At 38.4% G+C, this 60948-nt stretch overlaps 3 protein-coding genes and 1 long non-coding RNA gene across 4 annotated transcripts; 3 read left to right on the top strand and 1 right to left on the bottom strand.

The window, feature by feature from the left end:
* The first annotated feature begins 551 nt into the window (after window positions 1-551).
* LOC125480554 (mediator of RNA polymerase II transcription subunit 25-like) lies at window positions 552-12980 on the top strand. The gene is made up of 3 exons (XM_048591510.1): window positions 552-668; window positions 735-1484; window positions 12477-12980. The coding sequence occupies exons 1-3, from the start codon at window positions 552-554 to the stop codon at window positions 12978-12980; spliced, it is 1371 nt and encodes a 456-aa protein (XP_048447467.1).
* Window positions 12981-26196: 13216 nt separating this feature from the next.
* Window positions 26197-29604, bottom strand: LOC125470053 (armadillo repeat-containing protein 6-like). The gene is made up of 8 exons (XM_048568468.1): window positions 29288-29604; window positions 28812-29102; window positions 28427-28710; window positions 28095-28223; window positions 27660-27782; window positions 27319-27426; window positions 26690-26868; window positions 26197-26522 (listed from the first exon to the last, which is right to left on the bottom strand). The coding sequence occupies exons 1-8, from the start codon at window positions 29436-29438 to the stop codon at window positions 26399-26401; spliced, it is 1389 nt and encodes a 462-aa protein (XP_048424425.1). The 5' UTR covers window positions 29439-29604; the 3' UTR covers window positions 26197-26398.
* Window positions 29605-40938: 11334 nt separating this feature from the next.
* LOC125468387 lies at window positions 40939-41606 on the top strand. Its single transcript, XR_007250772.1, has 2 exons — window positions 40939-41280; window positions 41348-41606. It is a non-coding gene; the product is annotated as an uncharacterized LOC125468387 (long non-coding RNA).
* Window positions 41607-44907: 3301 nt separating this feature from the next.
* Window positions 44908-46024, top strand: LOC103940671. Its single transcript, XM_048564049.1, has 2 exons — window positions 44908-45268; window positions 45563-46024. Exons 1-2 carry the CDS (start codon window positions 45016-45018, stop codon window positions 45817-45819), a joined length of 510 nt encoding a protein of 169 aa, XP_048420006.1. The 5' UTR covers window positions 44908-45015; the 3' UTR covers window positions 45820-46024.
* Window positions 46025-60948: the final 14924 nt, after the last annotated feature.

The following is a 60948-nucleotide window of genomic DNA, read 5'->3' as shown; positions in this document are numbered from 1 at the left end:
TAGGGTTTTAGAAAATAAACCCTAGCGTATTGAAATTAAATTAAAGTTAATTCAAAGGCTGCTAGAATTAGGGAAAAATCAGAAATTAAAGGGGAAAGATTAAAATGGTGCGGCTAGGGCCTTGGTTTTGTGTCCTAAAGCGCCTACAAGGACTTCAAAGTGGCTAGAAAATACGGACGTTTAAGATTAGGAAAGGTTACCAAAACGGGAAACTTAGGGTCAACTTTCCTAAAATAGGAAGCCTTGTTTGAGTAGGATTCTTCGTTTTGGTAAGAATTCATCGTTGGCGTAGGAATTCGTCGTTTCTTCAAGTCTTCAACTCATTCATTCCTCTTTCGCTCCAAAAGACTCCAATTTGCATCTTCTTGCACACTTTGGCCTTATAATCTGAAAATACACAAAAGTGGCCTTAAACACTGAAATAGCTAAGGAAACACAACATAAATGCACGAGAACAAGCTAATTAAGTCGCATGAATATGCTCCTATCAAGCTATTGCTACTGCTATCCAGGCAGCTATCCGCCCTCCCCAGAGGACTCCTCTGGAAACTATGTACAATCTGAAATTGGATAAGTTCTACGGTCACGAGGGGCACGAGGCCGCGGAGCGTTGGTTGGAGCATATTGAGAAGACTTTCCGAGTGTTGAACAATCAGGGGAATCTCCCTGTTGAGAGATGGGTCGAGACGACTTCATGGTTTCTGGGTACGGAGTCTGCATCCTGGTGGGAGCAGGAGCTTCGTAGTTTGACTTCAGCCGAGAAGACGGACTGGAATGTTTTCATTAGGCTATTTAAGAGGAGATTCGTGCCCCCAGAGTATATTGATCGCAAGAAACAGGAATTCATTGAATTGAAACAGCGGAAGATGTCTGCGAACGAGTATTATCGGAAGTTTACCGACTTATCTCGCTACCACCCTGAGATTGCTAGTAACCCAGCGGAGATGCTTCGCCGTTTTCGTATCAGCACTAAGAAGAAGTGGCGTTCGATGTCGACCTCCACTCATTGTGATACTTATCAGGAGTTCTACGAGGTTTTGCTGAGAGTCGAGGACTCTGAGAATATGACGAGTGAGAGTGATGAGAATGAGAAGAGTGGTAATCAGAAGAAGGACGACAAAGGTAAAGGTCAGGCATCGCTCGGGCCTCGTCAGACTCAAAACTTTAAGAGGGGTGGTAACAGCTCTAGTTCTTCTAGTGGTGGTTTCAGTGCCACGGGTCAGGGACGAGGAGGTAGATTTACTGGAGGCTTTCGAGGCCAGAGACAGGGGGACGGTGGTCGAGGTAGGGCCCCACTTTGCCGAAGGTGTAATAATCGGCACACTGGCGAGTGTAGGCGGGGCAGTAGTGGTTGTTTCACTTGCGGGCAGATTGGGCATCGAGCCGCGCAATGTCCCCAGAGTCAACAGCAGAGACCGCAGCAGACTTTCCTGCCACCACCTGTCCCTATCCAGCAGATTCAAGGTCCTAGTGGTTACGGACAGGCAGGTCGAGGTGGTGCCTACCACTACCAGGGTGATGCTGTCCCCTATGCCCCGGGACAGTATCAGTATCCTCAGGACCCCTACTCCCAGGGTGGTTACCCTCAGTATTCGGGCGGCTATATGCCGTATCCTCCCGCTCCAGCCGGTAGTTCTCAATGGTATCAGGGAGGACCGGTTCAGCCAGGAGAGATTGCTACTAGCAGTGCAGGGTCTTCGAGACAGACCGGTCAGCCCAGTCAGGGGCGTGGTACGCAAGGTCGTGGTGCTCAGGCGAGCAGAGGTCGTGGCGGACGGCAGCAGGGCCAGGGGCGTATACACAACATTTCTCTGCAGGATGCTCAGAACAACCCGGATCTGATTATGGGTACGTTAAATATTCTTGGTTATTTTGCTAGAGTCTTAATTGATTGTGGAGCTACACATTCTGTGATTTCTCATACATTTGCTCAAGTGACGCAACCTCGCCCCACACCTCTAGGGTATGATTTAGAGTTCGCTATGCCTAGAGGGGAGAGATGTATTGTGGATCGTGTGTACCCAGGGTGTCCAGTGATAGTTGAGGGCGTGGTTATGCCCGCTGATCTTATCCCGTTAGATATTGTTGATTTCGATGTGATTTTGGGCGCGGATTGGTTGCACCCCAATCGTGCCAATATTGATTGTTACGGGAAGATAGTTACATTTCGTCGTCCTGGACTACCCGTGGTTACCTTTGTTGGTGAGCAGAGTGGGGTGAGACATGGTGTTATTTCGGCATTGCAAGCGAAAAAGTTGTTGACTAAGGGTTGTCAGGGGTACTTAGCCCATGTGGTGTTGGATGAGGCTCCTCCTTGTAGTGTTGAGGACGTGAGGGTTGTCCGACACTTTCCAGATGTTTTCCCCGAGGATTTGCCTGGGTTGCCACCAGATCGAGATTTGGAGTTCACTATCGAGTTGCTTCCAGGTACTAATCCTATTTCTTTGACTCCTTATCGTATGGCACCTGCTGAATTAAGGGAATTGAAGGTGCAGCTGCAGGAACTAGTGGATAAGGGTTTTATTCAGCCTAGTACTTCGCCTTGGGGTGCTCCAGTATTGTTTGTGAGGAAGAAAGACGGAACTTTGAGGCTGTGTATCGATTACAGGCAATTGAATCGGGTGACGATTAAAAATCGTTATCCGTTGCCTCGTATCGATGATTTGTTCGATCAGCTTAGAGGTGCTTGTGTGTTCTCTAAGATTGACTTGAGGTCTGGGTACTATCAGCTGAAGATTAATAGGGATGACGTTCCTAAGACGGCGTTCAGGACTCGTTACGGTCATTACGAGTTTCTGGTTATGCCATTTGGGTTAACGAATGCACCAGTAGCTTTTATGGATTTAATGAACCGGGTGTTCCAGCCTTACTTGGATAGGTTTGTGATTGTTTTTATCGATGATATTTTGGCTAAACCAAGTAGCGTTTCTGGGGCATGTTATTTCTGCTCAGGGTATTCTGGTTGACCCTCAGAAGGTTGCGGCGGTGGAGAATTGGGAGCAACCGCGAACCGTCACCGAGGTGAGAAGTTTCCTTGGCTTGGCGGGGTATTATCGGAGATTTGTTAAGGATTTCTCGGTGATTGCCTTACCATTGACGAGACTAACGAGGAAAGATGTTAAATTCGAGTGGGATGATAGGTGTGAACAGAGTTTCCAGCAGTTGAAGCGTTGTCTCACTCAAGCACCTGTTCTGGCACTCCCGGACGATAGTGGTGATTTCGAGGTTTATAGCGATGCTTCCTTGAATGGTCTGGGATGTGTGTTGATGCAGCATGGTAGGGTGATTGCTTATGCTTCACGTCAGTTAAAACCCCATGAGTTGAATTACCCTACTCATGATTTGGAGTTGGCCGTTATCATTTTTGCGTTGAAATTGTGGAGACACTACCTTTATGGCGAGAAGTGTAGGATCTTTACTGATCATAAAAGTCTCCAATATCTTTTTACTCAGAAGGAACTTAATCTTCATCAGCGGAGGTGGATGGAGTTGCTCAGCGATTACGACTGCACGATTGATTATCACCCTGGTCGTGCGAATGTAGTTGCTGATGCACTTAGTCGGAAGTCTCAGGGCCGCATTAATGCGTTGTATGCAAGCCGTATTCCCCTTTTGGCGGACTTGCGTGCTACAGGAGTGAGGTTAGAAGCAGAAGATCGAGATGTGGCTTTACTTGCTAATTTTCAAGTTAGGGCTATCTTAGTTGATCGGGTGCTGGCAGCCCAAGCAGTCGATGAGCAGACTCAAGAATTAATCCAAGCTCGAGAACAAGGTAGGAGGAGAGACCTCAGGGTACGTGAATCGGATGGCATGTTGATGCAAGAAGGAAGAATGTTCGTGCCGAATGTTGTGGATTTAAAGAAGGAAATTCTGGATGAAGCACATATCTCGGCTTACGCCATGCATCCAGGAGCTACTAAAATGTATCATACCATTCGACCATTTTATTATTGGCTGGGTATGAAGAGGGAGATAGCCGAGTATGTGAGTAGGTGTGCCATTTGTCAGCAGGTTAAGGCAGAAAGGAAGAAGCCATTTGGATTGTTGCAGCAGGTGTGCCATTTATCACCATGGATTTTATGTACAAGCTCCCGCGTACACATAACGGTTTTGACGGCATTTGGGTGATCGTTGATCGGCTCACTAAGTCCGCACATTTTATTCCAGTGAGAGAGAAGTATTCTTTGAGTCGATTAGCGGAGTTGTTCATCTCGAAGGTAGTGAAGTACCATGGTGTTCCGGTGAGTATTGTCTCGGATCGTGATCCACGGTTCACATCTAAGTTTTGGGTGGCTTTCCAGGAAGCTTTGGGTACGAGACTACTCTACAGCACGGCGTATCATCCTCAGACAGACGGACAATCTGAGAGGACTATTCAGACGTTGGAGGATATGCTGCGAACTTCGGTGTTGCAATTTGGTGATGCTTGGCACCAGCGGTTGGATTTGACGGAATTTGCCTATAATAATAGTTTTCATTCGAGTATTGGCATGGCGCCGTTTGAGGCATTGTATGGTAGAGCTTGTCGCACACCGTTGTGTTGGTCAGAAGTCGGAGAAAGAGTTTTAGTGGGTCCGGAGATTGTTGAGGAGACTACTCAGAACGTTCAGGTAATCAAGACTAATTTGAAAGCAGCACAGGATAGACAGAAAAGCTTAGCGGATCGGCATGCTACGGACAGAGTGTACGAGGTCGAAGATTGGGTATTTTTGAAACTTTCACCGTGGAGAGGTGTAGTGAGGTTCGGGAAGAAAGGCAAGTTAAGTCCACGGTACATCGGACCATACATGGTCGTGGAGCGAGTTGGTGAGGTAGCTTACAGGTTGGAGTTACCTCCGGAGCTAGCCAGAGTGCATAACGTTTTTCACGTGTCTATGCTCCGACATTATGTTGCTGATCCATCTCATGTGATACCTCCTCAACCGTTAGAAATTAATCCAGACTTGACGTATGACGAGGAACCGGTGACGATCATCGATTGGAAAGAAAAGGTTCTGAGGAACAAGACGGTGAATTTAGTGAAGGTTTTGTGGAGGAACCATTCAGTCGAGGAAGCGACGTGGGAGACAGAAGATCGGATGAGGGATTTGTATCCTAGATTGTTCTTTGGCTACTAGGGGGGTTTTCGGTTGTTTTGAATTTCGGGATGAAATTCTAATAAGGTGGGTAGGTTGTGACATCCCGTCCCGGAAATATCGAAACGCACATGTGAATTTACGACTTTGCCCCTAGTTCGTTTTTGTCACGTTGTGGATTGTTTTGTGAGGTGTGGACCTGTGTTGGGCCACACACCCACACTATCTCACTTTCCCTCACCCTCTGTCTCTTTCTTTCTCTCTCTCTCCCCCCGAGTCCATTATTCTTCTTCTTCCTCAAACAAACGTACGGACACACACACACACCCACCCTAAAACGTCACAGATCGAGGGATCCAAGACCACCATCGTGCTTGTGAGGCTGAGAGGAGTCCAATGGTACCATCTTCAGGTAAGAACTTCGACGTTTTCACGTCGAAATCGCCATGTCCGTTTTAGCTACTGTTCATGCAAACTCATTCTAGCTTGTTTTTGGACTTTTGAAGCTTGTAGTTGTGTTTGTGAGGTTCCCAGGAGCTTGGGAGTGCTTCGTTGGACAAGTTTGGACGTCGGAAAAGCTTGGTTCGAAGTTGGCCGAGTTTTGGAAACTTGGACAGGTATTTTCTCGTAGTTTTAGGCCTTAAAACTTGTAGGATCGTGTTCTACTAGTCCTAAGGGTTAAAATGGTGCAAAAATCTTGAAAAACGGTTGAAAAACGAGCGAGAAAACCTAAGTTGCAGGTTTTCCGGCGACGGCGCCGGCGAGGGGGTTGGCCGGAGAAGACAGGGGAATATTCCGTTAGGGTTTAACGGAATATTCCTAACGGACGTTGACGGCGTCAGTTAGGGTTAACGGAATATTCCGTCAGTGCAGGGGAATATTCCGTAAGCGTGCATGGCACGTGGCCGCGCGTGGGGGCGCGTGGGTCCGTGTCTGTGCTGGCGCGTGGGGGCGCGTGCGGGGTCCAAAAATTATTTTTAAAATATGGTTGTGATCGTGAGGTTGTGTAGATCACGTTGGTATATTCATTTGTCCATTTTGAGCAATGTATGAGAAGTTATTTTGAACGGACGATTATGTGCTTTAAAGTTAACGTTTTTATAGTTAATTCGCATATAGGTGACACGTATCCCGAGGACGAGCGTGCACATTCGAGGCAGGGGGGCTACGACCCTTCTACATACCAGTGAGTGGGCTTTTGTTTTCCGTTTATACCTATATACATGTTATTTCCCAGAAATTAGTATAAATGCTTCGTTTTACGCCATTATTTTTATATGATTGATGGTTATGCATGATTAGTGGCATATACGTTTAAGTACATATCCATTTATGATTGCGTTATATATGTTGGTGCTGTGGAGGCGTAGGTAAGTAGCCAGGTAAGCATTATTTAACGATTGCATTAAATAACGATTAGAGATGCTTAGAGAGCTCATAACCTGCACCCCCGGTGTTAGTGCTCCCGCCCTGAGTAGGGCGCAGTCCTTCACGTGTCGTTCACCTCCCGCACCATATGCTCAGCTTGAATCCAAGTTAGGTGCACAGTCCTGTCGTACAGACCACTATAGGTGGTTCCGACTCGTAGGTGACCCGCGATTATTCGCACAGCCTTCACGTGATCGTAGCACTAGAGCGTTCATATGTATTACACCCAGGCCTGTTGTACAGACCACCATAGGTGGTTCCGACACGTAGGCAGGTTTAGTGATTGAGTTGTGATTTGAGCTCTCGATTCAGCCGTACAGGTCACTTAGGGGACTCCGGCTGTCAGATGTTATGATATCGATGTGATTTATACCTGAGCTCTTGCATGTTGTTATGAAGTTTTGAGATGGCATACCTTTGAGCATGACTTGGCATATCTATGTATATATGTTTATTTCTGGGAAGTATACAGGTTTTACGGCGAGGGGTTATAATATGTTTTATGAAATGGTTTTCTAAGAGATTTGTTTTGCCCACTCACGCTTTTGTTTTTGCGCCCCTCCAGGTTCTAGTAGCTTAGCGGGTTTGGTGGTTTTCCCGGAGGACGTCCCGGCATTTTGACAGATACTCACCTACGTAGGGTCACCTTCGGGTGTACTTTTGTTGTATTGTTTCTTTTGGACTGCTGTAGGCCTTAGGCTCTGAATTCAGTGTCTTAATTACGCTAGCACATATTCTATCACACTTTATTTGGTAGTTTTTAAATTATTCGCACTTTTATATTACTGTTTTTAGCTTCCGCACTGTGCACATGGCTACGTCACTTCCACGTGACGGCCAGCATGCCCTGATCTCGGTTGGGGTGTGTCAAATAGTGTTCATGAAATTACATCATAATAACCCGTATTATTCTGTGAAATTGATCAAAATAACCCCCAATATTTATGAGATGTAACAAAATAAACACTATTTCTGGATCTAGACCAATATAACCCACATTGTGTATGAAATATCCCACACTATTTAGATAGAAAGGGAGCAAAATCGAACAGTAATTCTAGAATTAAAGCAAATAACATTTACTAGTGAAATTGATAAGAAAAAAAATATATATAACCCCCAATATTTATGAGATATAACAAAATAAACACTATTTATTGATCTAGAACAATATAACCAACAATAATTATGGATTTGAACAAAAATAACACAAAATATTGGTTGAACTATGCCAAAGTTATACATGAAATTGAAGAAAAGTAGGAAACACGCAGAATTTTAGTTTCGGAAAAAATTGAGTAGTTATCAAACTGTAGTATGAAGAAAATTAATCATTTTGTAGTGTTTTCTAAGTAAGAATTGATAGGTCTATAGAATCACGAACATACAAACATACATATTACTGTATTCTCGAAGTGAGAATTTAACAAGCATTTGAGTTTAGTACCTCTTGTTCATCTAGAATTTGTTGTTCTTCTGAGGTTTTGATTGCAGATTATTCTACCATTGATGTGTAGATTCTTGTTGAAATTTGGAATTGAAGTTGAAATTGGATTTTACGGAATGGATTTTTGTTTATGGAATTCAAATTTGGTTCTATTTCTACTTTGTAGGAGTGGTTGGTGTATCATTAATGGCGGTGGAGGTGCTGATAGAATGTTTTAACCGTTTTTTTTGTAACGGGTCTAGGTTAGGCTCCATTAGGGGCAATTTTGGAATAACAATTTTTTATGTGGGTTGGGCTTTTAATTGAACTAGTGTTTTCAGTTTTTGTATGGTCTGATGTATTGATAATTTGTCCTTATGGTTAAAACTTAAGCCTTTTTATTAAATAATAGTTTAGGATGATTTTTGTTTGCTCACGGTAATTGTGGCCTCTCGGGTGTCACATTTTATTCGATCTTGAGTACCAGAGTTGTTCTAAAATGACTTGACTCGCTCACCGTAAAATCTATATTTAGTGGTGAGGTGAGGACCATTGCCTGTTGAGGACTTCCGACTTGGATTACTAGTTTCTCATTCACCTGCGAACAACTATAGGGATAGATAAAGGTGGGATACCAAAGAGAGATCGTACTTTTCAAAGTTTATCTTTCAGCTTTCACCACTCGAACACTTCCTTAAGAAAGATTGGAATGAATTCTGATTAGGGAAGCCGGCACGCACTGGGGACAGCTAACAACGTGTAGTGACTGTACCACTCTCTTTGACTCACATCGGGCACTCCACTATCATGATTTAAGGAAGTAGGCTAGCTAGTGCTATCTATATATATATATATATATATATATATATATATTGAGTTCTGTAAGCTTTTAAGTAAATACAAGGTGCTCCACTTATAGAATATTAAGTAATTAATTTGTGAAGAAGGAAGGTTAGCTTAAAAGAAGTCATTCATTGGCGAGGAAGATTGGTCTCTTAATTATTACAATATCGGGGAACCCCATTATATATTTTATTCCGTCAAGATATGTTTGCAAGTGAAATAATTGTCTCTTCAACACAGCCACATCCCTTTTCGGAAGATAGTTAAGTCTCTCCGTCTTTTGTTCTATTCTCAAGTCCCTGAACTTATGAAATCTCATTTCTGTAGTATAGCAATTCGTTAACATACCACCGAGCCCTTTTTTATTAACATAATGACACAAGCCTATATTGCAGCCCGTGCTACTGAATTAGTTGCTTTATTTTTTGTACCAACAATTAAGTTTTCCCCTACTTGCTGCATTAAAAATTAAATCACAAGCTTCTGATAAAAACCGAGCAATTCTAGTAAGATTTGTAATATGAATGGCTTTACACTTTGCAGAGATATAAGGTGCCATTCTAGGATTCCATTTCCAAGTACCATGACCAAAATGAACTTATGCTTCCATCATCTCCTCCAAATTGATGTTCCAATATCTTCTTGTCATTTCTCCCCACACTTCTTTTCTTCTCATAACTTTCAAGAACTCATATATACTAAGACCAAAGTCTTATCCATTTATAGATGGAACTTCAACACAAGCTAGGTCTAGAGGGAAATTATGAGCATTATGTTCATGTACAAAAGTAACACGACGAAAATGGAAAGAAAACGAAACGGACAATCTTTTTTTTTTTTTTTGTATTATATTTTTTTTATTGTATCATGGTTAAATGAACATTAGCTCAATCCCTTTTCGTTAACGGACCCTACAAAAACCAAGATAAAAAACCAAGATACTTATTTTGTGTATTGTACTATATGAATATCTTAATTCCCAACCTTTGCTATGTATGTAACATATTCTACCAACACCTATCTTTTAATTTTACTGAACAAAAGAATCTCATAGGTTTTAATACAGATGTAAATATATATTAGGCTTAAAGACCAATTGTAAATATATATTAGGCTTAAAGATTAAAAAATAAAAAAATAAGTTGTTTTAATACAGATGTAAATATATATTAGGTTTCAATAACTACGTTGAGATATTGTCCTTCTTGGATAAAGACCAATTGGAACCTGGGTGTGCGATTTTGGGGATGAGATTTTTTGCAAAATGTGGAGGTGAAAAGGGTGGAGGAGAGAGAAGGGAGGGGAGGTGAAAAGGACGGAGGTGGGTCGGGTATAGAGGATTGGGTGGGTGCAGAGGAGAGAAAGGAGGGAGGGGGTCGTGGGGGTGAGGAGCAGCCCAGAAAAAAAAAATATTTGTTTTGGAGCCGGATAGCTAGGGCTAGAAGAGGGGAAACAATTTATTTTTTTATTTTTTAATCTTTTAATATTTACGTGGGCTCATAAAGACACATGGCATCCAATTATTGTCAACGTGGGTGCCAGGTCATCAGTTAACAGAGGTTTTGACGGAAAACTTAACGGATGTATAAAAGTATCCTATAATTAAAACTTTAGGTGACACACCTCGATTGAGATCAGGGCATGCTGGCCGTCACGTGGAAGTGACGTAACCATATGCACAGTGCGAAAGCTAAGAAAATAGTAATGCAAATAGTACGAATAAATAAAAACTAGCATACATAAGGTAATAGAACAAGTGCTAGCGTAAGTGAGACACGAGTTCAGGGCAATAAGCCTAAAGCAGTCCAAAAGAAAACGACGCAATAAAAGTACACCCGAAGGTGGTCCTACGCTGGTGATCCTCTGTCAGATATGCCGGAAAAGCCCTCTGGGAAACCACCAAATGTGCTAGCCAACTAGAACCTGGAGGGGCGCAAAACAAAAGCGTGAGTGGGCAAAAACAAAGCTTTTCAAAAACCAATTTAATAAATAAGTTCTAACCCCTCGCTGTAAAACCTGTATACTTCCCAGAAAATAGTATATATATATCCTGCTCGAAAAACGTGCCATGTGATATGCCTCTAAGTATTATGCAATTGCTCAAGAGTATGCCATACCAAGACCTCAAATAAAATGTAAGTGCTCAGGTAATATCACATCCAAATCATATAAATTGTTAGCCGGAGTCACCTAACGTGACCTGTACGGCTGAATCTAGAGCTCAAATCTCAATCACACTATCTATACCTGCACACGAGTCGGAACCACCTAAAGTGGTCTGTACGACAGGCCTGGGTGTAATATAAGTACGCTCTAGTGCTACGATCACGTGAAAACGAAGGCATTCTTACCTGAAATGAGTATGGTGAGACTCCTACAAGCCTCACGAGTCTGAATATGTGCTTGGATTCTCCAATCTGTGGAGGTTCGATGGGTGTGTGGGTGTGTCCGTACGTTTCAAAGGAAAATGGGAAGGGAATGGGGACTCGGGACAGTGTGCAGGAAACAGGAGGAAAGGTTGTGGTGTGTGGGAAAGTGTGTGGCCTACAACATGCCAACCAAACTCAAAAACAACCAATAAACATAAAGAAATCGAACTAGGGGCAATTTTGTCTTTTCACACGTACGTTGTAATATTTCTGGGATGGGCTGTCACATTAGGTATCAAACTGGGACGAAAAAACTTTATATACTAAATGTTGAAAATCAAGAAACTTCAGAGTAATAAACTGATATTAAACTTATTCATTAAGATATTTCACATGTGTTAATTAAAATTTCCAGCATCGCCCGAGCTGATTTGCTGGTTTCCTTAACTCAAGAAGTTTAGGCTTTTGTTTCTTCATTTCCCTTCTGAAATAATTGGAGGGAGGTGGGAAAGACAGAGAAAAGAAGAGATACTTTTGGTCAAATTGGCCTAAAGGACACAATTTTTAACTTTCTTTTTCAGAAAACACGTAACTTTTTGACTTTTTTTCCATACAGGACTGTTAAACTTTTTGACTATCAAGAAAAGCAACCTTGTTTGGACGTCCACAAATTTTAAGCGACATCCCAATGTAATGACATGATGTGAAACATGAATTCTTAAATCTATGGAGTGACTGGGATTATTTAGTTGATATAAAACCGAACCGATTCAAACTATGCTTATTCTTGAGCTAAATGAAAATAGTTCAAAATGAAAATAGTCACCCAAAATAGAGTGCTCAAGGCTTGAAAAAGAGAAATTATATGGTCCGACAACCAAATCATGGTGTCATTGCAGACTAAGACTCAAACAAACCTCATACCCAGCTTTCTTTGATTTTGAGACCCATATTTACACCAATAATCCCACCCTTTCTTTCACATTTACTCCAATCAAATTTCCCTAACACGAATCTCTCCTTGAAACGCATAATACCTCTGCACATCAAGAGAAAAAGCATCACCTAAAAGCGGTTTCGAATTTTGTTACATTCCCCTCTAATTTGAAAAGGGTTTATCTTGGGTTTTGGCCCCCTAAACATTCCCATAGATTCCTCCCTCCTTTTCCCATATCTCTTTTTTTCATCTCTCACAAACCAATCAATCCCATTATTTATTCACATACCTCCGCACACACACACCCAACAACGCCCCCGCCCACTTTTTACTAGTCTCTTCTAAACCCTAGATATCTTTTCATCTCTTGGATTCAAAAAACTTGACACAAACTACAGCTTTCACCTATGGAGCAGCTGCAACCACCACCCATGGCAATGACGCAGCAAGCCTACACTACCCATTCGGGTCACGGGTCGGTGGGACCCGTTATTGCAGTGGTTGCAGTGATCACCATTCTCGGAGTCATTGCGGTCATGATTGGTAGGCTCTGCTCCGGTCATCGGATCATGGGCCATGGGCGACACTACAACTTCGAATCATGGGTGGAGACAAAATGTTCTTCGTGTCTTGACGGCAGAATCGACCCTTCTCCACCGCCTCCACCACCGGTCACTGTCTCCGGCGAGGATGTCGCCCTGGCAGAGAGGGCAGACGCATCGCAAGAAATAAAGGAAGAAGAAGAAGAAAAAGAAGAACCCCAACAACATCAGCAGCAGCAACATCAACAACAACATCCCCCGCAGCAGGAACAACATCGACGACAACATCAGCAGCGGCAACAACATCAACAGCAACAGCAACAACACAATTCCCAAGCAGCAAGTAGTAGTGAGTCTTAATTATTGACAAAAAAAAAAATGAATTAGGAAGGAGCTGCTTAATTTATTCTTGAGTTGGGATGCGTTAAAATTTTTATTTGGTAGTGAATTTTCCTTATCCGACGTCTAATTATATGTTTAGTTGGGCTTTTTTCCTTTCAAATTTTTATTATATTTCTTGCCTTTACCATATTTTGGTGGGATGTATTCCATGATGGTTCATGACTCATGATAACATGAGGCAATCAAATTGAAATCGGTGGGGCATTTATTTTATTTTTTATGTATGGATCTTTAACTCTGTTAAATATATATCTTTGACAAGCAGTGGACAGTTACAGCATTCCCCCTTAAATCTAGAGAGCTGTTATTCCAAACCCAATATTTTATCTTTCTATTCATCTTTTTATGAATTTTTTAATTACAAATGTGTTAATTTGTAAAATGATTAATAAGGACCTTAGTTACCCCTTTTTGCATTACTTTTTATTTTTATAAAAAATAAAAAAGAAAAGTTTGGGCGTGATAACTTTTACGCCATGTTTAGATGTCCCTTAAACCCTCGCTCATCCTTCCCATCTTCTTTCATTCAGAGAAAGCAAAAATAATGAACTTAGAAGATGATGTTTCTATGGAAGAAGTAGATGATTATATTTCCGTCGAAGAGGTAAAAGATAATTTTATATGGGTTATCTTGATTTGTCGACATCGTATAATTGAAGCATAGCTCTGTGACTTTCTCTCTCTCTCTCTCTCTCTATATATATTAAGGGTTATTTTAGGAATAATAGTAGGTGGGAAAATAACATTTTAATTTTTTAACTTTTTATAGTGGGTGTAAATATAACGTGGGTGGGAAAATAAGACAATGGGATAGGTCTATCAGCTCTCTAAATCTATTGTGTTCCGGTTTTAAACCTTCTCCCACCCCTTAAAGTCATTTAGAATAAAAATATCCCTTTTATTAAAAAATTATATAGTTTTAATATTATTTTTTTCCCCACCATGGTTATGAATATGAAGATAATGGAATAGTGGTGAAAAATAGAAAAATTTATAAATCTGAATTATGGATACGTTTTAAATAGTTTGAGCTTTGGTTGATCATTCTATATTTGGATATCTTTCATTATTTTTTTTAATACATTTGATATCATCTATACTAAATGATGAGGAGTGGCAAGTAGCCCCCTACCACAATGGTGGAAGAGGAGTGTTCCCTTGCAATACGGCATGTGTTGGAACCCTGTCGGCTTCTTAATATAACATCTAATCTAACAAATCTATCGTTTGGAAAAAAACAATTATAAAAAATAAAAAATAAAAGAAAAATAAAAAGAAGAAGAAGAAGAAGGACTAGGAGTGGGGCTAAACTTCAAATTGAGCTAGCCATAATAATTTGGTTCGAATTCGCTTTTGGCGAGAATTGAATATAAGACCTCTCACAGCATCTTCAAAAGAGTAAAAAAGTTTACATCAGCAATAACGGTTAAAAAAAAAAGACAATATTAATATTTTCCAATTGAAATATCAATTCCTATGTGGCACGATGTGGATTATTAAATACCTTTTGGCGAGAATTAAATCTAAGACCTCTCACAGCATCTTCAAAAGAGTAAAAAGGTTTACATCAGCAATAACGGTTTAAAAAAAAAAGAAGACAATATTAATATTTTCTAATTGAAATATCAATTCCTATGTGGCACGATGTGGATTATTAAATACCAATACCAAATTTGGCAGCAACTTAAAGTCTATTTTTGGTAATTATTAAATGCTTTTTGTCATTTTTATTAATATTTCTTGCTTTAAAAATACTTATTACAATTATGAAAAATAAATAATGTAATAATTAATAGTTTAAATTTGACATATCAGGTGGAGAACAAAATAAAGAAAATCAAAAATCTAAATGCAACGTAAGCCTTCAAATTTAATATTTAAGTTTAAAATTTGACATTTCATTTAGAGATAATATCATGCTCTCATCCTTATTCTTGGCTTCTTGTGATGTGGTCCATGACTTTATATTAAGGGTTCATTTCAATACCCCTTGCATTTTTAGATTTCATATTTTTGAAAGCTAAAAAACTAAAAAATTGAAAATCCATTTAGTAAACACTTTTAGTTTTTAGTATAAAAAATAAAAACTGAAAACCAAGTTTCTAAAAGACATGAGGCACTAGTCGGGCGGCAAGTTGGGGCCTAGCACCTAGGCGGGCTAGATGGATTTAAGTAAATTTATTGTATTTCGTGTAAATAAGTGTTTGTTTATACTTAAAAATATATATAAATTCATCATAAACTACAAAATAGAATGACATATATATTAGGAAGTATTGGAACAATGAAAACATGGGGAGCAAGCATATAATGTGTGTTCATTTAGTATTTAACAAGTCTCTTACAATTTATTGAAAAAAAATAAAACGAAAAATGGAAGTTATCTATTTTCTATCTAAGTGAGTTGCAACCAAGGCGAGTCTGGGCAGATGCCTAGGTAGTCTAGACGGGCACCTCAGCAGATCTAGGCACCCTTTCTCAAATTTCAAATACTTAATCATTAATCGGGACAGTGGCTAGCCGCCTAGCGATACCTAGAACAGTGTTGAAAACTCATAGCCAAATTTTATATACTAAAAAAAGTAGTTTTCACTTTTTATTTTTTAGTTTTTAATTCTCCTTTTTTTTAAAATTAAAAATTGAAAGTAGTTACCAACGAATTTTCAGTTTTTAATGCAAGTAAAAATTAATAACATATGTGTGACATCCCACATCGCCCAAGGGAGTGGTCCTTATATGTATATTTTCATCTCTACCTAGCACAAGGCCTTTTGGGAGCTCACTGGCTTCGGGTTCCGTTGGAACTCCGAAGTTAAGCGAGTAGCGCATGAGAGCACTCCCATGATGGGTGACCCACTGGGAAGTTCTCGTGTGAGTTCCCAAAAACAAAACCGTGAGGGTGTGCTAGTGACCCAAAGCGGACAATATCGTGTTACGGTGGAGTCGGGCCCGGGAAATGGTCCCGCCCGGGCCGGGATGTGACAATATGTTTATCAGAATACTCTTAAAATAATTAACATTTTTTTAATCATATAGCACAACTAGGATTTGGGGTTTATGTCAGTTTTGGTCTTTTCTGTCAAAAGTAAAGGAGTGTTAATGCTCAAATTTAGGAGGTTAACAAAGACCAATGTGGTCAGCCCAAGATGGGCTCGGGATTGAAATAATAAGAACTTAACAACGGGACTTAAGTGGTTTACCCTTAATACTGGGCTATGTCAATTGTGGTGCTAAGATATATTGAATAAAGGTTACACTAGGCGCTCAATATAATCTAGTCTCTCTTTTTATTTAGACCCGTTATAAGGAATATTTGTCCTTCTTATATAGGCTCTCATTGAGCCTCAAGAGTCTAGAATCGAGTTTTCCACTGCATTTGCATTTGATGAACCAAGCACGTTGGCATGACCTACTAGATGCCCTTCCATTTTTTAGTCAACACGTGGTGACAAAGTGACACTCGTTCATATCCACTTGCATATTTTCTTTGGTTAACACGTACTAAGCACCTTTCTTGGCCCTAGGGTTGGTGGAAACCCAAGCCCGAGGGTTTGATCTGTCAGTCTTTATGTCCCTTCATAAGCTTTTGCTCTCACTAATGGCCACCACATGACCTGGGGGTTGCCACCCACGTAGGCCTGCCCCTAGAACTTCGTGCTCAAAAGTTGTTAGTAATGCCAACTTACTTTCAGCAGTCAAGAAGTACTTTATGGGGAAATGCTCGAGTTTACTACTAGCAAGCAAACTAGATCGTTAAGTGGCCGTCCATAACGCTCGGGATTGTCCTTCCCAGTTCTGTTGGGCCTTGGTCTTCTCTCCTTTGGGCCTGTGTCTTTCTTTCTCATTTGAGCCTTTGTCTTCCTTTCTCCTTTGGGCTTTTATCTTCCTTCAAGCATGTACTATTTTAGGGACCAAAAAGGACCCTATGTTAACAAAGAGAAATAATGAATTAAACAAACAAGTTTTGATCTTCTGTTGTGATTGATAAACAAAAAATGTTACAGTGGTATACAAATGAGAGATAATCTTTACTAGAGATTGAAGTGGAGCTAGATGATAGATCTCTTTGTTTATTTTCTATGTCAGAGTAGGGTAGGAAATGAGGGACAATAACTTTGAAGAAAGTTGTGATATTATTAGATTATATATATATTGTTTTTACACTTCTTACTATTTTATTCACCTTCTTCACTATGTTGGTCATCCATATTCTTAGATTTGACAACCGTGTTGTGTTTGTTGCATCTGTGTCATATCTTAGTAGATCATGTTCGTGTCAACCCCGTTAAAGTGAACAGGTAATATGACCCGATTCGAACTCAACCAGTTAAAAACAAATGCAAAACGTCCTACTAAATTAGTATCTACACGTTGTCACTAAATTAGTGTCTCAATACCCGAAACACTAAACCCTAACCCTAAGGCTTGGTTTGGTATTGCTGTGCTTTGAAAAAAAGCTGCTGTGAGAATAAGCGGCTGTGCTGTGAGAATAAGCGGCTGTGAAATAAAGCCAGCAAAGTGTTTGGTAAACTTTTTTGTAAAAGTGCTTTTGGAAAAAAAAAGCAGTATCATAGTGTTTGGTAAACTTTTTTGTAAAACAGCTGTGACTGTGTGAAATGACCAAAAAGGGTATATTACTAGATGTGCTATTAATTTAATTTTCTTAACAAATAAAAGTGAATTACTAAATATATTTTATTTTTAAAAGAAAAATATTTATAAACTTTATCTTAAATATTAATTAGTATGACAAACTACTTTAATAGAAATATTTTAGAGTGAATAGCTAGGATTCATTAGTACAATATTGTTAATGTACTTGAAAGTAGTCTAATTAGATTATCATGTGCAGTGCCTTCCCATCCGTATCAACCAGTATGTCAAGTGCGAATTTTATCAACCCTTGTATCAACCAGTATTCATCAACCCCAATCGTAATAAATGTGCGAATTTTATTGATATGTCAAGTGCTAATTGAATTACATGTTTTCAAACCGAAAGTATACAATATGATACACCCCACAAATTCACAAATTATTGAACAACAATCAGGGAAAGAACAAATTAAAAACCTTTACATCTTTTTGAACATATATAACAACTCGAAGTGAAGCCATAAGAAAGAACTGACATCAATATAGGTAACAAGAGAATGCCAAGAACGATCGTAGAAGGAATACATTTAGATCGACAAACAGAACAGGAAAATGATGGCAAAGAAATATGCTAAAATCCGGAAATCACTATCAAGCGGCAAGTTTCTTGACTACTGATGCCATATACTTCCCCTGATGCTCTGCAAGAGCCAACTCAGTTTCACTTGCGCCTCTTGTGCCGTCACCAGCAAAGACACCAGCGCCATACGGAGAACCCCCTCTTACAGAGTCCATCTTAAACATGCCAGCTCCAAAAGTATACCCAACGGGAACAAACAGGATTCCGTGGTGTGCTAGTTAGGTGATTGCCGTCCATCTGCGACAAAAGAGCAGAACACAAGTCTCAATAAAATTTCTAATCAATTTACACCTTTCAAGGCTGAGCAGTAACTTTAACCGAAGGATGGATCCGATACCATAAAACTACGGTAATTAGTAACAAGGTGCCTCTGCTTCAGATTGTTTGCGACAAATAGCCCAAAACTAAAATAACCATACAAAGAAACAAGCTTTATGCATCCTATAGCATAACATTTTCTTTATGCATCCGTTCCTTTCTTTCTTGTTTTCATGTTTTTTTTTTTTCAATTAGCATTATGTTGTTCACTTTGTTTATTAAAATCTGATTGCACCAAAAGACGGCTTTCAGGAGTGCACAAACTACTGAAAGTAGGAAACTCTACTCAGAATTTAGACTGTACCACAAAAAAGATAATGCAGACAGCATAAGAACACACTGAGAAAAACCAGAAACCAAGCAATCATGGAACAATGGACAGAAACAAATCAAATATCACAAATAATTAACACATGTCTTAAAAAAAACGAATACAGAAGTAATCAAACTTCTCTCTCAATTTGCCAAGCAGCCAGTGTACTAGCTTGATTAATCAAATAAACCAATTCAATTTGCCCCTAGCAGTCTATCGATGCTGCAGAATTTACATCTGAGTTAAAGAATAGATAGAGTCACAGAGCCTTTTGGAAATACAACTAATGAAAAAAAAAAATGAGAATGCAGTAATGCACACAAAATAACTTGGACAATGAACCAATAGCATGACCCAAAAAAAAAGAGAGGAGAGCTTGTCATTCTGATGTGAGACTTTTTCAATCACTTGGCAGAGATTAATTAAACCTCTTTAAGACTAGGAAACAAGATAAGTTGCTACTTTTAATTTATCCAGTAATTGGCTAAATGGACGAACAGGTCAGAGAAAGAAAGGTATAGGAAAGAGGTGCGCATTAAGAAGGAAGAAGGGAGAAGGTGAAGAGGGGGCAAAGTAAGATCTAAAATCTATACACGAGTCTATGCACTTATACTGTACAACTCTAAAGTATGTACTGACATCCATTTGAAAAACAGACAAAACAAAAATGGCCAAAAACTGCTGCAAAGTATCCTCAAAGGTTCTAAACTTCTAGCATTCCTTTCCCTCACAAGCACCACATAATACAGCTATACAAAGAGGAAAAGGGTCAAAACATATTTTTCCTAAACTATCAAAAGAAAACAGGACCAGAAATATTTCACTCTCAAATTATAAAAATAAAATGACCATCTTAATAAAGCTACATGAGAGTTCATTCAAACTGATCATATTGTCTCCAAACAAGTCCATCCTAACCTTTTTCTGTTTTGACACAAACAAATATTCCAATCCCCCATAATATCCCAGTAGAGAACTTTATGTTACAAAATGTCCACCCCCTCTCCCCTAAATTTGTCAAAGGGTCCTCCAGTTTCTTCCGAACCCAACCACCCAAAACACAGCCGTCACTCTACCTCTCCTTCTCTCATATGTCCTCAGCCAAAAAACTCACGCCCTTGACAAAATAAACTAGGACAAGATGTTGGAATTGCCCAACTCAATATTTTCCTTAAACAACCTTAACCATAATATAAAGCAATTAGGAAACAAAGAAAACAAACCAGAATTTTGGAGAATATAAACCCTCTGAAGCAGACCTTCTTCAAAGCAAATTAGCCCTTCTTCAAAGCAAATCAGAAGCAGACCTTCTTTAAAGCAAATTAGCCCTGACATATACCCAAATCAGAATCAGAAGCAGACCTTTTTTGTTTCCTCCACAAACCCTAATTTTTTCCCCAATTAATTTTTTCCCAATTAATTTTTTCCACAAACCATATCACCCTTCCCCAATTAATTTTTCCCCACCCTCCATCCCCAATTGTTTTTCCCGACACCCATACCCTCATCCCTTTGCTCTTCCCACCCCTCTTTCCCTAATCTCCCCATCCCTAATTTGAAAAATCCAAACAAATAAATGAGAAGCTTACCTGGAGAAACCTGGAGAACGAGATCGGTAGTTTTTGGAACGACGGAACGAGAGAACGAGAGAACGAGAGAGAGCCTGAGGTTCGGGTTATGCGAGAGAGCTCTGAGGTGAAGAGCGAGAGCGTTTTGGTGAAGGGAAGGCGAGAGCGTTTTGGAGAAAGGCGAGAGCGTCGGTGAAGGGAAAAGCCGAGGGCAGTTTTGGGTTATGGTATATTTCATTAAACCTGGACACTGTTCACCCGTGTGTGGGTGAAAATAAGCTGCTTTTGGAAGCTGCAAATTGCAGCTTCTTGTCATCTCTTGGTTTTGGGCTTTTTTTCACCCTCAACTTTGAAAAAAAGCTGATTTTCAAAGTTTACCAAACACCAAAAATTTTCATAGCTTTTTTTCATAGTAGCTTTTTTTTTAAGCACCTCAATCCCAAACAGGCCCTAAATCCTAAACCTAAACCATAAAAATTCCAACGACGATGTAGCCATCGTCATAGTGTGAAGGATGCAATCACGACTATCACCATAATTTGTTCACATTTTTTTGCTCTTGTAAATTAATTATTATGAATTATCACACAATTTCAACACCACCTAAAAAACATTGTTCACAAAGGGACTTAAAATCTAAACGGTGATCAACTCATTGTCAAAGTGTAGTGGATGTGATCACGAGCATTTGCATATTTGTTTTATGTTTTTCAAACTTGTAAATTAATTATTATAAATTTTAATGTAATTTGTTTTTCTTGTTATTAATTTACAAGTGTTAAAGATATGAAAAAAAGGTAAACGCTCATCATCGAATTCTCTACATTAATAAATAAAAAATTCATAAAATTAATATACAAGTGTGACAAAATGTGAAAAAAAATATACAAACACTCATGATTGTATACTTTACACTTGGAATATAGTTACATTGTTGTATGGATTTTTGAAACCCACGAAACCCTCACAAATAATGTTTTTTGTTTGAGTGAAAAATTCATAATAATTAATGTACAGGTGCGAAAATGTAAAAAAATAAATAAATAAAATACATATGCTCGTAATGACAAACCTTACAACTTTCATGAAAAGAATCATCTCCGGAATTCAACACCATAATCTATAAACGTTAGATATGTATTTAACCATTGGTTGTCATTGTTGTTTACACTTCATTCTTCTCATCGGATTTTCTTCTTCAAATTTTCTTTTTTGAAAATATGATCTTTTAGTGGATGCATGCATAATAATAAACAGGTCGAATCTTTGATATCATCTGATATTTATGATCAACTGAAATATGAGTCGATATTAAACACTTTCTAGAGACTTTATAAACTCCAAGCAATACTTTCACTAACTGTAAAAATCTGAACGTGATATCAAAGGTCTGAACCATTCATCTTTATGCATCGCTAAAAGATCACGTTTTTAGAAAAGAAAATCTGAAAAACGAAACCCAGTGAGAAGAATGGAGTGTAAATATAAATGACAATTGACGGTTAAAAATAAATCTAGGGTTTGTGGATTTTGGCGTCGATTTAGAAGTTGACCCCCTTCACAAAGTTGTAGAGCTTGTCACTACAAGCGTTTGTATATATTTTTTACATTTTTCACACCGGATACATTAATTATTATGAATTTTTATTAATTTTACACTCAACAAAAAACACTACTCATGAAGGTTTGGAGGGTTTTAAAAATCCAAATGACGATGTGCCCATCATCAAAGCGTGGAGGAGATCACGGGCATTTGCATATTTGTTTAACATTTTTCACACTTGTAAATTAATTATTATGAATATTTATATTTTCTTACAAAGTACCAAAGCAAATAAAAAAATAATAATCATTATAATAATTAATTTACAAGTATGAAAGTTTAAAAAAAAAAAATATGTAAACGCTCGTGATTACGTTCTTTGCTCTTTGAGACAATATTACAACAGTCATAAATATATTTACTTTTTGTTTAGGTCGAAATACAGAAATGTTTACTTGTATTTGTAACTTATTTGGTTGGATTGGACTATATATGGTGAGTCATATGATGCACATTCGTTTATATGCCCTGATAGCCCTGATTATTGCCAATGATAAGTCGGAGACCGAGACACCTAGACCTCTGGCCAGCTGAGCTCTTCAACATATATATAGAGGCTAAAGAATCAGCAAGCAAACCTTGGTTCTTCTGTATATGGTAATGACTGATGCTGATATGTTATATATGTACGTATAATTTCCTTTTGCAGAAACAAAAAGCAAATAATAGAGGAAAATCGTACAAAATTGGACATATGGAAATTCCACCTTCATATATTTATCCGACGACATCATCACATGGTGGCCTAAAGAGGTTGATGGATGGGTGACTCTTGTTGCTGTGTGTGTGTTGGTTTATGAAAATTCCATGTGATGCGAGTACCTTTTGTCCCAGCTTCCATGCCAACCAGCCACCACCAGTCCACTACTGTCCACACCAACACCATTTTAGAATGTAGGACGTACACAATATATGACATCTACTGCTCTTTGTGCTGATCTTCTGTGTCCACCATATCTAGTTGTGTGGAAATTTGAAGGTCACAACAAAATCTATGGTTTTTTATCACAGATAGTTCTTAAAATTGACTCATGCACACCATTAAAATAGTTTCTGAAATTAAAAATCGATCAATGTAGTCCGTGAAAATAGGTGTCACAAATCAATATGGTCATTCTACCATAACTTTGTCTAAATTTATATTATATGTTGATGTGGCATATAAATGGGTCCAACAAGATTTACAAATTTTTTTTATCACAAATGATCCTCAAAATTGACCCACATCATCAAGATGATCATTGAAATTGAAAATCGATCAATGTCCCTGAAAATAGGTGTGACAAATCAAAGTGGTCCTTCCATAACAATTCTATCAAAAATGTTGTCATGTGTTGATGTGGGTTTAATAATTTTTAATTGTCAAAATACCTTTTTGCACAAGGGGGTTATCTCAAGGCAGAGCTCACCGTTCCGTGCATCACCAAGGTCACTGGGAGAGCGTCCAACAAACTCTCCAAGATTAAGGTTATGAGGTTGTTGATCGTCCGAATATTAATGGTGATGTCATAGAAATCATTCTAAGCCAAGCCGTCACCAAAGGTGGTCTCCATCCTAGCCCAATTCGGTGAATGGTGTCGAAGGGTGTAAAGATGGGTGTCGTGATAATTTTTTTTTTTTTTTTCAAAAAAGAGACGGTGAAGGTTACCATAGATGGAGGTAGACAAGTGTGGGTTGGAAACTGAGGTTATTGCAAGACTGATTTTTTGGTTGAAAGCTTTTTTAATTATTAAATTATTAAACCTATTTCTAATTTATTTTTAAGTTAATTAGCCTTGTGGGACCCATTTACGTGTCACATCAACACATAACAAAAATTTTAAAAGAATTGTGACGAAAGTACCACATTGATTTGAGACGCCTATTCTAGAACTACATTGATTTGCAACACCTATTTTCAGGGGCTACATTGATCAATTTTCAATCTCAAAGGCTATCTTGATAGTGTAGGCCAATTTCAAGGACCATTTGTGATAAAAATGACTTGTGAGACCCATTTATGTGTCACATCAGCACATAACATAATTTTTTATAGAATTGTGATAGAATGACCACATTTATTAGTGACACTTATTTTCAAGGACTACATTGATCAAATTTCAATTTAAGGGACCATTTTGATGGTGTGGGTCAATTTCAGAGATCATTTTTGTAAAAACTACAAGATATATACAAAAAAAAAATTCTTGAAACCAGCACCATCTAACTTCCTCGTTCTTTTCTCAAGTATGGTTTAGACCAAACTAGATTTTCTGTTCATCGTCAACGGTGTATTAGCTTTTATTTTTAATATATAGAAGGTATCTCACCATACATTGATAAACAATCTAGCACCTGAGTAAAGACAGCTGGCTGAGTCCGTACTCCAAAGTCGCCAGGAGCGCTTTGACCACGGATACGGGATTGATTACTTTTGTTCACACTGGGAACCACCTGATAGATCATTCCCCATGGGGCAGTACTTGGCTTTCTCTTCCCGCCGGGTCTAGTCTTGCATAGTGAGCGTGCACTGTTATCACTCTAGGGAGGTGGTATTTTGGTTCTTACAAATGTCATCGCAGTTCATCACTGGTGGCCAACACTCTAGCTTAGCTTCTGGTCAGAATGACCCGGCAACAGAAATGCCCAGTACATTCTGATGCATCGGGGCGGATGCTCCAATCTGCTAAGTGTCTTCACAACTAGGGACAACACGAGCCTATGCCAACCCCAACTTACGCTGTTGACGCTGCGTAGACCGATGCCGATTCTGCAGTAATGTACACGGAGGGAGATGAGAACTCCCAACCGGAAAGAAGACCAAAGTGCGAATGACCTGTAGAAGCGCCTCCAACCAGATCACATACTTATTGTAAAACCGGAACATGATAGATTACAGCCCACTCCATCAGTAAGCGAGCCAAATTTTCAACAGCTTATTGACTCACGACATGGGTGTTATCCTTCGCACCAAGTGCCCCATGCTCACCCCTTCATGGAAAAAGCGCTCCCCCAAGTGCGTAACGATATGATGAGAGAGATTTCGATAAGTGTAGAATTCTTATTGCTTTTGTAACTTTGTTGGACTATAGTTTCCCAAAAAACAAAACAAAACTATGTTGGACTGTAAATTATTTATGATGATTTATTTTAGATATATATGTGTGTGTTCGTGTTCGTGTCGTTTTCGTGTAACATCTGTTATCTTAACGGGTCATGTTGTGTCACACTCATTATCTTAACGGGTTCTTAATGGGTCAGGTCATTTTACCCAAAAAATAAAATGACCAACCTGTTATGACCTATTGAGAAAAATTATTATCACATTGCCACATAAATATTACTACAAAATATCTTAACAAGATTTGCTCGATCCAAAGAGAATCGAAGACAAAAGTAGCAAATTGACTGGTGGTGGGTTACTGGGTCATATGTGGTAACAATGGTGCGGTGGAAGGAGACTAAAGAGGGTGGTTGTGGGGTTGTGGTGTGCCAGAGTTGAGATTCAAGACTGAGATTTGAGAGTTCAGATCGAGAGAGAGAGAGCGCAGCTACTTCAATTCAAACATTAGAGAATGAGAGAAAGAATCTAATTATGGCTAAGAAAAACATTGGATGACCGAGATTAGATCTCAACCGATCCAACGGTTATCAATTTTTTAAATTTAATTTAAGGAAAATGTTATTGACACTCCAAAAATCTCATTTTACACTCCTCACAAGTGTATTTTCTTTCCCAATATACAAAGTTTGGAATGTAGAATGAGATTTTTGGAGTGCTAATAACAATTTCCTAATTTAAATATATCTATATATTTATATTTTAACTTTCAATTCGGTTTGGAATGAAATCCTACTTTTGTTAATTATAGTATTTTTTTTAGTAGTATAAAATTATTAAATTAATATTTTTCTTATCGTATAACGAATTACCCATGTATATAGCTAGAACAACCCATTATCTTAACAAGTGCATATCGGATTAACCTTTAATGACTCGATTCATTATCTATCGACCCAAAAACCTGTTAATTTCGTGTCGGGATAATGGGTCGTGTCAAAAATTGGCAAGCCTATGTAGTGTGTACGTATAATTATTGGTTGATAGTTCATTACTTTAATCACAAGCCTATGAGCATAAACTAAAACATGAAAAGGTAAAAAGGAATTTCAGGAAAAATAAAGATTCCTGTCTGTTGTACCATCTTCAGCAACAGGGCCAATTAAAAGGCTGTAACAACATACTGTCACAAAAGATACATTAAAGTAGCGCTCATGCAAATGCTAAAGCAAACAGGGAAGATAATCTAAGCATGCAAAATTGTGGTTCAAGAAACAGGAGTATATGCACTTTGAAGGTTTACATGTTGTAGTCGTCAAGTCCCAGATCCCTCAATGCATCGGTAGCGGCTTCCTTACAACTTACATGGTTTTGCTTGGCCATCCTTATGTGTTTCTCGATACCGCTATTGAGCAGAATAGTTCTGTGAAGTGAAAAAATTGATATCACAAGAGTTGGGTATTATGGAAAAACCACAGCAAAAAACAATGCCATGCATGATATGAGAAAATAGATATGACACTGAAAACGAAAAGACGGGAAGAGAAAGTGTAACGGGGAGTGAGATGCATTTATAACAAAAAGACTTGCCTGTTGGCTGCGTTTCTTGAGACAAGATTCCGAATCATGAGACAGGAGTTCCTCTGCATTTGCTGTGCCGCAGGGAACTTCTGCATAGCTTGGAGGGCAAGTTCTCCAGCCCCAGCTTCAATGGCAATGGCTGCATTGTCTGGGGACCTTAAGGAGAGTACAGAAATAACAGCCATAATCTGAACCATAACAGAAAGAATCAATGCGAAGATTGAGCAAAAGAACAAATGTTTGTATCAACTGCAAATCACAGTTAGAATTAGTGGTTTGGGAAATCATTTCAACGTTATGCTTTCACAAGGATCTCATCGCTGAAAATATTTTGTTCAGCATTCTTCCATATTAAAATTCAAACAAAGACACAACATTTTCTTGCTAACGAAAATGTTAACTCTGCCATATCATTAAAGTCATCCAATCAACTTACAATGACACTATGGAAACCTAAAATGCAACAGTTGAAAGATTCAGATGAATACAGAATGCAAGAGTTGAAGCATTCAGAAAAATACAGCTAACATCTAGCGATACTAGCACATAAACTGAGAATTTCCCTTGAACGGAAACCTCAGCCCCATAATGTGTTCAAAAGTACGCAAATTCAATGTGAAAGAATTGTGGTTCCTTACCTCTTGAAGGATAGAAGGGTCATCAAAAAATCTAGATGACAGTTTCATTAGCCTATCCATACCCTTCTTCTCAACAATGGCATTCTTATTTGTGTCACTTCCTGCCAACTAAAATACAATAATGCATAAGAGGCACTAAAATGCTTCACCAGAAAGTAACACCAATAATTTTCTAAGTAGCACGAGTAAATGATAACGAATGTATTTACTCACACGAATTGTGGTCCAAGAGTTCTATATAAAACCATAGAAGATAGAGTTGAAATTTAAACCATTCAATTTTGGATTCAAAAGCTAAATAGTAAGCCAATTCACATGCAAATGATAAGTGTGATTTAGACCTTGCAGAGCAAAGAACAGCAAACTTTAGCAACAGTTTTGTTGCCTTGTTCACTACTGTCATCAATACATAAGAGAACCGCATCAATTCCACCATTTTCGGCAATGGATGTACATATTTCATCCTGTGGAAAATTGAAGACCAATAAATAACAGAATTAGAACAAGAAAATATTCAGCGTACAAAATACTACATTAGTTGTTAGTAAATTTCCATATCATTCAGACACATTTTCCAGTCATAAGTCATACCGATCAAAGAACAAAAAGGATATATAGGATGAAAATAATGAATCAATTAACTGATCTTATAACAAAGTCTAACACACAAGTCAGAATGTTTCATACTGACTGAACATTAAAACTATGAAGGCCAAACAGTCATTATTAAAACATCAACTCTTAATTTGTATCACATCAGATTACAAAAGTCTTACATTGACAGCGATAGCCTTTAAAGCAATGCTTGCTGAAACAAGACTAGATGAGCTAAGCCCCGCACGTACTGATTCAACCAGAGCTCCAGCAATTCCAATTTTAGCAAAGTTCCGCGCATAACCATAAACCTGAATTTTGCATTCACGGCAGTATTCATCAAGGAACATGTTATAAACACTTGAATGAAAAGGTTCCATAAAGAAGCTTCTGGATATCTAATCATGAACTATCGCTCAATTCATTTATGTTTATTACAGTTCTACATTTGAGACAAAAGAAAAAAGAAAAAAAAAAAAAAATTGCTGGAATTTTGCAATAAACCTCAACTTACTTGTGAAGCCAAAACACGATTATCATCAGGTGTTAAGAGAACCCGTATAGCATCATACAAACTCTCAATGCTGACTTCCCTTTTTACACTCAATACTCGCAGAATAAGCTCATCAATCTTCAACTCCATGAATAACTCCTTTATGACCTCATTACTCGTTGCAGCCGCAGCAACGACAGAAAAACCACTACTCACTATGTCAATATTCTCAAATCCATCAGTTAGAATACCCACCAAAATCTTTGGTCCACCACTTGCCCTAAATGCTTCTCTACTTTGCAAATCTACAAATCAACAAAAATCCAGAAAATTACACACAACTCATGCAACGTCTTAGAAAGACTTCATGAGAAACCAAAGAAGCAAGATAGGCTGTCCATCATACCATGTAACAATGAAGCCAATGCCCTCAACGCCAAAAAAACAGCGCGTTCGCACCCGATCTCAATCTTAGAACATATAGAACAAACTATTTCAACCCCTCCATTTCTAGAAGCTATTGCTGCATTCCCAGAACCTTCGGCTTTACAGAGCTCGGTAAGTTTATCAAGTAAATCCACAACTTCATCGCCAATTTGACTGTTTGGACTAGAATTCAACTGGCTCAATCTATCCAAGCACTGTAACACAGGATTGTCTTTCACACTACCCTCTCCGGGGACACAGGTCACGATCCCTGCCAAACAAAAGAACTAAAATTTACATAACAAAACGAAACAAATGCTGCATTCATCAAATGGGTTCTGTTTGGTTTCCGAGAAAATGCGGGAATAGAAATTGCAGCAATCTCTCTGTTTGCTCTTACTTTCTCTACAAAACGAATTGTATTGGGGGATTTGGGGGTGTAAGAGAGAAGAGTACCCGAGAGATCGACGCCCTGGAGAGTTAGCGTTTGGATGGCGTCTTCGAGGGCCTCGGTGGGGTCCATGCCGAGATCTTCCATGTTCTCCTTCACCACCTCGTCGAAGGCCTCCTGAGAGATCGTACGGGCGGCGTTCTTCGGTGGGCCCATCTCTGCAGACTCCGGCACCGTCCGATCGCACTGGGTTGTGGTGGGGCCTGGGATGGATGATGGTAGTAGAGTTCTGGAGAGTTGAGAGTGGAGAGAGTGGGTGGCAAAAGGCAGCGCGCCGATTTGAAAACCAGGGATGGTCTGAGATTTGATTTGAGGGTTACTAGTCTGCCCTCAGACTCTGCTCACAGCCAATTATGTCATCCCACCTGTCACTAAAATTATTGGGTGTTTAAATAAATATAATTTTTACGTTCTCATTTTCTTCTCATTCTGTTTTTCTCTAGCCTTGTAATTTTATTTTTGTCAAACAATAGACAAATACACACAAAATAATTTGATTGGGACACCCAAAAAAATGATGAATAAGATAATGGATATGAGTAGGCTGGAGATTGAGCAATCAAATGTTACATTTTGCTTTTAGTTTAATTGTAAATTCGTCATTTCAGATGACGTTTTATTACAATAGCAGAAAACAATCATATCTATACACTCTGGTGTTAATGACAAAATTAAGAGATTATCCATGTCAAATTGAGTTTGGACAAAGAAAAATTGAGTGAGTTTTTAGGTGGTTGGTTGCTGGAAGCTTAATGCAGGTTTACTTAAACATGGTTTGGTTAATATAGGGGGATTTTGTGTTAACCGAAGAAAATATTGGAATTTTTTTAAGTAACCAGAATACTATGGTTTGAATTGGTTTGTTGAGGCTTCAAAAGAGAAAGGATTGTGACTGAAAGCCTCGTAACTAATTGATTTAATCACAAGAAAACATATTGACTGACGAAAATGTATTAGCAACAACATACTTTGTTACTAGAAAATTAAACCAAATTCTAACTTTCAGTCATAACATCCTTTTAGTTATAACATAGTAATCATGTGTCATCCCTTATAAGGACTAATAAGCATTGAGTCACAACCACTCTTCATGATTAAAAAATCTTAGTAATAACAACTATAACTATAACCCTATTAGTAACAACTAGCGACTTTAACTAAAGTCTATCTGATCACAACTTGTAGGAGTGGTGTTTAATCGAGAGCCGGGGTTCGCAACTATCTAAAGTAAGAAACATGCCACAACAAGCAGAAGTACTAAAGTGATAAAAACTCCTTCACATATACAATTAATTGAATAGCCATGGCATTAAAATCAATCGTTCACCTTGTAATTTATAAGAACAAGCACATCCTGTAGAACAAAGATAACAAATATTAGCCACTTAGTATTACGGTCTAGTGGTATTCCTCTTCACTTTTAAATGAGAGGTCTTTAGTTCAATTATAGCCAAAGACGAATTTGTACCATATTATTACTAGCTCATTGTGAGGCTAAGTTCACCTCCTCTCCCTTAGTGTAAATAATATCATTTCTTCAAAAAAGGGAAGAAAAAAAAAAAAGTTAACAAATACTAATTTAATTTAACAAAACATCAATGTTATAAGGGTTTTCATCACAAATAGTCCCTGAAATTGACCCTCACCATCAAGATGATCCCTAAAATTAAAAATCAATCAATTTAGTCATTGAAAATAGGTGTCACAAATCAATTTTCGTTAAAAATTATGTTAAGTGTTGATGTGGCACATAAATGGACCCCATAAGTCTTTTTTTTTTCTTCTTACAAATGGTCCTTAAAATTGACCTGAGACATCAAAATGGTCCTTAAAATTGAAAATTGATCAATGTAGTCTCATAAGTGTCTCAAATCAATGTAGTCCTTCCGTCAGAATTTTGTCAAAAAATTTGCATGTGTTGAGGTGACATATAAACGAGTCATACAAGTCTAATCAAATTTAAAAATTTACAAATATGCTTAATAATTTAATAGTTAATAAAAAAGTTGTCAACCCAAAAACCTAGTCCTGCAATCACCTTTGAGCCGAATCCACATTTCTCTACATCATTCACTCTCTATTCTCTAAAAAAAAATCTCAATATACCCATCTTTACACACTTCGACACCTTTCACCGAATTGAACATGGATCGAGATCACCTTTAGTGACGGTTTGACCAATTGGCAACGACTTTTAGGATATCATCGTTAACATTTAGGTGATCAACATTCTCACAGCCTTAATCTTGGAGAGCTTGTTCGGCGCTTCCCTAGTGGTCTGATGATGCAAAAAATAGCGAGGTCTGCCTTGAGATAATGAGGTTATACCCGAGTTGAGTCTATTGTTAGTTGAACTATTTCCACTCTCTCTTACCTTTGAGAATTTATGGAAGAGATTTCTCTTCAGCGTAGGCCTTACTATAAGAAAAAAAATATTCCATTGTGCAAAAAGGTATTTAGACAACTATTTTAATTAATTATTAAACCCCATATTAGCACATAACAAAAAAATTTACAAAATTATTCCGAAAAATCATATTGATTTGCGACATCTATTTTCAAGGACTACATTGATCAATTTTCAATTTTAGAGACCATCTTGATAGTTTGGCTCAATTTTAGGGACGATCTTGATAGTGTGGCTCAATTTTAGGGACCATCTTGATGGTGTGGGTCAATTTTAGGGACTATCTGTGATAAAAATAGGTAAATCTTGTGGGGCCCATTTATATATCACATCAGCACTTAACTGAATTTTTAACATAATTGTGATAAAAGAACCACATTAATTTGCGACATCTATTTTCAGGAACTACATTGATTGATTTTTAATTTTAGGGACCATCTTGATTCTGATGGTCAATTTCAGGAATCATTTGTGATAAAAACCCATGGTATAATGCACACATGATAAAAACAAGTTGATGTTCGCAATCCTTTTTTTGGCCTTTTGAAGGTCAGTTTGACTAAACAAGTAATGTTCAAAATTTTGATGCAACTTGTAGTTTCGTTGGTTGTTTTTAGACCTCGCATTCGTGTCGTGTTTCTGGTGTTTGTGTTGTTTTTGTGTTATACCCGATAGCTTAACCGATCATGTCATGTAACACTCATTAAAGTAAACGGGTAATATGACCCGACTTGAAATCGATCCGTTAAGAAAAATATATTTTAAATCAATAAATTGTGACAACCCGTCCCGAATTATTCGTACCGTAGATGTGAAATGACGATTTTGCCCTTGGTAGTTATTTGTCATTTTGGCTGGTTTTGTTGTTTGGCTGGTTGCATCTGGACCCCACACACACCTTCATCCCCATCATCCTCTCCCGTGTACCACTCTCTGTCTCGAACACACACACACACACACACACACACACACACACACACTCTCTCTCTCTCATTCTCACGTGTACGGACGGGGTCCAAAACCTTTGCAAACATCACAGATTGAAGTGGAAAATGGTACCTTTGTGTTCGTGAGGATCATATGAGTTCAACCATACCAAATTGAGGTAAGGAATCCTTCGATTTCACGTCAAACCAGGAATCTTCAAATTGGTCACTGTCTATGCACACGTGAAATATTGACTTTCAGGATATTTGAAGCTTATAGGATGCTTAGTGAGGTCCTTAGGAAGCTCAGGGTGGTTCGTTGTGTGGAATTGGACGATGGGATTGTGAGTTGCAAGTTTGGTCGATTTTTCTTGAATTTTTCCGGCGAGATCCTGTGATCTTTGAGGTTTCAAACAGGTATAACGTTGTTCTTCTCATCTCCAACTTTCTATTGGTGTAAATTTCACAGAATTTGGTGAAGAAACAAGTGAGAATGAAGGGTTTGAAGTTTTTCCAGGTTTTCGGCGGTCGGCGACTAGCCGAAGAAGATGACGGGATATTCCATTAGTTTGGACGGAATATTCTGACGCAGTCAGTCAGATTTAACAGAATCCTTTAGGGTTTAACGGAATATTCCTAATGGCGTTAACTGACGTCGTTAGTGTGCCTGGCACATGGCTGCGCATAGGGCAGTGCCCTCGCCCGGGCATAGCGGCACGTGGAGCTTCGAAAAATTATTTTAAAAATATGGGGTTGTTCGTGAGGTTGAGTAGATCACGTTGGTGTATTCACACACCCCATTTGAGCATTGTATGAGAAGTTATTACCTAGTTTTGGTTATGTGCTTTAAATTGACATTTTTATAATTGTTTCGCATATAGGCAAGACCCATCCTGAGGACAAGCGCAGTCACTCGAGGCAAAGGGGTTACGACCCTTCCACATATCAGTGAGTGGGCTTTTGATTTTCCGTATATACCTATATACTTGTGATTTTTCCCAAAAAATGATATGGAATGTTTATATGTTTTAAATGCCATGCATAGCGTTTACCTATTTATTTATGCATTAGTAGTTGCATATATGTATGTTTAGTGTTGCGGACGCACAGGTAAGTGTCAAGTAAGTTTATGGTTTATGATTGTGAATTAGTGGTTATGTGAGATGCATAGAGAGCTCATAACCTGCACCTCCGGTATTAGTGCTACTGCCCAGAGTAGGGCATAGTCCTTCACGTGATGTTCACCTCCCACACCACACGCTCATCTTGGATCCAAGTTAGGTGCACAGTCTTGTCGTACAGACCACTATAGGTGGTTCCGACTCATAGGTGACCTGCGATTATTCGCCCAATCTTCACGTGATCGTAGCAGTTGAGCGTATTTATTTGCACACAGTCCTATCGTACAAACCACTTTAGGTGGTTCCGACTCGTGTGCAGGTATAGTTAGTGAGTTGGGGATTTGAGCTCTAGATTCAGCCGTACAGGTCACGTTAGGTGACTCCGGCTGACATGTTACTTGCATTGATTGACATTACCTGAGTTACTTACAGTTTATGTGGAGGCATTCGACATGGCATACTTTTGAACATGTTTTCTATATATGTGTATATTATATTTTGTGAGAAACTATACAGGTTTTACGGCGAGGGGTTAGAACTTTTGATAATGAAATGATTTTGAAAAGCTTTGTTTTTGCCTAATCTCACTTTCTATTTTGCACCCCTCCAGGTTCTAGTTAAAAGCAGCTTTGGTGGTTCACGAGGACTTGACGGTGGTTCTGACAGAACATCACAAATGTAGGATCACCTTTGGGTGTTGTAATTAGTATTCGTTCTGCTGGACTGCACTTAGACTTTTTGTGCTCTGATTATGTTTATCACACTTAGTCTCGCATTAGTGTGTTACCTTAACTAGCTTACTTAGTAGTTTGGTTTTTATTTATTCGTACTTTTATTATTTATCTCTTGCTTCCACACTATGCACATGGCTACGTCACTCGTATGAAAAAATAGATAGCTGAGTATGTGAGTAGGTTTGCCATTTGCCAACAAGTTAAAGCTGAAAGGAAGAAGCCGTTTGGGTTGTTGAAACCACTTCCTGTTCCAAAGTGGAAATGGGAAAATATTACTATGAATTTTGTGTACAAGCTTCCGCGTACACATAATGGTTTTGACAGCGTTTGGGTAATAGTTGATCGGCTTACTAAGTCAGCGCATTTTATTCCAGTGAGGGAAAAGTATTATTTGGGCTGATTAGCTGAATTATTCATATCGAAGATTGTGAAGTACCATTGTGTTCCAGTGAGTATTGTCTCGGATCGTGACCAAAGATTTACTTCTAAATTTTGGGTGGCTTTTCAGGAAGCTTTGGGTACGAGATTACTCTACAGTACGACATATCATCCTCAGACAAACGGACAATCAGAAAGGACCATTTAGACGTTGGAGGATATGTTGAGATCTTCAGTGTTGCAGTTTGGTGATGCTTGGCACAAGCGGTTGGATTTGATGGAATTTGCCTACAACAATAGCTTTCATTTGAATTTATACATGTCACCATTTAAGGCATTGTATGGTAAATCTTGTCGTACACCCTTATGTTGGTCAGAGGTCGGAGAAAGAGTTTTGGTGGGCCCTGAGATTGTAGATGAGACTACTCAAAATGTTCAGGTAGTTAAGTTTAACCTGAAAGTGGCCCAAGATCAACAAAAGAGCTTAGCGGACCGGCATGCCACTGACAGAGTGTATAAAGTTGGTGATTGGGTGTTTTTGAAGCTTTCACCATGGAGAGGTGTAGTACAGTTCGGAAAGAAAGTTAAGTTAAGTCCCAGGTTTATCGGACCATATTTGATCACCGAGCGAGTTGGTGAAGTGGCTTACAGGCTTGAGTTGCCTTCTGAGCTGGCTAAAGTGCATCATGTTTTTCATGTGTCCATGCTTCGTCATTTCGTTACAGATCCGTCGCATGTGATACCTCCTCAACCATTGGAAATTAACCCGGATTTGACATAGGACGAGGAACCAGTAACTATTCTGGATTGGAAAGAAAAGGTTCTGAGGAACAAGAATGTGAGTTTAGTGAAAGTTTTGTGGAAGAATCACTCCGCAGATGAGGCTCCTTAGGAGACGGAAAACCGGATGAGAGATTTGTATCCTCGTTTATTCTTTGGTTACTAGTGGTTAGTTTGAGTTGTTATGAATTTTGAGACTAAATTTTCTTAAGGGGGGGGGGTAGGTTGTGACAGCCCCTCCCAAATTATTCGTACCGTAGGTGTGAAATGATGATTTTGCCCTTGGTAGTTATTTGTCATTTTGGGTGGTTTTGTTGTTTGGCTGGTTGCATCTGGACCACACACACACCCTCCTCCCCATCATCATCTCTTGTGTACCACTCTCTGTCTCGAACACTTTCTCTCTCTCTCTCTCTCTCTCTCTCCTTCTCACGTGTACGGACGGGGTCCAAAACCTTTGCAAACATCATAGATCGAAGTGGAAAATGGTACCTTTGTGTTCGTGAAGATCATATGAGTTCAACCATACCAAATTCAGGTAAGGAATCCTTCGATTTCACGTCGAACCAAGAATCTCCAAATTGGTCACTGTTTATACACATGTGAAATATTGACTTTCAGGGAATTTGAAGCTTAGAGGACGCTTAGTGAAGTCCTTAGGAAGCTCGGGGTGGTTCGTTGTGTGGAATTGGACATTGGGATCGTGAGTTGCAAGTTTGGCCGATTTTTCTTGAATTTTTCCGATGAGATCCTATGATCTTTGAGGTTTCAAACAGGTATAGCATTGTTCTTCTCATTTCCAGCTTTCCATTGGTGTAAATTTCACAGAAATTGGTGAAGAAACGAGTGAGAATGAAGGGTTTGAAGTTTTTCCAGGTTTTCGGCGACCAGTGACTCGCCGGAGAAGATGACGGAATATTCCGTCAATTTGAACGGAATATTCTAACGCAGTCAATCAGATTTAACGGAATCCATTAGGGTTTAGCGGAATATTCCTGACGACGTTAACAGATGTCGTCAGTGTGCTTGGCACGTGGCCACGCGTAGGGCCGTGCCTTCGCCGGCGCGTAGAGCTTCGAAAAATTATTTAAAAAATATGGGGTTGTTCGTGAGGTTGAGTAGATCATGTTGGTGTATTCACACACCCCATTTGAGAATTGTATGAGAAGTTATTACATAGTTTTGGTTATGTGCTTTAAATTAACGGTTTTATAATTGTTTCGCATATAGGTGAGACCCATCTTGAGGACGAGCGCAGTCACTCGAGGCAACGGGGTTATGACCCTTCCACATATCAGTGAGTGGGCTTTTGGTTTTCTGTATATACCTATATACTTGTGGTTTTTCCCAGAAAATGATATGGAATGTTTATATGTTTTAAAAGCCATGCATAGCGTTTGCCTAGTTAATTATGCATTAGTAGTTGCATATATGTATGTTTAGTGCTGCGGACGCATAGGTGAGTGCCAGGTAAGTTTATGGTTTTGTGATTGTGAATTAGTGATTATGTGAGATGCATAGAGAGCTCATAACCTGCACCCCCGGCGTTAGTGCTCCCGCCCAGAGTAGGGCATAGTCCTTCAAGTGATATTCACCTCCTGCACCACATGCTCGTCTTGGATCCAAGTTAGGTGCACAGTCTTGTCATACAGACCACTATAGGTGGTTCTGACTTATAGGTGACCCGCGATTATTCGCCCAGCCTTCACGTGATCGTAGCACTTGAGCGTATTTATTTACACACAGTCTTGTCGTATAGACCGCTTTAGGTGGTTCCGACTCGTGTGCAGGTATAGTTAGTGAGTTAGGGATTTGAGCTCTAGATTTAGCCGTACATGTCACGTTAGGTGACTCCGGCTGACATGTTACTTGCATTGATTGTCATTACCTGGGTTACTTACAGTTTATGTGGAGGCATTCGACATGGCATACTTTTAAACATGTTTTCTATATATGTGTATATTCTATTTTCTAGGAAACTATATAGGTTTTACAGCGAGGGGTTAGAACTTTTGATAATGAAATGATTTTGAAAAGCTTTGTTTTTGCCCACTCAAACTTTCTGTTCTGCGCCCCTCCAGGTTCTAGTTAGAAGCAGCTTTGGTGGTTCACGAGGACTTGACGGTGGTTCTGATAGAACATCACAAATGTAGGATCACCTTTGTGTGTTGTAATTAGTATTCATTCTTCTGGACTGCACTTAGATTTTCTGTGCTCTGATTATATTTATCACACTTAGTCTCGCATTAGTGTGTTACCTTAACTAGCTTACTTAGTAGTTTGGTTTTTATTTATTCGTACTTTTATTATTTATCTCTTGCTTCCGCACTGTGCATATGGCTACGTCACTCTCACGTGACGGCTAGCACGATTTGATTTCGGTCGGGGTGTGTCATAAATAATGAAAATGAAAAACATAATTTGACCCAAAAAAATGTAAAACATAATTAAATTAGTATATACATACTAAATTTCAGAGTTGACCATTTCACGAAAGTTGTAGAGCTTGTTATTATTAGTGAATATATATATATATATATTACATTTTTCACGCTTCTACAATAATTATTTTTAATTTTGCACTCAAATAAAAAACACTATTCATGAGATTTGGAGGGTTTTAAAAATCTAACCGACCATGTAACCATCATTTAAACGTAGAGGATGCAATTACGAGTGTTTATATACGCTTTCACATTTTTTAGACTTATACATTAATGATTACGAATTTTATTTATTTTGAACTCTCTTAAAAATACTATTCATGAGGGTTTGTGTGGTTTTATAAATCAAACGATAATGTACCCAACCTCAAAGCGTAGATGATGCGATTACGAGTTTTTGCATTTTTTTTCACATTTTTTGCGCTTGTAAATTAATTATTATAATTTTTTTAATATCACTCTTTGCCTATAGTATACTATAAAAATAAATAAATAAATAAAACTTAAATTTTAAAATTTATATAGAATAATAATACAATAATAATTTATAAACAATATATACATATCCATTATATATATTGTATTTAATAGTAAGTTTTTTTAGTAGTTTAAAAAATTAAAATCATCAAAATAACTTTTTCCTTATCCTGTTGGAACAGGTTACTCGTGTGTCACTCTCGTGTAAACCTGTTAAGGACCCGTTATTAACGGGTTCTTATCATGTGACCCGATAACGACCCGATTAGTTATTGTGTTGACTCGAAATCCGTAATTTTTGTGTCGTTAACATGCCATGTAAGAAATTGTCAAGTCAAGTTGTTTTATGCCCAAAGTCTTTATTGTAGTAGTCTTTCTTTTGGAATTCATCTTTGAAGTCGGCACTGCTTGTATGTAAAGAATGTTCCCCATTTTTGTTGGCAGTTTTGTGCGCATATTCTCCCGTGCAACAAATTATGAAGTGATTGAATTTTTAGTTGATGGGATTGAAGTTCTTATGGCTTTGGTAGTTATTAAATGTAGGGGTGGGCAAACGGATATAGGAACCACAGGTCGGGGTGGGTACGGGCCGGTTCTTAATTTTTTAAAAAGAGAAGTGGGGCGGGGCGGGGCGGGTCTTTGAAATTTTAGGTGCGGGCTGGTTCCAAAAGTATAGAAAAACGGGTACCCGGACCGGTCCGTTTGTAATTGCAATGGACGGACAAGAATGAATGATAAACCATTGGTGTAAACTTGCAAGTGCACAAGATAGTCGTAATATAGCATTTTGCAAGTCCAAGTATTGTTCCCACGAGGATTCTAATTCAATCTCCAATTTGATAAATCAAACCAAATCTAATTATATTAAAGACACACAAACCCAAAAATTTAAAATATAAACCCAAACAATGAACTAGACTCGATCTTAATTAATAAATCAATCAAAGATGTGAAGAGTTTGTTGTCATGATTTTATAAACAAATAAAAACAAAACCTTAAATAAAAATTAAAATTAAAGAGAAGAAAATGTTCTGTTTTAAAGCAAGTGATGAAAAAGTCTAGGGATTTGGAATCAACCACAAGCAATCTATTTCGGGTTTCAATGCATTCAATGGATCTTTCGATTCTGTAGATGGTAATTCCCGTATCTAAGTCCTTGTCAGGCACATTAGACCATAGTTTTCCTTAAGTGAATGATTATCTCCTAGTTCAGGTAGAGGTCATATATTCTAACATGTAATCTATCAAGGTTAAGGCATAAATTTAACAAGTAGGACTCTTTACGCTCTAGAAAACAAGGGAACCAAGCAAACCATTATTCTTTGTCAAGCAACAATGTAATTTACCACACTTAACCATAAGAAGCTCATTGAATTATATTGCTAGTTCAACCTCAAATTCATCTTCCAATCTTACTAGATGCAAAGTCCTCAATCAAAGAACTCAAGCAAAAAGTTTCAATTCAAACAATGATTAAGCATTCATCTAAAAGAGACTAGAAATCCAATGAATAACATTAAAAACCATAAACATCCATGCTAGGGCATCATCCTAACCCTAGGAAAAGAGTTTAGTTACTCATAGAATATGAAAACATAATTAACAATCTTAAAAACATGACGAACTCCCTAACGATGAAGATGGATCTCTAAAGTGGTCGATGGCTACTGCTCTTGGATTCGTGTCTCGCTGCTACGTCTCCACACCTTCTTATCCCCAAAAGCAAGTTCCCAAAAGCTCTGCCCAAAATCCTCCTTTTTTCCCGCAAAAAATACTGAAGTCCCTCTTTTAATAGGACTCTTGACTTTCTCTTATGACTTGGATTAATATGTTGATGATGTGGCACATCAAACCATTAGATATATTACCCATGCACCGTTTAGAATAGTCTTGACTCTTGAACTTTTCTACAAGCTTCTTTTTTTCTCTGCACATTTCCTTTTATTAAACTTAGTAAATCTGAAATCTCTTTGCAAATCCCGCGTAAACCTTGCTGGCAGACGTCCGGTACAAAAACCACTATAACGTCTTCTAGGAAACTCGGAATCACAAACCGTAAAATTCCTCTAAAAGCTGACTTCCATATCTTTCCAATGGTATAAAGCTCAGCAGCTGGTTCATTCTGAGGAAGTACAGTTTAATCCGTAAAGTCGGCTGCACAGCTTCTGCTTCCAGCATACCAAACTCATTTCAATTGCAAAAATGCTCCTTTTTCTTCTTTCTTCATCTTCACTCTTCAAATCTAAGAAAAACATAAAACTAAATGAAACGAACTAAATTCACTCACAAACATAACAAAAATCTAAACTAAATGACATTGAAATGAACGCAATATTTATCAACCATCATCCAATCTCAACCGTTAGATTCTACCCTAGTCATCTTCCTCCCGAGTCGAGTCCTAATTCCAAAATCAGTCACTCTCACTCCACGCTGTCCGTCCTTCGAATCCAACTCTTAATCGTCTTCTCCTCCGTCGTCGTGACCAACACAACGGCACCACCCATCCTCCTCGACGACATCCCACTGGCTCGATTCTCTCCTCTTCAACAACATCACTGCTGGCTCGATTCTCTCCTCTTTAACAACCTTCACTCATGTTTTCTTGCCCATTCGCAACCTGTATAATCCATACCTTCCTTCGACCCAAAATCTAATTCTCTGATCTCACATCGCCGCCGCAAATCCATTGCCCGCCCACCCGCCATGAGCACTCCATCACTCTTAAGGGTAAAGCTTTCAAATTTTCTTCTGATTTGCGGGTTTCAATTCGAATTTTTGACTTCGGATGTTGCAGAGCGCAGGTGTGTTCTCTGGATTCACACGGCTATGCAAGGGCTTGTCGGTGGTGCTCATTGGATGCCACATTGTAGTTCAGCTTCTCCCTCATGCTTGTCGGTGGTATTTTTCTCTTGGTTTGGGCACCTTCATTGTCCAAATTTTGGTTTGTTGACTTGTGAATTGAAAATTTACTAAAATGTATTGCAAAATATTGCATAAATATGTGTTTATAGTAATGGGTTTTATGAAAAATATGTGAAATTTAGTGTTTTGAACCGTTTGGTTTTGTGGGGTTGATCTGAAAGTCAGCTCCGGTTTTTCCCCTTTCTTGTGTGGAATTGGGAGTTTGTAGCAGAGGTGATAATGTTGACCCGGTTCCAGAACTTAGAATTAGGTCCGGTTCCAAAACTCAGAATTGCTATACCCGCCCCGCCCCACCCTGTTAGATTTTTAAACGGATCCGGTCCGGTTCCTTCAAATTTGGGCCCAACCCGACCCGATCCGTGCCCACCCCTAATTAAATGGGCCAAATTGACCTGGTCTTTTCTTTGGTTTTTTGTTTTGGAGTCCATTTTGTACGAAAAGCCCTTAAATTTAATCCAAATTGCTCCCTTGAAGTTTGTACATTTTATTAAGATGTTAATAAAACCGCTATTGTTTCGCCTCAAAACTTCACCTCAGCATGCAAAGAGATGGTTCCTCATATGTAGAAAGATTCCTCCTAGTTATGCTATGATTTTGTATATAATTTGTGGATGTCATCAATATGTCAACGTACGTATGACATAACCATGATGAAAGTTTCCACAACTTATAGGCGGCAATTCTTACTAGTTTCCCCCACTCGAGTAGTTCGGTTAAAATCGCAATGCCCCAAAATTTGCATTGACAATTTGACGTTGATTTTTCTATCTCAAACAACTTTCAAACTCAAAAGAAATGGTTGACCCAGTTTTCGGTTGAGATTAAAGTATCCGTCCAATCTGAATCGACCCATTGACTCCTTTATCAATCTTTTTTGGAAAGGTATCGATCTTTTTTGCTTCATTTTTTTGGGAGGAATTAATGTTTATGAATTTGTTAGGTGTTCGCTTCCGTAGTGTTAATTCACAAGTTCATTAGGAAAGTAGAGAAGCCACGTACTTAACGAATCAAACTTTATATTTTTGGCTTTTTATCATAAACGGATTTTGAAATTGACCCAAATCGTTAAAATTGTCACTGAAATTGAAAAATAATAAATGTAATCCCTGAAAATAGGTGTTACAAATTAATGTGGTCATTCTATCACAATTATGTCAAAAGTTCTGTTATGTATTGGTGTAGCACATAAATACCTTGAAATTGAAAATCGATCTATATAATCCCTGAAAATTGTGTCACAAATCAATTTAGTCATTCCGTCACAATTCTTTCGAAAATAATATTATTTGCTGTGAGTAATAATTAATTTAAAAAATTGTCCAAATACCTTTTTGCATAGTGAGATTATCTCAAGGTAGAGCTCGCCATTCTCCGCGTCACCAAGATCACCGAAGGAGTGCCAAGTTTTGAGACTATTGATTGCCTAAATGTTGACGGTGGTGTCACAAAAGTCGTAGCCAATCCAAGCTGTCATCAAAGGGGGTCTTGATCCTGGTGCAATTCGATGACAGGTGTAACGATGGGTGTCTTGAGAAATTTATTTTTTCAGAGAAAAGAAGGTGAAGGCTACCATAGATGAGGTAGATGAGTGTGAGTTGGGGTAGTTGGTGATAAATTTTTTAATTAATTATTAAATTATTAAATCTATTTCTAATTTATTTTTAATTTAATTAGACTTGCGGGATCTATTTTTGTGCCACACAACACATAACAAATTTTTTTTATAGAATTGCAAAGGAAGGACCATTCTGATGTGAGACACTTATTTCTAGGACTACAGTGATCGATTTTCAATTTCAGAGACCATCTTGATGGTGTAGATCAATTTTAGGGAACATTTATGCTAATGATTTTTTTATTATAATATATAGAAACCAAAGAAAAATAACTAACTGCCCACTAGGTGGATTTTGAGATCAATTTGAAACATGTTGAAAAATTACTATTTTATTCTTATTATATTTAATTGTTTTGTTTTGAAACTCTTAATTGGAAGAAGAGTATGTCTTGGTATTGTGAAGCTTTTAGGGTGTTTAACTTAATATATAGTGAAGCTTTTAGGGTGTTAACTTAATACATAGAAATTCAATTTCATATTTTGCATTCACTTTCTGTTTTTCTAATTTTTCTCACTTATTCGACCATTTACTAACTAGTGCTGCTATTTCCACTTCAGTGTCTTATTTACTCATCCACTTTTTAATGAAAATTTTAATTACAAGTTTACTCATCTGTAAAATGACCAATAAAGACCTTAAAAGATAGCCATCTGATCACAAACGATTTATCTACCCTTAAACCCTAACTCACCTGATAAAATCCCAGTGCAACTTAGCTTGAAATCGTTTCAGTTCCACACATTTTCTACATTTTTGCAAATTAATTCTCCTAAAAATCTTGAAGACGAAGATGAACCCAAAAACCAGGTAACCAAAGTTTGACTCTTCTCTGCTTTCTCCGGCCACTGTGCGGTTCAAATTTAATGTTTTTGCTGTGGTTGGATGTTTCAACAATGGATATAGCATGAATTGATATGTAATGTGGACTTGCTGCATATGTATAGATGCAAATATTTCTATACACAAGTGTGGAAGAAGAAGTGAGGAAGGGTAGTCTTCTGTAAAGTGTATTGAGTTTGATTAGTAGAAAAAAAATGGTGCAAAGTCTATCACTAAGCGCTCTAAAATTATTTCACCAGACAAGCTCGGAGTGGAGAGAGAGTGCTAATGAGAATATTTTAGGAATAAAAGTGGGTGAGAAAATAACATTTTAATTTTGTAACTTTTTATGGTGGATGAGATTATAATATGAGTGGAGAAATAAGACAATGGGATGGGTTTAGTAGCTCTCTTAATAACTTCCTCCTAATTACATGCATAGAGGAGTGGAGGTTGCTTGTAATACCACCGATACGCTTGATATAGACAGCTTTAGGTCCCTTAAATAGAGAGACAGAATCAGAAGGAAGCACATCACATACGAATCCTTGCTAGACTCTGCAATTTGTTACTATATTTTTGTTAAAACCGAAGGCTTAGCAAACTTATTTTTAGCCTAGTTAGTTAAGAGTAGTGTGATCTCCCTTTTACACCCAAATTCAAATTCTTCTTCCGTAGTTCAGACAAGATTAATTCAAATACCACTCGAATCAATAACAAAAACAATATGGATATTTCTAGTCCACATCACAATTAATTTGATTCTTTAACTCTGGTGATTAGGAAACACAAATCTCATTCTTGACATAGCAAAGCATTAAGCAAAAAGATTGAGACCAGAGAGGGAGAAATTAAGATACATAAGTGGAAGAGTGACTCTTAGGGGGAGACTTAAAACTTAATTAGGACTTATTTTCTTCATCGTACCCACCAACGTTGAAAAGGTGTTATAAATTCGGTCATTTTGCATTACTTAATTGGCCTACAAAAGCACCAACTTAATCATTCTAAATTCACCACAATCTCATTCTTAAGTTTCGTCCTCCTGTAGCTTCTAAATTTCACCCTATCGTCCTCCAGTTGTTGCATTTGATAGAGAACAATGGGTTCCAATTTTGCTCAAATTACACTAGCAATGGTGCTAATTGCTTCAATGCTGGCAGTTAGCACAGCCAACAAGGATTGGCAATATGGTAATTACAGCGGTTGGGGCTTCAGCCATGGCTCATATCACCCCAATAAGACCCGAGGACCAAACAAGATCGTTGTTGGTGGCTCAGAAAACTGGCATTTCGGATTCAACTACACAGAATGGGCTTTGAAAAATGGACCATTTTACATCAAGGACACTCTCGGTGAGTATCCATTTTTCTGTGCATTTTCAGCTTTACTTATTGTTGTTTGCAAAGATCTTACTTGTTTAGCTCCCCCCCGTATTCAATTCTTGTTGCAAATTTTATCGAAAACTTTGAAACATAACATGTCAAGGAGTCGACCTAAAATCAAAAAAATATCGCCCACTTAAATTCTAATGTAACTAGAATGTTTTCTCTGCACAATTTGTTCACCATGAGAAACGCTTTTTCTTTTGTTCATAGAATTGAACAACTATAGTTACATGATAAAATGGTGTTTTGCGTGTTTTGCAGTTTTCAAGTATGATCCACCGAATAACACCACACATCCTCACAGCGTCTACTTGTTCCAAGACTTTCGGAGCTTCTTGAACTGTGACTTGAGTCGAGCAAGAATGGTGGGAAATCAAACACAAGGAGGCGGAGACGGCTTTGAGTTTGTTCTCAAGAGGTGGCAGCCTTACTACTTCGCTTGCGGCGAGCGTGATGGTTTACATTGTAAGGACGGATTGATGAGGTTCCCTGTCTTCCCAATGTTTCGTGGCTACTGATCGATCGATGTTGAAACACAGTATTAAGGCAATGCACAAAACAATAATAAAGAGACTTGGTATGCAAGTTTCTGAGAGAGTATAGTAGATAAGTTCAATGACATAGGTATTGACCATGTCTACTATTTAATTATTATTGTTCTTTAGTGATGTTTTACCATGTAACCAAAAATTTGAAATAGTTTTTGGAAATTTGAAATTGAATGTTAATGGTCATGCTGTCCTAATTAAACCTCTTATATTTCCTTTTCAGAAATAATATTACATTGAGGTAGTGCATTCTCATTTTATTATTAATATATATATATATATATATATATATATTCTTGTGATTAGTGCCTTTCTCTTCAACTCATTGTTTTTCGATTTCAAACCTTGCCTCCTTAGGGTAGATTAGGGTAGAAGCTTTTGCACAGCTGGTTCATGGTAACATGCAATATTAGCAAACAACCACTCAATTTTTGCAAATTCTTACTGAAGGGCATCAAATTCTCCAACAGGAGGGGGCCAGCAAATAATCGAGCAATAGCAAATTTAGAAAATTAGCAAGTTGGTCAAATTGCAGCGATATTAATTGGTTGAAAGAGACCAAGTAATTATTCCAAGTGAACCCGAAGCTAATCCAATTGAGCAAAGTGCGTGCCATACAATTGAAAAATTCGAGAGTAGGGAAAATATGTACAACTCGGTGAACTAACTAAAGAGGAAGCAGAGAAGAACAGACGATGTCACCCCACTTTTTAAAAATCCTACTTATGAAGACGAGTTGCCCTTTCTGCAATGCTTCATAAATCCAAGGAGGAGCCAAACAAAGAGTTAGAAAGCCAAAAGGAGGAAGACGTACGACAGAGAAAGAGACAAGGGATGTGACAAGTTGTTGGATTTTCAATTGTTTGATTGAACCAAAGGCTGAAGATTCTTTCATTATAAATTCTTCCAAGAACCCGCTTGAAGTTCACTTCTCAAATTATGGAAGAGAATTTGGAATTGAACCAAAAGTTGAAGATGTGAATGATAAATTCGATTTCACACCAATGGCCAAGATATGGTGACAACGAAAAAAATGAAGAAGAGAAAGAAGTCTCGAGCTTTGAGATTGAAGAAAAGTAAAAATATGTAGCGCCTTATTGTTTCTCATATGATCACCATTTAAGATTGAAGAAAAGTAAAAATACACACCGAATTTCAAAGCTACAAGGTGGAAGAAAGGGATTAAGAAGAAGATTCATGGAGTTGTTCCCCATATGATCACCATTCTCCACTTAATTCCAGCTTGCTCATGACTATAAAGAAGCGCTTCTTGAGAGACAACTCAAGCTTTCTTAAAATTTCCTTCACTTTTTGTATTGAGTTTGTGCTTCTTGTTTGCACTAACATTGGTTATCCAAAATTCAAGTTTGAGGAGTTCGCTACAAGCATGTCGCATGAACCTTCAACAATGTTCATTCATGCTCCAACAAAAAATTTGGAAAGTTTTCACACCCTCTGTCTCATTACTTTGCTTTTAATTTTCCATGTTTTCTTTATTCTAAAAATTGAGGACAATATTTGATTTTAAGTCTAGGGGTGAGAATTAAAGTTTTAAAAGATTAAAAGCACGAAAAATCAGTGCATTGAAAAATTCGCGCGAGTTGCAATTTTAACATCCAGACTTATTTTGTCCCATCATGTGCATGGAATTTGTTGTGTTATTGGGTCCATTTTTATAGTTAGTAAATTAAGTTGTTTTGTCCTTTTTCTATTTTTATGTTCGTTAATTATTCTGTTATCTTTGTCTTGTTAGTTTGTGTCATAGTTCTTCATAAAAAAAAATCCATAAAAATTAAAGGATTAATTTCTGTTTACTATTCTGAAGTTTTGTGGTTTTCAACATTTGGTACATAAAGTTTTTTCATCCCAAAGTCATATCTCAAGTCTTAAATTTAGGATAGTTTCATACATCCGTTAAGTTTTCCGTTAGAACTTCTTTTAACTAAAGACGTGACGTTCACGTGAACAATGACTGGACGCCACGTAGATATTAAAAAAATAAAAAATAAATTAATAAAATAATAAAAACTAAAATAAAAAATAAAACTTTGTCTTCCTCCTCCCTCTTCCCCCGCACCCTCCTACCCCCATTGCATTTCCCAAAACCCCACTGCCCTCGGTAAAATCCCCAAAACCATGTCTAGAACTAAAAGCAGTACCGAAGGCGGAAAAGCATTAGGAACAATCCGATTGCTCTGCATCTTCCTGAAAATCCTCTTAGCATCCTCGAACTTCTGTGCTTTGCAAAACCCATCAACCACAGCAGTGTATATAACAACCTCAGGAATAGTACCCTTTTCGCGCATCGACCCAATAAGCTTCAGGCCTCCTGGACCAGCGCATCTTTGCATAGCCCGTCAGGCATTGTCACCGCATTCGGAATCAGACCCGTCTCCTTCATCTTCATGAATATCTGGTCCGCTTCTTCCGCAGCCTGTGGCGGCTCAGGAACTTCCTGAGGCTCCTCCCTCTTCGACTTGTCGAGTCCCAGCTTCAGCTTTCCAGCACCGTCAGGAGCTCCATTGTGTTGCACATCAAATCCTCAGAACCCCGAAATCCCGCCGCAGGCAAAACCAAAGATGGAAAAGCAGCATCGTCAGGAGCGATTCCTGCTCCGACATTAGGAGGAGCAGTGGCAACTACGATGCACAGACACGGCACATCGCCCGCGTATCGCGTGTCGGATACACAAATGAACACGATACGCCTCTGATACGGTCGGATACGCGTTGGATACGTATCTGGATCAATAGATACGACATTTGACAGATGGATACGGGTATCCGACTGTTTAGATACGGGTATCTGACTGTCTAGATACAGATATCTGCACCATGACCTTTGACACAATTTCGTGGAAGAAAACCTCATGACGGAGATGACGCAATCTGGTGGAAGGACGCCTCGTGAAGAAGATGACGCAATTTGACGGAGGAAGGCGTCGCACGAAGACGACCCGATCTGGTGGAGGAGGCTTCACGAAGAAGATGACTGCTAGGTCGACATGCTGTTTTCTGCAGTAAAAAATGACACCACAATTTCTTTTATTTTTATTTCTTTAAAGGGTTTAAATGAGACTAAAGCCCAAAACTACATAGCCCACTGAATTTACACCACTACTATCCTTTATTTTTTGAGAGTTTGAACACTATAAATTAAATTTTGAGTAATTAATTTTTTTCATTGTTATTTAAAATATATGTTTTAAATATATATTTATTATATAAATTGCCGTATTCATACCGTATCGTGTCTTAATTTTTAGAAATTTAACGTATCTCCATGTCGTATCGTATCGTATCCTCGTGTCCAAAGAATGGAAGAGCGAGAACGGGAGGATACGGCGTTGTGGGTGGGTCTGTATGTTCGATCTGGACGACTCTGAACAGACTCAGTACCGAGTCAGCGTTGTGGGTGGCTGTGGGTTCGAACTGAAGCTTCATGGAAGCAGAAATGGCCGAACCTGGTGACAAACCACATAATTTTTTGAGGTAACAGGCTGTAAAAAATTGTGGTCGGCGAAATTCGAGAACTTGGAGGTGGTTTTCGGAAACAGAGGTTGGGAAATGGAGTAGGAGTAGGAGGGTGAGGGTGCATAGGACAAATCTAGAGGTGGGTTTAGGCCTAAACATGGTTTTGGGGATTTAACAGAGGGAAGTGGGGTGCGGGGGAAGAGGGAGGAGGAAGACAAAACTTTTATTATTTTTTTAAAATTTTTTTAGTTTATATTATTTTATTAATTTTTAATATCCACGTGGCGTCCAGTCATTGTCCACGTAGGCACCACATCATCAGTTAACAGAAGTTCTAACGGAAAACTTAATTGAGGTATGAAACTGTCCCAAATTTAAGACTTGAGGTATGACTCTTGGATGAAAAAATTTTCATTTACCAAATGTTGAAAACTACGAGACTTCAAGGTAGTAAACATAGATTAACCCAAAAGTAAAAAAAAAATGTCAAAGGTTTTCTTTTTCTTAGAGTCGTTTTCTTTTAGTTTCCATAAGTCAATGATAATACTTTGCTTTTCATTCAGGGTCACAAGCTTATTTGAATTGGTGTTTTTTATGTGGAACTTCAGTTATTTTATATGGTTAATCAGATTCCTACATGATTATTCTCAGGTTCATTTTATATAGACAGTTAGTATGACCAGCTTTTAACTTCAAGAATTATATGTGAATTTTAAGTGAAAACTTATTGAACATTTGTGAGATTTTGAGCCTCTTGCATATTCTTTCTTGTGAGTTTTATGATAACATTATCATTCACTAGAACTTGCTTCAATATCTCTCGAGGAGAAATACTAAGTCATGCAACATTAGGGAGATGATTTTGGCCATATTTGGGTCGTTTGAGCCTTTCTAGCTAACATTTTATGTTATATATCCCTAGTTATCCTTTTGAAGCCAAACACTTAGCATTTTCTTTCATTGCCCACATTCCTTATGCATTTAACCTATATTAGCCATACCTTGTAGTTTGAGAGTTCCCAAAGTGATGCCGAGGGCGATAAAGGTTGGGTTCTACACAAAGAAGTCGCATGCACCGAGGTACCATGTGTCATATTATCTTTTTTTTTTTTTTTTTTTTTTAATTTTATTTTTTAAATTTTCTTCAATCTTCTTTTCTAAAGAAAAGAAAAAGAAAACGATAGTATCGAAGAAATTAGGAAAATGGTAGTTTGAAATTGTTCTATTCCTACAATATGAGTCTGGACCCCAAGAATTGAAGATCAAGTTTCAAAAGAGGGCTGGCCAAATTTCATGATGAAGATATCTTGGTATTTCCTAAGTTCTAGTTTTTCCTTATCCTTTCTTTCGTAGCCCATAGCCTAGTCTAACATTACAACCCTTGTAAAGACCTTTGGTCTTTGGTGTTGCATTGATTTAAATCAGTGGAGAGATGATATGAAGAGCAAGCTTATGGGGTTTTATACTGCTTATAATGTTTTGAGTGGCACTTTACCCTTTAATGTATGGTTTCTTTGTGAGTGATATTCATAGTGGAGGATTTGAAGTGGAAGCTTTGGTTTACGTATATATGTCTAGGTTGAGTAAGTTGTATTGATATTGGTTATTTCACTCACTACACTTGAGAATCTTATGTAAGGTTTGGATAATTCTATTTGGAAAAGTGTTTAATTCACTTAAGTTTGGTGACCCTTTTACATTGCATTGAGGCTAATTTATGGAAGATCTATTTATTTCTTGTTGTCTTTTACTTTTGTTTTGCTCGAGAACTAGCAAAAGTTAAGTTTGGAGCTATTTGATAATTGCAGTATTTCTCATATTTTCAGGCCAATATCCCTAAATTTTGCTAAAAATTTATTTTAAAAGAGCTTTATTAGTTTCTTTTCCTTAATTTCAGCCAACATGTTCATAACATTTTTGGTGATAAATTGACTTTCTGGACGGGTTTTGATGCAAGGCGAATTGGAGAAGAATGTTGAGAGGCTGAATATAATTGCATTTAAATTTCATAATTTTTCATAGAGCCAAATGTTCTAGTTTTGTAAATCCTTCCCACAGAAGTTGCATTCTCGTGAAAACTGCACATCTGTGGGAGAATGAAGATTCGAAGCCTTTCCTGATTGTTCCTAGTGGCGTGCGATATATTCCTAAAAACCTTAGACATAGAGCTATAATGGTTCCTATTTCTCTAGAATTTTCCAAAAGCTAAATCAACCTCAAATCTAGCATGCAAGATAGATAACGTTTTTCCCAAGCCATGAAGGATTCTTTCCTAGTTTATGTCATTAATTGTTTAGGAATTTGTTTTGTTTTATGAGACTTTCTAAAAGACATTTGAGGGTTTTTCTAGTATTAATAAGGCGTCTCAAGCTCTCTCTACACATCACCACCACACCATAATACCAATATCACCATCTACGCAATTCGCAAAGAAGAGTTTAGGGACGTGCCTTGCCATGGATTTCGGGTTCTTTCTTTTATTTTTATTTTTATGTGTAACTAGGTTATTTTGTAAGGTTTGTGATAAAGTCATGGCATGAATATTTGAGAAGTACTTTGTTAATTGCTATTTGATTCTGAGCCATGTTATATTCTTAATCTTTGTACACACTTTATTCTAGATTTGAATTTCTAATGACTGGTCACTTTTAGAAATTTTGCATCTAGTTACCAAAATAAATCTATGAGAATGACCAATCAATTAGTTTTACTGGATTTAAGATTAAGTAGATTAGACAAACTAGTGAGGATGAACAATATCAAGCTAGTCTTACTTGGTTGACATAATTCTTGTACGCTTAATGGGTTTTTGTGTGTGTCTAACTGATAAGATATAGTTATCATGTAGAGATACACAAGTTGATGTCTCACGACAGATTAATTCATACATTAGAAAGAACAACCTTTAACATTGGCTTGGTAATTGGATAGTTGTTGGCTCTAGGAAAAATATATAAGATTGTTGTTGGTGGATTCATAACATTAGGCTTCATTGTTTTTGAAATTCTTCTTGACTTCTGTTTATATTATTTACTTGTTGTTTTAATTTTATTATTAGTTTTAGTCTTAATTCATTATTCATTTAACTTATTTTTTGTTTAATTAAGTCTAGCGTGATTAATTGGTCAAATTGGTGTTAAAGTAATCTCTTTGAGTTTAACTTCTTATTTGTATATCTTACTATAATTGATCGTGTGCTTGCAAGTTTAATTTGGTTTAAATTAATTATTATTTAACTTTGTTTAAAAATACATCAACGGGAAAGATGAAAATGAAACCTAACACTAGATAGGCCCTAGCTAGCAGCTAGCTATAACCATGACCTACTTTTCATGTAAAAGTCCAGTGATCAAGCGCCAAAATCTGTCTAAATCTTTTGGTAGGTTGGAAGTTGGGAGAACTTTCATTCATGGACCATTTTGTGATAAATGAAGGCATTGAAGACGTTTTATGTACCTCACATTTTGTTGTTAGCTTGTCCGTGTACCAAATTATATATCTTCAAGTCATTTTGGAGCTAGGGTTTGTTTTTTGAGCAAACGACATTATTTACACTAAGGGGACGGGAGAGTGGGCTAAGCTTCACAATAGGCTAGCAATTATGTGGTTCAAATTCGTCTTTGACGACAATCGAACACAAGACCTCTCACTTACGAGTGAAGATAAATGTCACTAGACAATAGTACTAAGGGGTTTCAAGTTAATTTAGTTTCCAAATTTCCAATTGATATTGTTTTCAGTTTCCGTAGGCTGGGGCCTAACGCCTAGGCGGAATCTAGGTTGACTATACAGATTTAAGTAAATCCATTTATATTGTATAAATAAGTGACTATTTATACTAAAAAATACGTAATGTAATTATATTGACATCCATAAATTGTAAAATAAAATGACATATAAATTGCAATATTATAACATATTAAAAATATGGAGAACACTCATATAATGAGTATTCATCCACGTATTCAATAAGTTTCTCACAATTTACTGAACAAAATAAAAATAAAATATAAAATGAATGTTATCGTTTTTCCATTTAAGTAAGAGTCGCGACCTAAAAGGGTGTCCATGCGGGTCTAAACGGGCTAGGCAAATGCCTAAAAAAGCTTAGACTCATTTTCTTAATTTTTAAACTCCTATGCATTATTTGGGATAATAAACAGCCTCCTAACACCTAAGCGGGAATTGTTAAGACCGTGGTTATATGTGGATGAAAAATATTAATTGAAATTATGTCTAGTGTCAGCCTTTGTCATTACTTGTAAATAAATAAGTTATAAGTGTTTTACTTTTGCTTCTTGCATTGTAATTTGTTCCACTTTACCCCCGAATTCGATTATTTAATTCGAGTAGCAATTCCCCTTGAATTGCATAGGCTTTGTTTTCCAACATCCTTAAAACTTCCAATTTACTTTTGATCTCATTCATGTAAATATCCTCCAGTCCTCAATTATATTAAATTGGTCCATTTGAGGATTATTTTCGTCCACTTACAGTACGCCTTCGGATATTTTGTAGATGAGTTGAGTTTCAATTCCTCTTAAATTTTTCTCCTTACTAAATAAATAGAATTCTGAGTCTGACAAAAATAATAATGGAAGTCTAAGTATTTACTAATTTTACATTAACAGGAAAAAAAAAAAAAAGAAAAAGCAGCTTTCCGAACGACTGTGCTGACAAATTTGAGTTCAATTTTCGCCCGAAGAAATGTTAGAATTTTGCCGGGTTAAAAAAACTTTTTCCGACAAATACCAAGTTCATTAAGAGAAGTTTTGCTGCGAAAGCAACTTGTTTTTTTTTTATAGTGTTATTGCGAGTGTAGCATCATATTTTTTTAGGCATTGGGATGAGTCTATATTATACTATATACTATATATTTTATCCTAATCTTAGTATTAATTTATTGGTTATTTTGATCAAACTTTGATATTTTGTTATGTATCTTCAATGTAAGACATTCGATTTCCTCTAGAGCAAAAAGTGATCAAACGAATGAATTTTGGAATGATTCCAATTGAAGAATGTTCATGAGTGTTTCAAAATAATTGTATCAAAGTTTCAGATATTTCTACCAAGCCCTTTGACCGTGGCGAAGAAAAGAAGACCCAGCGCGCAGTTTTCCCAAATTGACATTTCTAGACATTTTGGGCATTTTGAAGGTCAAGATGGTATATTTTGAGGAAGATTCATTCTAAGGATTTGTAGGGGACGTCTTCAACTTTGAAAAGAGACATTTTGTGACCAAATCGGAGTTGCTTTGGTCGGTCAAAAGACTATATATTTGAGAAGTCCGAATTTTAGTTCAAATAGGAAACCTTTTATTTGCTGTTTTATTATTTTATTATGTTTCCTAGTTTTATTCTAAGACCTTTTAGGGTTTTATTTTGTAGTAGTATAAATAAAGATATTTAGCTAGGGAGAAAGAGAAGGAGAGAACGCACACACTACTTTGGAAGATTCAATTTTATTTTCAACGTGTTTTCTATCCATGTTTTTAATAATATTTTGTTTTATGATTGTTAGTAACTAATTTCCGTTTGCTAGGGCGAGGTTAAGAGCCTTAGCAAGAATATGTAGTTTCTTTTCAATTTGCTTATGATATTATGCATGCAAGTTTTGAATTATTAATCACCGGTTTAAACTATCTAATTGTCTTGATGATTGGCCACCATTAGGATATTCAAAAAAGTAATTTGATGCAATTTTGGCCGAGGAGTGTCCCTAAAATTGGCGATGACTTCTTGTGGTTAATATGTGTAACTTCTTAGGATGGACGACACGTCGTAAGCATTATATGGTTTTTCAAAAGGTTTTCACAAAACTTAATGAGTCTTGCATGTTCACATTCGATCTGGACATCACGGACGGGTTGCATGATAGATATACATTCTATGTTGGAGGTTCCAAGTAGGATACATATATTAGGAAAACCTAACCTTCAAAATATGCATAGGTAATTCATAAGTAATTGGAAGAATTACGTAGGATTGTTAAGGTGACGGTGGAACCCTAGTGCTTAAATTTATTTTCAAAACTATTTTCTTTTGTTTTATTTACTTTCCCAATTTCTTTAATTATTTTTAATTAAATTTGTTTTTAATATTTTAGGTCATTCACTCAAACTTTTCCAAACTTTGTTTTCAAATAATTAATTAAGATTTGGTTTTAACATAAATTATTAATTCAATCCCTGCAAAACGACATTTCTTGAGCTGCTATACTATGACAACCTTGTACTCTTACAAGTATTGTGAAGCCTAAAATAATTCCAAAAATTCTAGAGGCGACACGTGAACTTTTATTTGAGAAAGACAAGATTGCCCTCAATAAATGGGCAGGCTTCTCAGATACTTCTATGCGTAGCTCACATCCTTGGAGGTCTCAGTAGCTCAATATGACTGTTCATAACTCACCTTCCCTTGGCAAGAAATTTGCATTGACAAATTTGTGCTTTCATTGAGAGCTGATTCAAAACATTCGAAGATGACTCTCGCATTTGTTTCTTCAATTTTCTATTACGTTGAATTTCTCACACGTCGTATCAATTAATTTTTCCTAGGAAAGTTTCTTGATTAATCCCTAGAGAAAGGATACAATGGTAGGAAGTTCAGAAACTACAGCAAAAGGAACCCTGTACGTGTTAGGATTTGGACCGAAAAGTGGAGACGAGGACATAGACCCATGACGGAGGTCCTCAAGGCTTAACGCAACGGTAGGAGGAGCCCTACCGCCATGAAGCCACGCCACTACCACCACCACCGTGACTCAGCAGCCGCTGCAGGGCCACCAGGCCACGACACCACTTCCATTATCGTTGCCCTTGCAACACCGCACCTAACCAAACCCTAGGCAGGAGGCCCATGTCTATTTCTAAGCCCATGGGCAAGAGGCCCAAAACTTGGCATCTGCCATAGCAAGCCCAGGGCAAGAGGCCTAGCCCACTGCGATAGCAGGCCTAAACCCAAACCTATAACCCAATAGCTACTGCCAGCCAAGCAGCTTAACGAGCCCAAGCCCAATGCACCCAGCCAGCAGGCCATAATGTGGCAGCCCAACGGCCATGCAGGCCCAAGGCGAGTAGGCGCCAGCCCAGCGGGCTTCGCGACCCGCTCCGACGACTTGACCTGCTGCCCAATCCATTCCAAGGCCACCTCCAGTGATCCGTATTCCGACCATTGATCTCGTGATCGATTTAGTGTTACTTTCACCCCATTTTTCGCAGGAATACCTGCTTTGGGCTCAAGTTTTGTACCTGCAGTCCACTATACTTTCACCACACATGAGACGCCTATTATCCAAACTCTTCCAATCCCAATAGCCAGCACCACTTGCCCCAAGAGGTCACTAATTTGACGAACGCCCTCGTGCAGGAGACCACCTTGGTGAACCAACTCCTCAAGCGCATCTTGATGCAGCGCGCCCCAGACGAAGTGCCCCGAAGCAGGATAAGGGCAAAAGAACGTGACTTATTCCAGTGACGTCCTGGCAAAGAGCCACTCAACCCACTACGAACTGTGCGTTCGGGTTGTGTGCACTCTTGTTTGGACCCTTAGGGAAACGTCTTCTCCCGCCTAAAATCGCAGATAAGTGTTCATTTCCGATTCTGCTCATGAGTCAGTATGCATTCGAGGTTGGGTCTACACTTCGACGAGCACTTAGGACATTCTGGGAGAAGCATCTATAGGAAGCAACAAAGTAGGCAGCCGTATGACGCCCAGAGGAGAGCACGAGAGTACTCCAGTTCAAGTTTTATTGGCAGCTCCGGCCAAGAGCGACGGTGACCAGCAAATAGCGAACCACGTGCACCGCAACTGCGGTACAAACAAGTAGGACATGCCGAAGAACAACATGGACTAGCAGGTCAACACCGGGGGCAGCTCAAGCATAGCAGCTGTGTGGATTCTAGCGCATTAACATTACCGACGATACCCTTTAAAGAGACATGGCCAACTTGAGTAGGTCACTTTTTACAGATGAGATCGAGCAGACAAAGCCACCACAGAAGTTCAGCCCACCATATTTCACCTTGTTCAAAGGAGATGAAGATCCGGATAGGCACTTTATGTATTACCAAAGCGCCATGACCCTTTACGCCAACAATGACGCTTATCTTTGCCACTACTTTCCAAGGCGAGGTGTAAGATTGGTTCCACACCCTGCCGCCACGTTCAATTCGGAACTTCAGCAAACTTTCCTTGGTTTTCACTAAAGAATATTCGTCCTACCACTCGATCAAAAAAAAGTCTGACCACCTCTTTAACATGATAAAAGACGAATGAACCACTCCGCACTTACGTCAAGAGATTTAACATGGAAAATGCGAAGATTGTCGGATGCGATGATAACATTGCATGCTCAGCTTTTCGAAAAGGGCTCCCAGCAGATCATCCACTTTTGGAGAGTTGATTATGGGCGAGAACCTGTCCCAGGCAAACTCTTATGCTTTAGCAGAAAAGCACTCCCTCTGGGATGAGGAAAAACGCTCATAAAAGTAGCCTAAGTAGCTGCGCAAAGACACGAAATCGACTTAGAAGAAGGCGAGTGATAAACCGCTTAACAACAAAAGTAAGCCAGAAGATAGATGCAGAGACCGATCCCTAATAAAGGGAGGCACAACGCCCAAGACGTACACTAACTTCCCAATCCTGATTAACTAGATCATTCGCGACCTCAAGGACAAGCCATGTTTCAAGCCACCGCCACCCATAAGGGTTGATACCTTTAAGATGGACCAAACTAAGTACTGTGCATTCCACAGATGCCCTGGGCACACAACCAATGATTGTACCACATGGAGAAGGTACATTGAGCAACTCGTGAAAGAATGCAAATACGACCAGTATATCGACAGACCAACTGCCCGGCCAAAGCGAGAAGCAGACCCCGATGCCGAACCCCTAACCATGATAATATGAATCAATAGAATATTTGCCGAATCCGAGCATCTAGGGGCCACCAATAACTCTAAGAAAAGGAAGATCTAGTAGCTGAGATCGGTCTATCAGGTTTAAGCCATAAATGTTGTACCTGGACCAATCGTTGACTTCACCGAATAGGACGTTGAGGGAGTAGACTTTCCCACAACGACGCCTTGGTGATTTCTGTACATGCCATTGTTTACAGAATCATGGTGGACAACGAAAGCTCGGTCAACATCCTACAACTGTCATTTATCCAAAAGAAAGGTCTGGAAAGCAAGATCCAACGCAAGGCAGATGTCTTGACCAGATTCAACGAACTCACCTTAACTGCCATTAGCATTGTCACACTCGACGTAACCAGCCCATTGATTGTCTCATTGTAGACTTTCATGATTGTCAGCAACCCATCTCCCCATAACAGGATATTGGGGCAACCTTGGCTAGTGAAGTCGACAATGCCCTAGAAGATGAATTAGGATGGAAACCTGAAAAAGACGCCAATCACATCTTCCTTGACCATAAGCAGTGGTCAGACTACGCCGAATTCGCATCCAAAGATGATCTGAGCGATCCTAAATATGAAGTCCCTCACCACTCAGAATGAAATCCAAGGTTTGACCAGATAAGCAGCTGCACTTAACTGATTCCTCTCGTGACCTACCAACTAATGCAGGTTTTTTTCAAGACAATCAGGATGTGTAGCGAGACAAAGGAAACGACGAAGTGCAAGAAAGCATTACAGGACTTGAAAAAGTACCTGTCATCACCTCCCTTACTATCCAAGCTAAAGGCAGCAGAGGATCTATGTATCTATATGGCGGTATTTGAAGTAGCAATAAGCTCTACCCTCATACGAGAATAGTTGGGGGCCCGGCCACCTATATTCCATAGTTCAAAAGCTTTCATTAATGCGGAAGCCACATACCCAAAAATCAAAACATTAATTTTGACGCTAGTTGTTGCAACTTGGAAGCTCAAGCCGTACTTTTAGACGTATACAGTCATTGCCATAACGCGATGTTTAGCATAGCCTAGAAACTGCCAGACATTCCGACGAGTGTAGTAAAAACTGGCAGACATTCCGATGAGTGCAGCAACTTAGCGCAAGAACACCTCAGAGGCAGCCGAGCATACTGTAGCCGTACCAAACCCACATGCAAGAGATTTCCGGCGCTTGCACGTCGACCTATCATCCAATTACCAAGGATCGGGGGCAGGCCTAGTTCTTACTACTCTGGACGGTTCGATGCTCAAGCAAGCAATCACTCTAAGCTTCAAGGCGTCAAACAACGAAGCAGAGTATGAAGCCCTACTAGTAAGTCTTCGATTAGTGAAAAACCTAGCAATGAAGAAGCTTGCGACCTAATCCGATTCCCAGTTGATCATCAACCAAACCTCAAGGGAGTACGTAGCGAAACATCAAATGATGGTCTGATACCTCGAGAAGGTACGAGAGTAGCTAGTGACGTTCTAGGCGTACACACTCACTTAGGTTCCACAAGCAGAAAATGCCCAAGCAGACGTACTAACAAGCTTAGACTCCGCACTAGACCATCAGCTCAAACATGCCATCCTAGTCGAGTATTTGGAAAAGCCAAGCATAGATGACAAACCAGCATTCGAGGTGGCGCAGATCAGCATAACTCGGAGTTGGCAAGACCCCATCATCGACTACATATTCAGTGGAACGCTCCTTGCAGATAGACTAGAGTCCATGAAGCTGCAGATGAAGTCAACACTTTACTACATGTGAAACGACATACTCGTTCGTATATCCCTTTTAGGACCACATCTCTACTGCTTATCGTCTTCCGGCAACCTGTAAATTCTCAGCTCAATCTACGAAGGCATCTGTGGAAACCATTGTGGAGGCCATTCCCTGAAGCAAAAAGCTCTCAACGCTAGCTATTACTGGTTAACTATGCATCAAGACACCAATGAGTATGTACAAATGTGCTACAGCTGTCAGGGCTTCAAGCCCGTGCCCGTACTACCTACTAGCAAACTCCATTTGCAGATAAGCCCTTGGCCATTCATGCAGTGGGCAATTGACCTGGTATAACCAATGTCGCCTACTACTAGGGGTATAGGCATGATGATTGTAGCGACTAACTACTTCACAAAATAGGTCGAAGCTGATCACATGACTACAACTACCCAAACGGACATAGAGCGCTTCATATGGAAGAACATCATCTGTTGCTTTGACATCCTACACTTCATCATCACCGACAATGGTCCGCAGTTCATGCGCAAAGACTTAGAGAAGTTCTTCAAAAAATATGCCATCATGCATCACATATCTATGCCACGATATCCGCAGGGCAATGGACAGGTCGAGTCGCCCAACAAAACCATCCTCAACTGCCTTAAGAAGACCCTTTCAGACAAGAAGGGCAAGTGGCCAAACGAGCTCCCTGGTGTTCTATGGGCATATTGCACTACTAAAAGACAAGCAACCGGCAAAACTCCATTCTTATTGGCGTATGGTTCTAAAGCAATCATTCCTTCTAACGCTGTAGTGCCAAGCATCAGCACTGCACTGTCAAATTTTGAGCAGAACGAAAAAGAGATGGCCACAAATTTAGACCTGGCAGAGGAAGAGTGTGAGAAGGTTATCACCTGCATTACAACTTATCAGCAGTAGCTCAGGGCGAAAATCTGGCAGTTCGAGCCAGGAGACTTGGTCCTCAAAAAAGCTTTCA

This window comes from the organism of the source record quoted next, unplaced genomic scaffold (assembly GCF_019419815.1).
Source record: "Pyrus x bretschneideri cultivar Hongxiangsu unplaced genomic scaffold, Pyrus_bretschneideri_v1 Contig10, whole genome shotgun sequence".
Taxonomy (NCBI): Eukaryota; Viridiplantae; Streptophyta; class Magnoliopsida; order Rosales; family Rosaceae; genus Pyrus; species Pyrus x bretschneideri.
This window is presented reverse-complemented; position numbering and strand designations above follow the sequence as displayed.

Bases quoted from the DNA above. Each gene is read 5' to 3' on its own strand.
- LOC125480554 (XM_048591510.1), top strand. From the start codon at position 552: ATGTACAATCTGAAATTGGATAAGTTCTACGGTCACGAGGGGCACGAG. The intron at 669-734 runs GTTGAGAGATGG...TGGTGGGAGCAG, and splicing joins ACAATCAGGGGAATCTCCCT to GAGCTTCGTAGTTTGACTTC. The intron at 1,485-12,476 runs GCAGGTCGAGGT...CACAAACTACAG, and splicing joins GTCCTAGTGGTTACGGACAG to CTTTCACCTATGGAGCAGCT.
- LOC125470053 (XM_048568468.1), bottom strand. From the start codon at position 29,438: ATGGGCCCACCGAAGAACGCCGCCCGTACGATCTCTCAGGAGGCCTTC. The intron at 27,427-27,659 runs GTCTAAATCACA...ATTGTATTTTAG, and splicing joins GCTGTTCTTTGCTCTGCAAG to TTGGCAGGAAGTGACACAAA. The intron at 26,523-26,689 runs GCAAGTCTTTTT...TTCACTTCACAG, and splicing joins TCAAGAAACGCAGCCAACAG to AACTATTCTGCTCAATAGCG.
- LOC103940671 (XM_048564049.1), top strand. From the start codon at position 45,016: ATGGGTTCCAATTTTGCTCAAATTACACTAGCAATGGTGCTAATTGCT. The intron at 45,269-45,562 runs GTGAGTATCCAT...CGTGTTTTGCAG, and splicing joins TTACATCAAGGACACTCTCG to TTTTCAAGTATGATCCACCG.